Source organism: Suncus etruscus, chromosome X, assembly GCF_024139225.1.
Source record: "Suncus etruscus isolate mSunEtr1 chromosome X, mSunEtr1.pri.cur, whole genome shotgun sequence".
NCBI lineage: Eukaryota > Metazoa > Chordata > Mammalia > Eulipotyphla > Soricidae > Suncus > Suncus etruscus.
Window position 1 is genome coordinate 37,980,904 of NC_064868.1, and position 72,089 is coordinate 38,052,992.

Sequence of the window (72,089 nt, forward strand, 5' to 3'; positions counted from 1 at the left end):
TACTCTCACCTCTCCTATTCAACATACTACTGGAAGTACCTGTCATAATAATTAGGCAATAAAAAGTTATCAAGGGTATCCAGATAGGAAAGAAAAAGGTCAAGTTCCTACTGTTTGCATATGACATGGTACTATATTTAGATAATACTAAAACACAACCAAAAAGATTCTAAAAACAATAGGTTTCTATAACAATGTGTCAGGCTTACAAAATTAACACACAAATATCAATGGTCTTATACACTAGTAATGATAAAGAAGAAATGGGCATTTAAAAAATTTCATTCACATTAGTGCCACAAAAACTCAAATACCTTGAAGTCAACCTAACTAAAGAGGTTAAGGACCTATAGAAATAAAACTACTAATCACTGCTTCAAGAAATAAAAGAGGCATCTAAAAGTTGATCTAGTAGATATATGTATCTAAAAATTGATCTATTAGATACTTTACCTTACATGTACTATATTTACCTATCTTTCTGTACCCAGCTTATCTCTTGCTCTCCCCCACCTTTTTTCTTAAGCTATATCTAAGCTAACTTCTATATGTTTATAGTTGGGCATGAACACACAGAGATAGGACTCCTCCTTGAGAGCCAAACCTAAATTGTAAACAACCCATACCTATAGTGTATATAGTCCCTCCCATATACTATACCTTCTCCCCCTTCAGAAATCCAACTATCCCTTCACCCCCCAATCCCAACCCGATTTCCCACCTTATTAAAACTCTTCACACTCAATTCTTAATCCATTAGGCACCAAGACCGACCTCCTAAACCAACGAGCCAGTACCCAGCACCCAAGCGAAGGGACACCCACTCAAACCCACACCTCATCGCCGGCAAGAAAATACAACCAGCACCCCTGCTGACACATGCTGTGTGGCCCTCTTTATCACCTCTGCCTAATGTGGACTGTTGCTTGATACCAAATTAAGTTCCAAAAGGATCCCCACGGCAAGAACTCTACCCAAGACCTCTCTGCCACAAATCTTTTCTTAATCTCAAGAAGGCCAGGGTGTGTGATAAAAAGGTTGCCTGGAGCCCACATCCCACAATAAAAACTCAAAAGACAATGGGGAAGCCTATACTTATATCATAAGTTTAAGACCTATATAACACTACCTCTTAACCCGTATTTCCCCAAATGTATGGTAGCCTTCTGCATCACTTTGTTCCTTTACTTAACTTTTTTTACATTCATTTTAAATAATCTTTTTTCTTTATATATATGTGAACATATATATTTTTATTTTTTGTCTTGTTTCTGTTTTCTTCTTTTTCCACCCCAAAATGCACCAGCAATATAAAGCAGCACCAATTATTCCTGCAATGGCATACTAAAAATGGGGAAATCTTACTTATAAAAACAAGCTCTGACCTACTAGATTTAAAAACTCAAAGTTTTTTTACAATACAGGGTCACCTCCCACGTTGAATATATGTCATGTTTACCCAACTTAGACCTCAGGTGATTACACACATTGAATCCTGAATCCCAGACATAAAATGACACAGTTCTCAACAACACCTCCAGGAACCAAATCCCCTCCGGGGCATCCTCAATACTGCTCTGACACCAACATGTGCTGGTTCTAATATGATATACTGACAACAAGGAAATGGGAACAACTTGATCTAAGAGCCAGTTGTCCTATCTCACCAGCTAACGATAAGACAAAATCAGAAGACTGGTCACCCTTTGATCTGTGTAAAAGCCAAGATCGCTATCTACAGATGAGAGGCTGCTACAACCATGACTGGGCAGTACTATCCTGAGACCAATAAAAAGAGCAATAGTCTAGGTTTTGGTCTACTATCTGTAAAACAAGCAAGATCTCTAATCCTAGAGGTTTGACTGAGATAATTGTAACTGAACGGATCTTCTGGAAACATAATGATAGATTCTATCCTAGGCTCCATCCTAGGATCAGCGCAATAACCAAGACCATGAACTACAGAAGACGGATTAAAATGACACTGAAGGAACAGAACTTCTAAAACCACAAAGAAATACTGCATATAAGTTCCATTTCTTGATCTGTGCAGATACCAAGATCTTTAGATACAGAGGTCTGATTCTATCACCCATGACGTAGCAGAAGACTTCCATACACCAAAAAAGCACCAAGGGGAAAGTAAATGAAAATTCAAGGGGTCTATAGTTAATCTCATGACAGTATACTTCAAGTGTGGACCCTGTATCTCTTAGGCCAAGGGAATTCCCTGTCTAATGTCCCCAATATTTACTGTGCCTATGCAGGAAAGAAAAGCATACACACACAAAATAATCTTTTTATTTATTTATCTATTTATTTATTCACTTTTTTGACTTCTTTGTTTTGATGTGGATATTGAAGTTGATATATCCATATTTTTTCTTCTTTTTCCTTTTTGCGCTGTTATGTTTTTATTTCAGGACTGTATGTGGTGCTTGTCTTTTTTGCTATAGTGCACACTGCATATTTTATTTGATATTTCTTTTTGTATTGTTGTGTTGTTTCAATTTTTTTTCCCTTTCCTCTCTCAAACTGATGTTGAGAACCTCTAGAATGACTCCACCTATTTTCTGCTTATTTGAATTTTACCCCATGTTGTTGCTTTTCTTTTCAACCAAAACCACATAACTGGAACTATCTAGTTCTGCCTCTCAAATAGAGGGGGAAATTATGGAGCATACCAATACCAAACAGTTGTATTATCACTAAGTAGTTAGCTAGACACAGAGGGGACCATTTATTCTAGCAGCCCAGGGGTGAGGGTGGGGGACATGGGATGCAAGATGGGAATGGGGGTGGAGGGAGACAAGTTTGGTGATGGGAATTCGCCTGATTCAATGTTAATATGTACCTAAAATATTACAATGAAAGATATATAAGCCATTTTGATCAAAATTTAAATTATATATTTAATAAAAATAAATGAAATAAAATAAAAAGAAATAAAAGAGGACAAAAGAAAATGGAGCCATATACCCTGTTCATAGATTGCGGGGTTTAACATTATTAAAATGGCAATACTCCCCAAAGCATTGTACATATTTAATGCAATTCATCTAAGGTTACCAATGACATTCTTCAAAAAAGTGGACCAAACGCACCTGAAATTCATTTGGAACAATAAACATTCATGAATACTTAAAGCAACCCTAAGGAAAAGAAGATGGGAGGCATCACCCTCCCCAGGTTTAAATTGTTCTACGGAGCAATAGTCATTAAATCAGCATGGTATTGTAATAAAGACAGGCCCTCCCATCAGTGGCATAGATTTGTGTATTCAGAGATTATGTCCCAGACATACAATCAATTAATCTTTGATAAATGCCATAAAATGCAAAATGGAGCAAAGAAAGCCTCTTTAGCAAATGATTCTGGGACAACTGGTCAGCTACATGCTAAAAAAGCAAATTCAGACCTCCATCTAACACCATGCACAAGGGTCAAATCCAAATGGATTAAAGACCTTAATATCAGACAAGAAACCATAAAGTATATAGAAAAACAATCCCCATCCAAATTCAGACATCATTGTTTAAAGACTTAGAACAATCATAAAATTCATCTGGAGCCACAGAAGTCCCAAGATAGCCAAACACATACTAAAAAACAGGAAGTTGAGGGGCATTTCTTTACCTAACCTGAAGCTATACTATGAAGCCATAGTGATCAAAACAGCATGGTACTGGTACAAGGTCAGAGCCTCAGACCAGTGGGTTAGAACAGAATTTCCAGACATAAGCCCCCAGATATACAGTCAACTAATATTTGACAAAAGAGCCAAGAACTTGAAATGGGACAAAGAAAGTCTTTTCAACAAATGGTGTTGGTGGGCCCTGAGAGATAGAACAGCAGTGTTTTCCTTGCAAGCAGCTGATCCAGGACCAAAGGTGGTTGGTTCGAATCCCGGTGTCCCATATGGTCCCCCATGCCTGCCAGGAGCTATTTCTGAGCAGACAGCCAGGAGTAACCCCTGAGCACCGCTGGGTGTGACCCAAAAACAAAACAAAAACAAAAAAATTGTGTAGGTACAACTAGAAAACCATTTTAAGAAATTGAAAATTGACCTATACCTCACCCCATATGCAAAGGTCAATTCAAAATAGATTAAAGACCTTGAAATCAGACCCGAATTTATAAAGTTTATTGAGGAAAAAATAGGCAGAACACTCGAAGACCTATATATCAAAAAAGTATTTGATAATAGAATGCCAATGGCAAGAACTTTAGCATCAAACATAAACTAATGGAACTACACCAAACTAAAAAGCGTCTGCATGACAAAAGAAACCCTACTTAACACAAGAAGACAACTAACTGAATGAAAAAAAATCTTTGCACTCAACATGTCAGGTAAAGGGCTGATATCCAGAATATACAAAGCACTCAGAAAGCTGAACCCTCCCAAAACCAAATAACACCATAGAAAATTAGGGAGATGAAATGAATAGACACTTCTCTGACGAATACTGAAAGATGGCCAACAAACACATGAAAACATGCTCACCTTCACTCATCATTAGGGAAATCCAAATCAAGACAACAATGAGGTACCACCTTACACCAGTGAGGATGGCTCACATCAAAAATAATGGGAATAATTTCTGTTGGCGGGGATACATTATGAAAGGCACTCTCATCCACTGCTGTTGGGAATGCCCCCTAGTCCAACACCTATGGAGAACAGTCTGGATAGTGCTCAAAGAACTCGAAATTGAGCTGCCATTTGACCCAGCAATTTCTCTCCTAGGTATCTACCCCCAGTTGGAAGGACATTCATGCCAAAGTATGTGTGCACTCCACTATTTATCTCAGCACTCAGTATAATAGCCAGGTCTTGAAATCAAACTCGATGTCCAACAACAGATGAATGGATCATTAAGATGTGGTATCTATACACAATGGAGTACTACATGGCAGTCAGAAATGATACAATCACAGACTTTGCAGCAACCTGGATGGACCTACAACATGCCCTTTATCTATAGGTTATACCTTCTTTTAGGACCTGAAACACGTGACCAGCCAGACCACCAAAGCAGCAACTGTGACCTACAGACTTATACTACAGGCCCTACTCATTGAACACATTCAAGGAAACTAGCATTCCATTTCTCTTTTCTCCTCTCTTCTCACTAATTCCTTTTTCCCCCTCTCCTTTTCTTTTTAATTTTTCTCTTTTCTTCTCTCCTGCTCCTTCCATATACTTTCCCCTTTCCCCCTTTGGAAATCTGACTATCCCTTCACCCCTCAATCCCATCCAGATTTCCCACCACATTAAAACTCTTCACCCGCAGTTCTTAATCCATTAGGCATCAAGACTGACCTCCTACCCCAACGAACCAATACCCAGCACCCAAGCAAAAAGACAACCAGTCAAACCCACAACTCGTTCCCTGGAAGAAAAGGCAACCAACTCCCCTGCTGACTCATGCTGCATGGTCCTCTTTACCAACCCTTCCTAACTTGGACTGTTACTTGAAACCAGACTTAGCGCTAAAAGTATCCCCAATGCAAGAACTCCTCCCAAGACCTCCCTGCCGCAAAGCTTTTGCCATTCTCAAGAGGGTCATGTTGTGTGATGAAAAAGCACCCGGGAACCCACACACCACAAAAAAAAGTCAAAAGACAATGGGGAAAACTATACTTCCATCATAAGTATAAGACTTGTATTACACTACCTCTTTACCTGCTTTCCCCCTAATGTAAAGTTGCCTCTTGCATCACATTGCTCCTTTAATTACTTTCTTGCCTCATTTTTAAAATCTTTTTTCTTTTTATGTGTAAACGTGAGGACATATATTTTTATTTCTATTTTTTTATCTTTTTTGGGTGTGTGACCTGTTTCCGTTTTCTTCTCTTTCCACCCTCAAATACACTGGCAATATAATGTAGCACCATTTCTCCCTGCAAAGGCACAATAAAAAAAGGAGAAATCTTAAGTATAAAAATGAGCTCTTATCTACTAGGGATAAGAATTCATACTTGTTTACAATACAGGGGCATCTCCCACCTTGAAAATATGTCACGTGGACCCAACTTAGACCCCAGGTGATTAGGCACCAACCGTCCAGCCTTGAACTCTGGATAACAAACATAGAAATGACACAGTTCTTCACAACATCCACAAGAAACAAATCCCATTCGGGACATTCTTAATACTGCTCGGACACCAACAAGTGCCAGCTCTAATATGATATCCTGACAACGAGGAAACTGGGAACAACTTAACCTAAGAGCAGGTTATCCTACCTCATCAGCTAACGATAAGACAAAATCAGAAGACTTGTCACCCTTTGGTCTGTCCAAATGCCAAGATCGTGATCTACAGATGACTGGCTGATAGAACCATGACTGGACTGTATGTATCCTGGGACCAACAAAAAAGGCCTAGTCTAGGGACTGAGTTATGACCTGCACAACAACCATGACCTCTAGTTCCAGAGGTCTGTCTGAGACAATTTGCAACGGAATGGGTCTTCTGGAAACATAATGAAGACATTATCCCAGGCCCCACCCTTGGATCAACGCAAAGACCAAGACCACCAACCACAGAAAAGGGATTAAAATGACACTGAAGGAACAGAACTTCTAGAACCACAAAGAAAGACTTCATCATAAGTTACAGTCCCTGACTTATGCAGACACTGAGATCTCTAGAGAGGTCTGATTTTATCACCCAGGATAGAGCAGAAGTCTCCCATATATCACAAAAGCACCAAGAGGGGAGTAAATGAACCTGACAGGAGTCTACAGTTAATCCCATGACAATATACTTCAAGGGCAGAGAAACCCTGTATCTTTTAGGCCGAAGGAATTTCTTTTCAAATGACCCCCATTATTTATTGTGCCTGTGCAGGAGGGAAGAAAAAAAAGGCAGAAAAACACAAAACAATTTTCTTTTTTTAGTTATTTATCTAGTTTTTTTTTATTTCTTTGTTTTGTTGTGGTTATTGAAGTTGTTATCTCCATTTATATTTTTTTTTCTTTTCTTTTCTTCCTCTATGTGCTCTGCCATGATTTTTTTTATCTCAAGATCATGGCCTTTATGTGGTGCTTATCTTTATTGTTGAAGTTCTCACTGGATATTTTACTTGACACTTCTTTTTATACTGTTGTGGTGTTTCACCTTCCTTTTCCCCTTCATCTCTCAAACCTAGGATGAGAGCCTCCAGAAGGACTCTGCCCATTTTTGGCGTATTTGACTTTCCCCCCTAGTTTAGTACCTTTCTCTTCTTCAAACAAAGCCACATAACTTGAACTATCTAGTCCTGCCTCCCAATTAGAGCGGGAAATAAGGGAGGTACCAAGACCAAACAGGTGTAGGACCTCTAAGTAGTAAGCTAGACACAGAGAGGACCACTTATTCAGCAGCCCCAGGGGTGAGGGAGGAGTATATGGGAGGTAGGACGGGAGTGGAGGTGGAGAAAGGACAATTCGGTGATGGGAACTCCCCTGTTTTTATGTTAATATGTACCTAAAATATTATTATCAATGATATGTAAGCCACTATGAATAAAATAAATATATTTAAAAAAGAAATGGGGGGATGCTTTTCCTCTTGGGCAAGGAGATGAATATTCAAATTCAATTAGATATTTAGAGACAATAATGAGGGGACATAATTAAAGCATTTTCTTTCATGGTCTCAGTGTTTCAACTGATTTGTAAATGTATTGATTATTAAGAGTAAGAGTGTTTTAATTATACTCCAAGGTTTTTGAAATGGATTCTATGATCACTATAATAGAAATTCAGCAAAAAAGAGTATTTTTGGTTTCTAAGGAACAAGTAAGATACACTTGGCAATAGAAATATGAATTTGTTGGCCCGGAGAGATAGCACAGCGGTGCTTGCCTTGCAAGCAGCAGATCCAGGAACTAAGGTGGTTAGTTCGAATCCCGGTGTCCCATATGGTCCCCCATGCCTGCTAGGAGCTGTTTCTGAGCAGACAGCAAGGAGTAACCCCTGAGCACTGCCGGGTGTGGCCCAAAAACAAAAAATAAACAAACAAAAAAAAAAGAAAATATGAATTTGTAATAAATTGTTAAAGCAAATGATCCCAAATTTCTTCAGATCTATTTTGGCAACAAAACCTTGCTAATTGATATGGAAGATCAAAAGATCGCAATAGAAAAAATGAATATCCCGAGAGATGGAAACTAAAAAAATTGGTCAATTTAATTCTATTTTTCTTTTATTTTTAATTTTTTCTCTTATTTGAATATCTTGATTACATAAATGATTGTGATAATGTTTCAGTCATATAAAGAACACCCCTCTTCACCAGTGCAACATTCCCGCCACCAATGTCCCAAATCTCCCTCCATCCCACCCCACCCCCACCTGTACTCCAGACAGGCTTTCCAGTTCCCTCATTCATTCACTTGATTATGGTAGTTCTCAGTGTAGTTATTTCTATAACTGTGCTCACCACTCTTTGTGGTCAGCTTCATGGAGTGAGCTGGTGTTCCAGCCCTCCTCTCATTATCTCTGAGGATTGTTACAAAAATGACTTTTATTTTTTGTAGCAGGTCAGCCCCTGAAGAGATTGACTGATGGTGGGATGTAGAATGAGGCCTTTTTCTTCCAGCTCGGAGCACGCGTCTGCCACCCTGTCTAGCCCACGGTTCTGAGGTGAAACGGCGGGTAAACAGCGCACAGACAGTCAGGCTCGTGGAAATATTCGCTTTATTCGGAGGACAAAACTGAAGTCCAAAGACTCAGCTTCAGTTCCAGCCAGCCAAAGCCCCTGCCTTCCACAGACCCCTGTTTTTATACTCCAGAGTCAGGTACCACCCAATGGTGGGATCAGATACCAACCAATGGTGAAAGCAGAATCAGGTCCTACCCTAGGATGGGGGCAGAATGCCAGGTCACACCCTAAGGTAGGGCACAATCACCAATCAGTTTAGGGTGAGTAACATAGTAATCCCCCAAAATATTTACATACACAACAATTTTTCTTAAAACCCATAGATAAGTGAGACTATTCTGCGTCTCTCTCTTCTTCTGACTTATTTCACTGAGCATGGTAGATTCCATGTACATCCATGTATAGGAAAATTTCATGACTTCATCTCTCCTGACGGCTGCATAATATTCCATTGCGTATACGTACCACATTTTCTTTAGCCATTCGTCTGTGGAAGGGCATCTTGGTTGTTTCCAGAGCCTGGCTATTGTGAATAGTGCTGCAATAAATATAGGTGTGAGGAAGGAGTTTTTATGTTGTATTCTTGTGTTTTTAGGGTATATCCCGAGGAGTGGTATAGCTGGGTCGAATGGGAGCTCAATTACCAGGTTTTGAAGGAACCTCCATATCGCTTTCCATAGAGGCTGTACTAGACGGCATTCCCACCAGCAGTGGATAAGAGTTCCTTTCTCTCCACATCCCCGCCAGCACTGATTGTTCTCATTCTTTGTGATGTGCGCCAATCTCTGTGGTGTGAGGTGGTATCTCATAGTTGTTTTGATTTGCATCTCTCTGATGATTAGTGATGAGGAGCATTTTTTCATGTGTCTTTTGGCCATTTGTATTTCTTTTTTATCAAAGTGTCTGTTCATTTCTTCTCCCCATTTTTTGATGGGATTAGATGGGTTTTTTTTTTAAGGTTCTGTCAGTACCCTGTATATTTTGGATATTAGCCCCTTATCTGAAGGGTGTTGGGTGAATAGTTTCTCCCACTCAGTGGGTGACTCTTGTATCCTGGGCACTATTTCTTTTGAGGTGCAGAAGCTTCTCAGTTTAATGTATTCCCATCTGTTAATCTCTGCTTCCACTTGTTTGGAAAGTGCAGTTTCCTCCTTGAAGATATCTTTAGTCTCAATGTCATGGAGTGTTTTACCGATGTGTTGTTCTATATACCTTATGGTATCTGGTCTGATATCAAGGTCTTTAAACCATTTGGATTTTACCTTCGTACATGATGTTAACTGGGAGTCTATGTTCGCTTTTTTGCAAGTCGCTAACCAGTTCTGCCAGCACCACTTGTTGAAGAGATTTTCCCTGCTCCACTTTGGATTTCTTGCTCCTTTGTCAAAAATTAGGTAATTGTATGCCTGGGGAATGTTCTCTGAGAACTCAAGCCTATTCCACTGATCTGAGGGTCTGTCTTTATTCCAATACCATGCTGTTTTGTTAACTATTGCTTTGTAGTACAGTTTAAAGTTGGAGAAAGTAATGCCTCCCATTTTCCTTTTCACTAGGAGTGCTTTAGCTATTCGAGGATGTTTATTGTTCCAGATGAACTTCATAAGTTTTTGATCCACTTCTTTGAAGAATGTCATGGGTATTTTTAAGGGGATTGCATTAAATCTCTATAATGCTTTAGGGAGTATTGCCATTTTAATGATGTTAATCCTGCCAAGCCATGAGCAGGGTACGTGTTTCCATTTCTGTGTGTCCTCTCTTATTTCTTGGAGCAGGGCTTTATAGTTTTCTTTGTATAGGTCCTTCACGTCTTTGGTCAAGTTGACTCCAAGGTATTTGAGTTTGTGTGGCACTATTGTGAATGGGATTGCCTTCCTGACTTCCATCTCTTCCCTATTATTATTGGTGTATAAAAAGGCCATTGATTTTTGTAGGTTGATTTTGTGGCCTGCCAACTTGCTAAATGAATATATTGTCTCTAGAAGCTTTTTGGGAGATTCTTTAGGGTTTTCTAAGTAGAGTATCATGTCATCTGCAAACAATGAGAGCTTGACTTCTTCCTTTTCTATCTGAATTCCCTTGATACCTTTTTTTCCTAATCGCTATAGCAAGAACTTCCAGTACTATGTTGAAGAGGAGTGGTGAGAGCAGACAGCCTTGTCTTGTACCCGAATTTAGAGGAAAGGCTTTTAGTTTTTCTCCATTGAGGATAATATTTGCCATTGGCTTGTGGTAGATGGCTTCAACTGGATTGAGAAAGGTTCCTTCCATTCCCATCTTGCTGAGAGTTTTGATCAATGGGTGTTGGACCTTATCAAATGCTTTCTCTACATCTATTGATATGATCATGTGATTTTTATTTTTCTTGTTGATGTTGTGTATAATGTTAATAGATTTACGGATCTTAAGCCATCCTTGCATTCCTGGGATGAAGCCTACTTGGTCGTAGTGTATGATCTTCTTGATAATGCATTGGATCCTATTTGCCAAGATTTTGTTGAAGATCTTTGCATCAGCATTCATCAGGGATATTGGTCTGTAATTTTCTTTTTTGGCAGCGTCTCTGTCTGGTTTAGGTACCAAGGTGATGTTGGCTTCATAAAAGCTGTTTGGGAGTGTTCCCTTTCTTTCAATTTCATGGAAGAGTCTGGCTAGGATTGGTAGTAGCTCCTCTTGAAAGATTTGAAAAAATTCATTAGGAAAACCATCTGGGCCTGGGCTTTTCTTTTTTAGTAGATGTTTGATTACAGTTTCAATTTCCTCAGTAGTGATGGGGGTGTTTAGATATGCTACATCCTCGTTACTTAAATGTGGAAGGTTATAAGTATCCAAGAATTTTTCCATTTCTTCTAGGTTCTCATGTTTTGTAGCATAAAGTTTCTCAAAGTAGCCTATGATTATCCTTTGGATCTCTGTAATTTCTGTCGTGATCTCCCCCCTTTCATTTCTAATATGGGTTCTCAGATTTCTCTCTCTCTTTCTTTGTGAGTTTTGCCAATGGTCTATCAATCTTGTTTATTTTTTCAAAGAATCAGCTTCTGCTTTCGTTGATCTTTCGGATTGATTTTTGGTTTTCCACTTCATTGAGTTCTGCTTTCAGCTTTATTATTTCCTTCTGTCTCCCTATGTTTGGTTCCTTTTGTTGCTCATTTTCTAATTTTTTGAGCTGCGTCATTAAGTTATTCAGGTATGCTCTTTCTTCCTTCCTGATGTGTGCTTGTAGAGCTATAAATTTTCCTCTCAGGGCCTCTTTTGCTGTGTCCCATAGATTCTGGCAGTTTGTGTCTTCATTATCATTTGTTTCCAGGAAAGTTTTGATTTCCTTTTTTATTTCATCTCGGACCCACTGGTCGTTCAGTAGCAGGGTGTTTAATTTCCAATTGTTAAAATCTTTCTTCTGTGTGGCTTTGTAGTTCACATCTAATATCAGAGCCTTGTGGTCAGCAAAGGTAGCCTGCAAGATTTCTATCCTCTTGATTTTATTGAGGTAAATTTTATGTGTCAGCATGTAGTCTATTCTGGAGAATGACCCATGTACTTTGGAAAAGAATGTGTATCCAGGTTTTTTGGGATGGAGTGTCCTGTATATATCTACTAGTCCTCTTTCTTCCATATCTCTTTTCAGGGCTAGTATGTTTTTGTTGGGTTTCAGTCTGGTTGACTTATCAAGTGTTGATAGGGCTGTGTTGAAGGCTCCCACAATGATTGTGTTATTATTGATTTCTTCTTTCAGATTTGTCAGTAATTGTATTAGATAATTTGCTGGTCTCTCATTGGGTGCATATATATTTAATAGTCTGATTTCTTCTTGTTGCACATATCCCTTGATTAGTACATAGTGTCCATCTTTGTCCCTTACCACTTTTCTGAGTATAAAGTTGGTGTCATCTGATATTAAGATGGCCACCTCAGCTTTTTTCAGGGTGTTGTTTGCTTGGATAATTTTCTTCCAACCTTTGATTTTGAGTCTATGTTTGTTCTGACTATTCAGATGTGTTTCTTGTAGGCAGCAGAATGTTGGATTCATCTTTTTGACCCATTTTCCCACTCTTTGTCTTTTAATTGGTGAATTTAGTACATTGACATTGAGGGAGATGATTGTCATAGGATTTAATGTCATCTTTGTAGATAAGTTTGCTGTGTTTGTTGGTCTCTCTTGTCTTAGAGTAGACCTGTCAGTTTTTCCTTTAAGGCTGGTTTATCATCTGTGAAGTTTCTGAGCTGTTGTTTATCCGTGAAGCTGTGTATTCTTCCCCCAAACCTGAACGTGAGTCGGGCTGGGTGCAGTATTCTTGGTGAGGCATTCATTTCATTCAATCTTGTCACAATATCAAACCACTGTCTTCTGGCCTTGAAAGTTTTTTGTGACATGTCTGCTGTAAGTCTTAGGGATGCTCCTTTGAATGTAATTTCCCTTTTTGATCTTGCTGCTTTCAGTATTCTATCTCTATGGGATTTGTCATTGTAACGAGGATATGTCTTGGGGTGTTTTTCTTTGGGTCTCTTTTAGCTGGTATTCTTCGGGCATGCAGGATTTGATTGCATGTAGTCTTTAACTCTGGGAGTATCTCTTTGATGATGTCTTTGACATTTGATTCTTCTTGGAGATCTCCTTCCTGTGTTTCTGGGACTCCAATGATTCTATGTTGTTTCCGTTGAGTTTATCAAAGACTTCTGTTTTCATCTGTCCGCATGCCTTGAGTACATTTTCCATTGCCTGTTTGTTTGTCTTAAGGTTCTTTTCCAATTTCTTCTGTTGTGTTGAGCTTTTCTGCATCTCATCTTCCAGTACTCCAATTCTCTCCTCAGCTGCTGATATCCTGTTGGCGAGGCTATCCATTGTGGTTTTCAGTTGAGCAACCGTATTTTTTAGATCTGTTATTTCAGTTTGAAGTTTTTTGATTTCTGTTTTTGTGTTCTCTTCAGATCGATCTATGCTCTTTTTGAGTTCTACAAACATATTCCATATTTCTATTCTAAACTCCTTATCTGAAAGGTTAATCAGGTGGTTGGAATTTATTAGATCAACCGAGCTTTCGTCTTCATTCTCTATGGATGGTGTTTGCCTATGAGTTTTCCCCATTGTCACGCTTGTAGTGTGGTTTTTCCTGCTTGTTGTGGTGGGGTTCATTGATTAGGAAGAGTTCGCGGCTGCGAAGGGAAATGAAGCGGCTGAGCTCTTCTGCTGCCTCTAGTTGAAAGTCCTCAGAGTGAACTAAGGCGCAGCAGGGCAGAGTGATTCCGCAGCCCCAGAATGTAGGCACTCACCAGCTTCAAAATGCATTTTTTGGGAGGTGCTCTCCCTAGGCCCCTGAGGAAACCTTTGGAAATTCAGAAGCACAGTTTCAGGCAGATAGAGATAGGAGTTTCCTGAAGTCCTCAGAGTGAACAAAGGCATGGCAGGGCAGAGCGATCCCGCAGCCCCAGAATGTAGGCACTCACCAGCTTCAAAATGCAGTTTTTTGGGGAGTGCGCTCCCTAGGCCTCTGAGGAAACCTTCGGAAATTCATAAGCACAGTTTCAGGCAGATAGAGATAGGAGTTTCCTGAAGTCCTCAGAGTGAATAAAGGCACGGCAGGGAAGAGCAATCCCGCAGCCCCAGAATGAAGGCACTCACCAGCTTCAAAATGCAGTTTTTTTGGGGGTGCACTCCCTACGCCCCTGAGGAAACCTTCGGAAATTCAGAAGCACAGTTTCAGGCAGACAGAGATAGGAGTTTCCCCCGAAGTCCTCAGAGTGAACAAAGGCCAAATCTATTTTTCTTAAGGGAGGTGTTGAGTGGAGATAACTCTCACAAGGTGCTCAGGAGGCTAAAGTTCCCATTGGCAATTCTCAGCCAATCAGACTAGGATTCAAGAAAAAGTACCTGAGGACAGTCTGATGCTCAGTACAACCCAGTTGTGGTGCTAGGGGCCCATTTGATGTTGAGAATCAAACCCTAGACTGTGCACCCTGGTTTAAGTGTTTCAAGCCAGCCCACAATATCTGCTGATTAAAAGAATTAGCCTGAAACAATGTTTACCATAGCTGTGATTGAACAAGACTGGAGCAAACATATTTCAACATTCTTTTTTGTTTGTTTGTTTTTGTTTTTTTGGTACTTGGGTCACACCCAGCAGCGCTCAGGGGTTACTCTATGCTCAGAAATTGCTCCTGGAAGGTTCAGAGTACCATATGGGATGCCGGGATTTGAATCTCCTTCCTTCTGCATGCGAGACAAACACCCTACCTCCATGCCATCTCTCTGGCCCCACATTCTTCTCTTTCAACTAGTATCAGTAATTGCTGCAGTGTCCACAATAGCAAAACTGCACCCCTTAATTAGAAAATAATTATAGTGACCCAATTCTACACTTAAGCCTACTTTCTGATAGCACATATTCCAGAACAGGCATTTAATTTCTTGGAGCTTCCCTAAAATCTGTGTTTTATTCCAAATCCTAGAAACATCCACTATCATTTTTATTGGGGTGCTCCACTGTTTCTCAGGATTTTGTTTCCCATACTAGTACATTAATCTTAAATTAGAAAGCATCAGTGTAGGACACAGAATATGAACTTGCATCTTTTTAAAAAATATTTATTTAAGCACCATGATTACAAATATGTTTATAGTAATATTTCAGTTATAGAAAAAAACACACACCCTTGACCAGTGTAACCTTCCCACCAACAATGCCCCCCATCTACCTTCTCCCCCACCCTCTGCCTGTCTTCTAGATAGGCATTCTATTTCTCTTACTCATTATCATTGTCATGATAGTTGTTAGTGTAGTTATTTCTCTAACTGCACTCACCACTCTTTGTGGTAAATTTCATATCATTGGCCTGTACCCCACCCCTAATATCTGTTGTATCTCAGTATTATTACAAGAATGTCTTTTATTTTTCTTAAATCCCACAGATGAATGAGACTATCTTTGACACAGTTAGTGGTGGTCCCTAAATTTAGGAAAGCATAATAAATTTGCTGTGGATTGATAAATATGATTGTCAGAGAAAAAATAGTGACAGTGAAGACAGGTTTAGTGTGTGAGTGTGACAAGGAATCTGATGAGAGGATATATTTTACATTGATGTCTGTGAATGTGAACTCTTCCTGTTCATCACTCTAAGCACAGTCTCTATGGCACTTAGCAGGTGATACTCTGATCAAACTCTAATTTTTATTTGAAATGTCAAGTTTAATACTCCATCTCTTGCCTTCCTGTAACTCCAGACATTTTCTCTCTTACCGTCTCTCCCCACATATCCTCTCTGTGCCAGTCACCTCATTCTTTAGCTTTTAATGTTATCCTTATTTACCAAAAATTTCTCTTTATCTACCAATCTCCAGCTTTTGTTTTATATAAGGAGGTAATTTTCAACTTATAATTCTTAGATAAGGATATTATTTTCCTAAATTTCTCTGGTTATTTTCTTTGTACAATTGATAAATAAAATTAAAACCTAAAGTTCTATATGGCTGTGGTTAGAAATAGCTGTAAATTGACTTCCTATAGCCAACACTTCACAGCGTATGGTTTGAAAAACATTTGCATCACTGGACTGGAGCGATGATACCAGAGGTAAGCCTCTGCCTTGCAAGTGCTAGCCTAGGATGGACCGCGGTTAGATCCTCCGCCTCCCATATGGTCCCCCCAGGCCAAGAGCAATTTCTGAGCACATAGCCAGGAACAACCCTGACCATCACTGGGTGTGGCCGAAAAAAAACAAAAACAAACAAACATTTGCATCAAACTTGCAAGGTTGTCATCTAGTGTCATGGACTTATTAACTGAATCTTAGTGGCAATCAACCCCAAGAAAATGAGAGACTTGGGGGGTGGTGAAATTAAGTTAATTGTAGTTTACAGAGGAAAGCATAACTAAACTAAGCTGTTCAAGGAATACTGATTGAGAAAGGAATTTGTAATAATAACATCAATTTGTTGTAGCAAAACAGCCGCCATGAACAGCTTTAGAATTACTTTGTTTATTTGTTTGTTTTTGGCCACATCCATAGGTGCTCAGGGTGTTACTCTTAGCTCTGCACTCAGAAATCACTCCTGGCAGGCTGGGAAACCTTATGGGATACTAGGGACTGAACGTATGTTGAGGTATAATATATTTTTAATTTTGGAATTGTAATGCCTCTAGTATTATTTCTTTCTTATTTTTTTTGTTTTTTTTTTTTTTTTTTTTTTTTGGATCACACCCGTTTGATGCTCAGGGGTTACTCCTGGCTAAGTGCTCAGAAATCGCCCCTAGCTTGGGGGGACCATATGGGATGCTGGGGGATCGAACCATGGTCCTTACTTGGCTAGCGCATGCAAGGCAGACACATTACCTCTAGCGCCACCTCGCCGGTCCCACTAGTATTATTTCTTGCTCAAGATAATTTTAGCCATTTATGCACTTTTTGGTTCTGTAAATATTTCTAGAATTGTTTTGGTATTTCTGTTTAAAGTTACATTGAGAAACTAAAGTGATAGAACAGGAGTTAACATGCTTACCTTGCACATGGCCAACTCAGGTTCCCCATATGTCCTAATTACAGAGGCAGGAGTAAACCCTGAGTGAGGGAAGAAAGATGGGAGGGATGAAAGGAGTTTTGATTTTCATGGGGTTGCACTGAATCTGTAGGTCACCTCTGGTAATAATGGCAAATTACTGAGGTCAAATTCTATGTACGTCTTTCTTTTTTTAAAAAAATTCTTTATTTGAGCACCGTGGTTACAAAAGTGTTCATTGTTGGGTTTCAGTAATACAATGTACACCATCCTTAATCAGTGTACCTTTCTAGCCACTGATGTCCTCCTTTCCCTTTCATCAGTCCAACCCCGCCTGTAATTAGGGTATGCAATTTGTTTCCCTCTCCCCCCCCCCTCTCTTTTTGGTTTTTGGGTCACAACCGGCAGTGCTCAGGTGTTACTCCTGGCTCTAGGCTCAGAAATCGCCCCTGGCAGGCACAGGGGACCATATGGGATGCGGGAATTTGACCACCGTCCTTCTGCATGAAAGGCAAATGCTTTACCTCTATGCTATTTCTCCGCCCCCCTCTCTCTCTCTCTCTCTCTCTCTCTCTCTCTCTCTCTCTCTCTCTCTCCTTTTTTGTCACTGTGGTCTGCTCTACTGTCAATGTTGAGGTGCCTTGTGTGTTGTTTTCTCCCCTTTCAGCATGGTGTTCTAGTCTAGAGCGATCAGTTCCAGCTATTATTGCCCTAGTAGACTTTTCCTATTCTAGCTGCACTTATTGTTCTTTGTGGTAAGCATCCTACACTGGACTAGACCTTCTGACCATTAATTCTATTGTGTCTGTAGAAACTGTACTGTCATTTATTTTATATCCCACAAATTAGTGAGATTATTCTATGTCAATCTCTTTCCCTCTGGCTAATTTAACTCAGCATAATAATCTCCATATCCATCCATATATAAGAAAATTTCTTGACATCACTTTTTCAAATGGCTGCATAGATTCCATTGTGTAGGTATACCACAGTTTCTTTAGCCACTCATCTGTTCTCAGGAACCTGGGTTGTTCCAAATTCTTGCTATTATAGACAGTGCTGAACTGAACATAGGAGACCAGACGGCATTTTTGTATTGTTTCTTTTGATAAATTACTCCATCAAGAGAATTCTTGGCCATCACATGAAAATCAGCTGTTCATTCCCAACTGATAGGCACTCCCAGGAGTGATTTCTGAGCCCAGAGCCAAAATAAGCCAGGAGCTAAGCCTGATATAGTTCCCAAACTAAGCCCCCAAAAGAAATGATCCTGTGCTTGCCATATTTACCCTCTTCATTAGTGAGCCTTGTTTAACTCGAACAGGAAATTAAATATACAAAGACAATACTGAGTATTTCTTTACATGTAATTATTTTGCTTTCAATAAACCTAGTTATAAGCTCCAGCATTGAAAGATTATATATATTCATAAACATAAATTTTATATTTTAAATTCTGCATCATTGACAATATTAAGATATACAAACATCTCCATAGCAATAATGAATTTGCTTCTATCTAATGAATTTGTTTATATGTAACAAACTTATTTCTCGAAAATAGACATTATCACTAATGTAGAAACATTATACACAAAATCTGGTTACTTTTAATTTTGAATATGAGAAAAGTAAAAGAGGAGTTTAGTACAGGGTCCCTTATCATCATGGTAGGGACCTCCCCAATGTTGTGAAGGTACTTTTCTAGATAAGACAATAAGGTCATTGTTCAATATATGGCAACATTGTTAAATAGTTTCACCACTGAAAGCTTTCTCCCCAAATTTTCCCTTGGGAAACATTAGAAAAAATGATACCAATAGGTATAAGTAATTAAATTTCTTAATGATACTGTATTTTTATATATCCTTAGCTAGCTAAAACTTAAGTCAAACATGGTATATTACCCACATGAATAATTTAGAAAAGATTACAATGATATAGACCCAAGGCTTTAAAAATTTCAAAGGTTAATTGAGGTAAAATTGATGTATGCCAAGAAACTTTATAGATGTGTAAAATTTGGACATATGCGAGCATCCCTGATAAAGGGACTAGATTTAATAGGTAGTAAATGTTCTACACATGGGATCACAAGTTTTCTTGTCTCTGTCTTTTTTGTAAATGATGAGAGCACTTTACTATATGCTTAACTCAGTAACACTATATAATAAATAAAATATTATTGTCTATAGTCACTATGATGTTATTAAAAAAGAAATCATGCCATTTATGACAACATGTGCAAGCTTATGGGACATTAAGCTAAGTGAAATAGTTACTGAATAATAATCATTTATGTTTTTCACATAACTGAGATAAATAATTAAACTCATTATCAGGTAATATAATTGTTGATATAAGGGGTTTCATTCATATATCAAGGAAGGATAGAACGGAATTGAAAGTTTTTCAATTTCTAAATATTCAGTTATGCAAGGCAAGTTATTTCCGGAAATACAATAGAACCTAAAATCAACCACACTGTTGCTGAGTGAATCACTTATTAAAGTGTTCTGATCACATATTAGGAAGAGAAAAGGGAACTCGTGATGACCATGTAGACCATGTATAGTATAATACCTTTATAAAGGTAATGATCTCTTACCTTTATCAAGAAATTTTGTAATGTCCAAATTATATTTATTAACTGTGCAGTTTTTTACATGTATCAAATTTCAAAACCTCAAACCCACAATATTCTAAACATTTCTGACTCTCCATATTTGTGGGAAATTTACCACTTTTTGGCCTAAGGACATATAAAGCTAAGGATATATAAAAACAAAACATCAGCATATTTACGCTATTGGCATAATTTTCTCTTTTTGCTCTGTCAATGCTTTCCATGGGAAAAATCAGGGATGAAGGCTTTCAGTGGTGGAAATATTGAACAATGTTGCCATATGTTGAACAATGTATTAACTGACCAAGAAAATATTTTTGAAACAAGAATAATACTGCGCAGTAAATTCGTGAGGTCCCTGCCATATGAAAATGTATTCTGTGTTATATTCTTCCATCTCTTTGCTCATAATCAAAATTAAAGTTACAGAGTACAGAAAGGCCCTACATTCATGTTATTGGATATGTTTTAAAAGTAAAATCTTTTGGTTAAATCATTGCATACTCTGAATATTTCATTCTTATCTCTGCCTAAATTCTGCACAGAAGCTGCTTTTTAGTATGCCAGAAATAATATGTTAAATAAGAAATTTTCATTGCAAAAATAAACTGTAATAACAGTTTTGACAGAAATGTGACAATAAGAGTATCCTACATTTGAGTAATCACAACCATATTTAGAGGAAAAAATGAGCAAAGCTTTACACTTATGAGCCAAACCCTATTTTCTGAGGGGCATATATATTGGCTAATATTGGGGTTTTCAAATAAAACCAATCTAGCTTCTGTGTGTGTATAACACACAGTGAACAGAGAGGGAACAAATGGGAGTTTCTGTAAGCTTCTGATATCAATGTCAGTGATCGGGAACGTATTGAGCTTGACATTTTTAGTTTCCAAGAGATTCATAAATTGGCAGTTGAATCACATTCTTACCCTCCTCTTCATTGTTACAGGTGTGAGATGGTACCACGATCTGGCAAAACCACATCTCCTTTCCTAAACTTACTGCTGTTTTATTCTCCTGTTTGGAAATATGTTCCTGTTGCTGCAGTGATTTTAAAATGATTCTAGAATGTTGATTTTTTCCCCCAGTGTGCGTTCCTTTCAGACTAGCCATTTCTTTGGCAGTCTATTTCAGTTAATGCAGTAAGAGCAAATTTTATTATCCAAACAGAGGGAAATAAAATCACAGTTGGGCATTATCTCAGCAGTAGGCAGCTAGTCATGACCATTCCCATATCTTCTGGCTAATAGTTCCCTAAATTGCCTGAATGCAGAGAAACTTCTGTCACCAGATACCACTGTGCATTGAAATGAGAGACCTTATGTGATATTGTAAATACTTGGAGATTGGTCTTGGTTTGTGCCTAGAAAGTGCCTCTTCTGGACTTAACCTTGCTCACAGTTGGCTTGGTAAAGTGTTGACCATTATTGTGCTCCCTGAGAAATGGAGAACCCCTGTAGAGCAAACGGGCAGGTTCTGCAACTGTACTCTGAAACCCTTTAATAATCGAACTAAAGCACTCAATGTGTCATGTACTGTGGAAATCTCAAGGAGTACAGGAAATAGGCAGGATAAAGAGGACCTACCTGCTGCTGAGGGAGCAAGTCCATTCGAGTAGCAAAATATCTGTTTTTGTAATGTCACCCACACTCACTCTGGTATATCAAATTCTACTGTCCAGAATCTGTGATGCTCTTGGTCTTCTCCAGCCAGAGAATGTGTTTGCCATTTAGCCAGGCTCACATTCCTAACAAGATTATACTTGTAGCAAGAAAAACCATCCTGATGTCATACTGCCTCTTGACTCTGTGCAACTAGCTTACTTCATTTCACTCATTGTTTAATATAAAGTAGAGATATTTTGGCAAAAGAGATACTTTTCCTACTCTTCAATTTTTTTAAGATTTTAGTGGTCTGGTCCTATTTTATCTTTTTATAAATAATTTTTATTTTGACCAAAGTGAATTACAAATATTTCACGGCAATATTTTAGGTACATTTTAGTAATATTCAGGTACATTGAATCGGGGGCATTCTCACCAGCAGTATTGTCCTCCCTCTACCCTTATTCCCAGAATGCATCCCATATCTTCCTCCTTTGTCCCCCGGGCTGCCAGTATAAGTGGCCCCCACTGTGTCTAGCTTGTTGTAGATTAGGTATCAATTCTGTTGTCATTGGCTTTGGATTTGGTGTTTAAGTCTGATAATTTTTTAATTTCTACTCAATGTTCATACAACTGTTTGGTCTTGGTATCATCCATTCTCCCCTTTCAATTTATAAGGCAGAACAAGATGATTCAAGTTATGTGATTGTGTATGAAGGGAAAAAAGCCAAAAAAAATACCCAGAAAACTGGGAGGAGTCCATCTAGAGGTTATAAATATCAATTTAAGAGAAGGAAAAAAAGGAAGAAAAACATAACAAAAATACAAAAAATACAAAAAACAACAAACAAAACAAAACAAACAAAACAAACAAAAAACCCAGGCAAACAAGAAAACAAAAAAACCAAAACTACAATGAAAAAAAAATCAAATCAAATAACGGAAAAGCACCACAGGTATAAAGACAACAACCAAACAATAACCACTATTCAGGAATAAAAAATATATAAATAAAATTGTGCTTCTTCTTCTTCTTCTTCTTTTTTTTTTTTTTTTGCAAAGGCACATTATATATTGGGGAGATTAGAAAGGGAATTCCCTTGACCTAAGAGATACAGTGTTTCTTTGTCCTTGAAGCATACTGTCATGGGAATAAATATAGGCTCTATACATGCTCTTTTTTTCCCCTCCCGTAGGTCTTTTTATGGTGCAAGGAAACTTTCTGCTAAGTCATGGATGATAAAATTACGCCTCTTTAACCTCCAATATTTTTAAAATATTTTGTTTTAAATCAATTTCTAGAGGCTGGAATGATAGCACAGCGGTAAGGCACTTGCCTTGCACGTGGATTACTTGTGAAGGACCTGGGTTCAATCCCTGGCATCCCATATGGTCCTCCAAGCCTACCAGGAGTGATTTTTAAGTGCAGAGCCAGGAGTAACCTCTGAGTACCACAGATGTACCTCCCCCCAAAATAAAATAAAATAAACTTCTATATACATTCTTTCCACAGAGAGATGTGAACTGTAGGGACTTAAGAGATGATGCTTTTCAGATACATGTATCTTGGGCTTTTTCCTCTGTGGAGAAGTTTATGTTTAATCTTTTTTTTTTGTCAGTAACTTTACTATTAAAAATAATCCTGATGGAAAGGATAAACTTGGGGTGTCACTTGCAGTTTCTTTTTTTTTAATTTATTTAAACACCTTAATTACATACATGATTGTGTTTGGGTTTCAGTCATGTAAAGAACACCACCCATCACCAGTGCAACATTCCCATCACCAATGTCCCAAGTCTCCCTTCGCCCCACCCGACCCCGGCCTGTACTCTAGACAGGCTCTCCATTTCCCTCATACATTCTCATTATTAGGACAGTTCAAAATGTACTTATTTCCCTAACTAAACACATCACTCTTTGTGGTGAGCTTCCTGAGGTGAGCTGGAACTTCCAGCTCTTTTCTATTTTGTGCCTGAAAATTATTATTACAAGGGTATCTTTCATTTTTCTTAAAACCCATAGATCAGTGAGACCATTCTGCGTTTTTCTCTCTCTCTCTCTGACTTATTTCACTCAGCATAATAGATTCCGTGTACATCCATGTATAGGAAAATTTCATGACTTCATCTCTCCTGACAGCTGCATAATATTCCATTGTGTATATGTACCACAGTTTCTTTAGCCATTCGTCTGTTGAAGGGCATCTTGGTTGTTTCCAGAGTCTTGCTATGGTAAATAGTGCTGCAATGAATATAGGTGTAAGGAAGGGGTTTTTGTATTGTGTTTTTGTGTTCCTAGAGTATATTCCTAGGAGTGGTATAGCTGGATCGTATGGGAGCTCTATTTACAGTTTTTGGAGGAATCTCCATATTGCTTTCCATAAAGGTTGAACTAGACGGCATTCCCACCAGCAGTGGATAAGAGTTCCTTTCTCTCCACATCCCCGCCAACACTGTTTATTCTCATTCTTTGTGATGTGTGCCATTCTCTGGGGTGTGAGGTGGTATCTCATCATTGTTTTGATTTGCATCTCCCTGATGATTAGTGATGTGGAACATTTTTTCATGTGTCTTTTGGCCATGTGTATTTCTTCTTTGTCAAAGTGTCTGTTCATTTCTTCTCCCCATTTTTTGATGGGGTTAGATGTTTTTTTCTTGTAAAGTTCTGTCAGTGCCTTGTATATTTTGGAGATTAGCCCCTTATCTGATGGGTATTGCGTGAATAGTTTCTCCCACACAGTGGGTGGCTCTTGTATCCTGGGCACTATTTCCTTTGAGGTGCAGAAGCTTCTCAGCTTAATATATTCCCATCTGTTAATCTCTGCTTTCACTTGCTTGGAGAGTGCAGTTTCCTCCTTGAAGATGCCTGTAATGTCCTGGAGTGTTGTGCCTATGTGCTGTTCTATATATCTTATTGTTTTGGGGCTGATATCGAGGTCTTTAATTCATTTGGATTTTACCTTCGTACATGATGTTAGCTGGGGGTCTAAGTTCAAATTTTTGCAAGTGGCTATCCAATTGTGGCAACACCACTTGTTGAAGAGGCTTTCCCTGCTCGATTTAGGATTTCCTGCTCCTTTATCAAAAATTAGGTGGTTGTATGTCTGGGGAATATTTTCTGAGTATTCAAGCCTATTCCACTGATCTGAGGACCTATCCTTATTCCAATACCACGCTGTTTTGATAACTGTTGCTTTGTAGTACAGTTTAAAGTTGGGGAAAGTAATTCCTCCCATATTCTTTTTCCCAATGATTGCTTTAGCTATTCGAGGGTGTTTATTGCTCCAAATGAATTTCAAAAGTGTCTGATCCACTTCTTTGAAGAATGTCATGGGTATCTTTAGAGGGATGGCATTAAATCTGTATAATGCCTTGGGGAGTATTGCCATTTTGATGATGTTAATCCTGCCAATCCATGAGCAGGGTATGCGTTTCCATTTCCGTGTGTCCTCTCTTATTTCTTGGAGCAGAGTTTTACAGTTTTCTTTGTATAGGTCCTTCACATATTTAGTCAAGTTGATTCCAAGATATTTGAGTTTGTGTGGCACTATTATGAATGGGGTTGTTTTCTTAATGTCCATTTCATCCTTATTACTATTGGTGTATAGAAAGGCCATTGATTTTTGTGTGTTAATTTTGTAGCCTGCCACCTTGCTATATGAGTCTATTGTTTCTAGAAGCTTTTTGGTTGAGTCTTTAGGGTTTTCTAAGTAGAGTATCATGTCATCTGCAAACAGTGAGAGCTTGACTTCTTCCTTTCCTATCTGGATTCCCTTGATATCCTTTTCTTGTCTAATCGGTATAGCAAGTACTATGTTGAATAGGAGTGGTGAGAGAGTACAGCCTTGTCTTGTGCCAGAATTTAGAGGGAAGGCTTTCAGTTTTTCTCTATTGAGGATAATATTTGCCACTGGCTTGTGATAGATGGCCTTCACTATATTGAGAAAGGTTCCCTCCATTCCCATCTTGCTGAGAGTTTTGATCAAGAATGGGTGTTGGATCTTATCAAATGCTTTCTCTGCATCTATTGAAATGATCATGTGGTTTTTATTTTTCTTGTTATTGATGTTGTGTATTATGTTGATAGATTTACGGATGTTAAACCAGCCTTGCTTTCCTGGGATGAAACATACTTGATCGTAGTAGATGATCTTCTTAATGAGGCATTGAATCCTATTTGCCAGGATTTTGTTGAGGATCTTTGCATCTGTATTCATCAGTGATATTGGTCTGTAATTTTCTTTTTTGGTAGCGTCTCTGTCTGGTTTAGGTACCAAGGTGATGTTGGCTTCATAAAAGCTATTTGGAAGTGTTTCTGTTTGTTCAATTTCATGAAAGAGTCTTGCCAAGATTGGCAGTAGTTCCTCTTGGAAAGTTTGATAGAATTCATTAGTGAATCCATCTGAACCTGGGCTTTTGTTTTTCGGCAGACATTTGATTACTGTTTTAATTTCATCAATGGTGATGGGGGTGTTTAGATATGCTACATCCTCTTCCTTCAACCGTGGAAGATTATAAGAGTCCAAGAATTTATCTATTTCTTCCACGTTCTCATTTTTAGTGGCGTAGAGTTGTTCAAAGTAGTTTCTGATTACCCTTTGAATCTCTGTCATATCAGTAGTGATCTCTCCTTTTTCATTCCTGATATGAGTTATCAAGTTTCTCTCTCTCTTTCTTTGTTAGGTTTGCCAGTGGTCTATCAATCTTGTTTATTTTTTCAAAACACCAACTTCTGCTTTCGTTGATCTTTCGGATTGTTTTTTGAGTTTCCACTTCGTTGATTTCTGCTCTCAGCTTTGGTATTTCCTTCTTTCTTCCTATTTTTGGGTCCTTTTTTTGAGCATTTTCTAGTTCTATTAGCTGTGTCATTAAGTTACTCAGGTAAGCTCCTTCTTCCTTCCTGATGTGTGCTTGCAAAGCTATAAATTTTCCTCTCAGTACTGCTTTTGCTGTGTCCCATAAGTTCTGATAGTTTGTGTCTTTATTGTCATTTGTTTCCAGGAACCTTTTGATTTCCTCCTTGATTTCATCTCGGACCCACTGGTTATTGAGCATGAGGCTGTTTAACTTCCAGGTGTTAAAGTGTTTCTTCTGAGTCCCTTTGGAGTTCACAAATAATTTCAGAGCCTTGTGGTCAGTGAAGGTAGTCTGCAAAATTTCTATCCTCTTGATCTTATGGAGGTATGTTTTATGAGCCAGCATGTAGTCTATCCTTGAGAATGTCCCATGTATATTGGAGAAGAATGTGTATCCAGGTTTCTGGGGATGGAGTGTCCTATATATATCCACTAGGCCTCTTTCTTCCATTTCTCTCCTCAGGTCTAGTATATTCTTGTTGGGTTTCAGTCTGGTTGACCTATCCAATGTTGACAAAGCCGTGTTAAGGTCCCCCACAATTATTGTGTTGTTGTTGATATTATTTTTCAGATTTGTCAACAGTTGTATTAAATATTTTGCTGGCCCCTCATTTGGTGCATATATGTTTAGGAGAGTGAATTCTTCCTGCTCTACGTGCCCCTTGATTAATATAAAATGTCTGTCTTTGTTCCTTACAACCTTCCTGAGTATAAAGTTTGCATTATCTGATATTAGTACGGCCACTCCAGCTTTTTTATGGGTGTTGTTTGCTTGGATCATTTTTCTCCAGACTTTTATTTTGAGTCTATGTTTGTTCTGACTATTCAGGTGCGTTTCTTGTAGGTAGCAGAAGGGTGGATAGAGTTTTTTGATCCATTTTGCCACTCTGTGTCTTTTAACTGGTGCATTTAGTCCATTGACGTTGAGAGAAAGAATTGTCCTGGGATTTAACGCCATCTTTATTTCAAAATTTGGTGTGTCTTTTGGGTAGTCTTGTCTTAGATTAGGTCTTTCAGTTTTTCTCTTAAGACTGGTTTTGTGTCTGTGAAGTTTCTGAGCTGTTTTTTGTCTGTGAAGCCATGTATTCTTCCATCAAACCGGAAAGTGAGTTTTGCTGGGTATAGTATTCTGGGTGAAGCATTCATTTCATTCAGTCTTGTCACAATATCCCACCACTGCTTTCTGGCATTGAGTGTTTCTGGTGACAGGTCTGCTGTAAATCTCAGGGAAGCTTGCTTGAACGTGATTTCCCCTTTTGATCTTGCTGTTTTCAGAATTCTGTCTCTATCTGTGGGATTTGTCATTGTGACTAGGATGTGTCTTGGGGTGGTTTTTCTGGGGTCTCTTTTGGTTGGTACTCTTCGAGCATGCAGGATTTGATCACATATATTCTTTAGCTCTGGAAGTTTCTCTTTAATGATGTTCTTGACTATTGTTTCTTCCTGGAAATTTTCTTCCTGGGTCTCTGGGACTCCAATGATTCTTAAGTTGTTTCTGTTGATCTTATCATAGACTTGTATTTTCATCTGTTCCCATTCTTTGACTAATTTTTCCATTGTCTGCTCATTTGCTTAAGTTTTTTGTCCAATCTCTCCTGCTGTATGGAATTGTTATGTATCTCATCTTCCACAGCACCAAGTCTATTCTCAGCTTCTGATACCCTGTCCCAGAGCTTATCCATTTTGTCATTCACTTCGTTTACTGACTTTTTCAGTCCTGTTATTTGACATGTTATTTCAGTTTGGAGTTTTTTGATTTCTGTCTTCATATTTTCTTGGTTCTTATTAGTGTTCTGTTCAACTCAATCCATGGTTTCTTGGAGTCCATTGAGCATCTTCCATATTGCTAGTCTAAAGTCCTTATCTGAGAGGTTGATTAGTTGGTTGGTCATTATCTGGTCCTCAGAATTGTCATCTTCATTCTCTATGTCTGATGCTGGCCTGCGTTGTTTCCCCATTGTTACACTTGTATTGTGGGTTTTTCTACGTGTTGTGGTGGTATTCCTTGTCTATATGATGCAGGCAGCACACTCCTCTGGCTCCTCCCTTTCTGGATGGGCTGACTTGCCTCTAAGGGAGGGGAGTCCTCCGTGGATGAAGCCTCACACTGGGTCAAATCTTAGGCCCGAGCATGCAACAGAGAAGACAGTCCGGAGAGAAATGTTTGCTTCTGTGATATAGCGCCGTTCTTGCTGTGATTTTTCCTTCTTGTTGCAATGGAGTTCTTTCCTTAGAAAGAGTGCACGGCCGCATAGCGAAGCGGAGAGGCCGTGCTCCGCTGGAGCCTCTTTTTGCCCCACTCGCAAGAGTTTCACGCAAGAGGACAGTAGACAGACATAGACAGGTCACACTCACAGTTTTTCACAGTTGGGCCCCACTGGGCCGGTGTACTTTCACGGATTTTCCCCGCCTGGTGTCACACACAGGGAGCCGGCTTCTGCAACGCTTTGCCGGTTTTCATACTCTGTAGTCCCTCCCTTTATGTTTAATCTTGAAAACATATATCTAACTCTCTATTTCTCTCCCTAGTCCTCAAATTTCTCCAAGTATATTTCTTTGAATAACACTTTTATCTCAAAAAAAAAAAAAAAAAGACTGTGCTATCAAGAACTAATTCCCCACTGGTGATGGATGGTGTTCCTTACATTGCTGAAACCTAAACACAATCACGTATGTAATCAAGTTGTTTAAATAAAATATATATTAAAAAAGAACTAATTCTCAACATAATTTGATCTCTCTTGTGCTTCTGGGACTATACTGCAGAGAAGCACAAAATAAAAGTGTTTCTTCCCTGTTCATTTGGGTGCATTCAGATGAACTGAAAGAGTCTATACTCTTTAACATTTTGTTCTCAGGCCTATTAACCCTCTTCCATCCCATCAAGGTGGGGGAAAAATCATACCCCAACTCTTTCCTCTTTTATATATTTACAGTGATTGAAAAATGTTTTTGTTTGTTTTTGTTTTGTTTTGTTGTTTTTGGGCCACACCGGTGACACTCAGGAGTTACTCCTGGCTGTGCGTTTAGAAATCACTCCTGGCTTGGAGGACCATATGGGACTCCAAGGGATCGAACTGTAGTCTGTCCTAGGTCAGCTGCGTGCAAGGCAAATGTCCTACCATTGCACCACCGATCTGGCCCCTGCAGTGAAAAATGTTAACAATACAATTGATGTAGACTATATATGTAGTTTAGTATTTTAATTTCTGCATATTAAGTTCATGTAAATATACCCACTTATTCACTTGCTTTACTCTCTAATGTATATAATCGTGATAGTTAAATTAAAATTGTGTAACGGCAAGCAATGATTGGAATTTCTCTTGTGCTCAAAATGCATGAAACAAAAATGCCCCTGGCTTGACATTGGTAAAGTTAAATTTAGTAATATTATCAATATTGTACACATAAGAAATCTACCAGGATGCATTTATTAAGCACTAAAATTGTGCAAAATACTGTTCCACATAGGAAGATGTATAAATTTTGAATTATAAACTAGATGCAACATTCAGGAAAGAGTAACTAGCTAGCAGAGTGAGAGCATAGCTTGCACAAGGTCGGCCCATGACAAACCCAGGTTTAATCCCCACCATCCTGCATGGTCTCCCAAACCTCCCAGAAGCAATTTTTGAGTGTAGAGCCACGAATAACACCTGAACACGCCACCGGGTGTAACTCAAAAATAAAAATAAATAAATAATTAAAAATAATTAAATAAAATTTAATGAAGGGAGACATAAAAGAAACTGAAGAGGTTATGAAGAATATCAGGGCTAATGACACTGGGATACAAATAGGAGTTATATTTATTTGTGTATTTTATATATCTTTATTTAAGCACCATTATTTCAAACATGTTTGTAGTTGGGTTTCAGTTATAGAAAAGGAGGCCCCCTTCACTAATGCAACATTCCCACCACCAATGACCCCCATCTGACCCTTTACCCCACCCCCTACCTGTATTTGATACAGGCATTCTATTTCTCTCACTTACTACTATTGTGTGATGGGTATTAGTGTAGTTATTTCTCTAACTGCACTCACCATTCATTGTGGTAAGCTTCATATCATATCATATCCAGCCTTCATCATTATTGTCTCTGGGTATTATTTCAATAATGTATTTTATTTTTCTTAAATCCCAGAGATAAGTGAGACTATTCTGTGTCTTTCTCTCTCCCTCTGATTTATTTCACTATGAATAATAGTTTTACATATCTATCCATGTATAGGAGAATTTCATGCCTTCATTATTCTGAATGGTTGCATAATATTTCAATCTGTTTCTCTAGTCACTCATCTGTTGTCAGGCAGCTGGGGTGTTTCAACATACTGGCTTTTGAAAATAGCTCTGCAATGAATATAGGTAAAGAATGATTTTTTGTATTATGTTTTTGTGTTCTTAGGGTATTTTCATAGGAGTGGTATAGCTGCACACTATGGGAGCTCAATTTCCAGTTTTTTGAGGAATCTCCTTATTGTTTTCCATAGACGATGGACTAGAGGGCACTCTCACCAGCAATGAATGGAAGTTTTTTTCTCTCCACATTCCCGCCAGCACTGACTTTTCTTTTTGTTTGTGATGTGTGCCAGTCTCTGTGGTGTGAGATAACATCTCATTGTTTTTTGATTTCCATCTCCCTGATGAACAATGATGTTGGTCATTTTTTCTGTGCCTTTTGACCATTTGTATTAGTAGCTATATTTGAAGAGGCAAGGGAATTCTCTCTCAGGAATTCAAGAGAATCCACTGGCAATGGCCAGCCAGTAGAAACTGAAATCCAAAGGAAAGAAAACAGCCACTACAGAATCCTTTCCCAAGAGACAGGTAGCTGAGAAGCTATAGACCCTGATACCTTATCATTTTGCTTAAACACAAACAGAAGCTAGAACTCAGAGTCACTCAGTTGATATAATCCATTAAGGTTAGCTCTCAGGATACAGAATTGGTGAGAGATCTACCAACTTCTTTTTCCCCAGGACCCTACATATTTCTAGGCTGAATTCAGAGATAAGGGACAGTTTGATGTATATGCTGCCATTATGTTGTGTATTATTCATTTACTTTACCTGTTTAACTTTCACTTTCTTCTTTATCATGTAGGTGGAAAGTAAGATGGCAGTCTCAATGCATTTGTGTGATTATATTTTCTGATTAGCTGCACAGCATGAGTCTGTTAGAAGGCCTCAGGTTCTCAGTAGTGAACTAGGCTAAAAAGCTCCACTATAACACACATTTGTCAGGAACATTGAGGCCTATTTTCATGGTTTATGAATCCACTCTCTTAAAAGGAAGATGGTTCTGTGAGTTCTTAAATGATTCACATAAACTATTAAACTAGACTAGATTGGTACTGGATAACTAATAATGAAAAAGCCAAGGAATAGTGTTCATTGAACATTTATTCTGTTTGCTGGACTATTTTTAATGTACTGTTTAACTTCCCCATTTACAATAAAGGAAACAAGAGCACAGAGGGTTTGAGTACTTTTCTTTAACGATGTTATTGAAATAGCAAATATTAAGAATACAAGAATATGTCAGACTGACCCTCTTTGCTGCCATTGAGTATCTCTTTTTGCTAAACCATGACATAAAGGTCTTTGCCTAAATCATCTTAAGGAGACTGACACTAAAAAGAAGTTAATATGTGGGCATATTTGTGCTAAAATTTTTATACATCTATTTATTTATACTAAAATTTAAGGGTGGTAGATAGTAAGGACTAGATTTTTCATTGTTAGAGTGAGAATTTTCTGACAAGTAATAGCAGGAAGCTAGAATAATACATCTGATGAGGATTAGTGCCAAAGATGTCAATATGTTTAATACAGATATTGCTATTTGTATAGAGAGCTATTGTATCTATAGCTATATACAGCTATATATGATTTCCTCTTCTAGACAAGTTGAGAAATCCAGTAAATAACCACAATCATGTTTGTAATCAAGGTGTTTAAATAAAGACATTAATTTAAAAAATAAAATATTTGCACCCATGTCTTTTTTGGTATTGCATTGTTTTGGATTTTTCAGTTTGGTACATATTCAATGGTTCCCCGGGACATCTCCTGGCTCTATACTCAGGGGGAACTACTATCAGTGCTCAGCCCAGTTCAGAGATCAAACCTGGGTCAACTGTATGCAAACCAAGAGCCTTATCCACTTTACTGTTTCTATGTTCACCCACAAAATTATCTTGGTTTCTAATGCTATGCTGTCAAAGGATCACAGCTCCTTTGATAAATGGTTGGTTTTAGTATTAGAATAGTGACAATACAGGAGGATCTTAGAATGTCTTGTAGCGTCAGTTAGCAATTAAATGCCCCTCCCCTCAAAAAATCTAAGTTTCAAGTGCATGTTGACCAAAGTAGTAATAGGTTGAGAAATAAAAAGAGCAGATAGGTCCTTTTGTGGTTGTGATTGTGTATTGGGGAGGGATAAAGAAAAGACCAGAAAGTACCAGATTGTAATCCAAAGTATAAAACAAATACTCATAATTCCATACTAATATAAATGTCATAATGAATAAACTGACTTGGAGAGTCATATACCCCTTGAGAAGAATTCTGAATAATTTACATAAATACTCTAACTTCAGATATGTACAGCATAGCTTTCACTCCTACATGTAGTGACTTCTCCAGAGAGTACTGTTATAGAAAGGGTATACTAGAAGGATTTCACACTGAAGATATGGCAAGCAACTTTAACCAGATAATGAATGTCCAAATCCACAATAATACATTAACATGTCACACTGCTTACATGGCTCTGCTTCCACAAAGTCAAGCTCCCATTAATATATTATAATTTAATCATCAAACAGATTACAGTTGAGGAACATTCTATGAAATTTTTGACCTGTTATTTTTCAAAATTATAGAATTCATCAAAACAGAGAAAATCAGAAGGGCTACTGTGAAGGGATGTTTAATTTTTTTGAATTTTTGTGAATTTTGTGAAGGGTGTTGGAATATTGTATGACTAACACTCAACTATCAGCAACTTTTTAATTCTATGTCTCATGGTGGTTTAATAAAAAGTTTTTTAGAAAGAGAAGGGAGCAGTGAAATGCATAAAATGATAAAGATCACATGCCTACTCTGAGCAAAACTTTTGAGTTCAATCCCCAGCACTGCATGCCTACACTCCAAAATCACCAGGAATAATCCTGGGGTCCCCTGAATACTTCTGGGTATAGCTTTTATTTTAAAGACAAAAGGAAGTATGAGACATCATGACATCTAATGAGTTATAGGAAACTTAATATAATATAGTAAGGCTCTCTAAATGGAATCCTGAGGCATAAAATGAACAGTATTTAAAAGCTAATGGAATTTATACTATTTTTTAAACAGACCAAACTTACTTATTGCTTATAAGAGACTCATTTAAATAAAAAGACAGACCTAAAGTGAAAGGACATAAAATGGTAACTCAAAGTAAGCAAACATTATAAAAGGTAGGAATCACAACAGATTTTTGTATATTTTTAACTTGTCATTTTATCATATTAGTTTCTAATTTTTAATATTTTACTTGTCTTAAGATTTTTCATCTAAATTATCACATCTTCTGTAAGTAGTGATAGTTTTGCATCTCACTTAACAATTTACACATTTTATACTTCTTTTGATCTTTTCGGTCTTGCTAGAACTTCAGATTCTCTATTGAATATCCTATTCTTGATCAGATCATATAGTCAAATGAACATTTAGTGGAAATAAAAAATGATCAGACTTGAACACCAAACCCATAGTCAGTGACAACAGAATTGATATCCAATTTACAACAAGCTATAAAAGTGGAGAACAGTTACACTAGCATTATGGGAGTAAAGGAGGGAAATATGGGATGCAGTCTGGAAACAGGGATGGAGGGAAGACAACATTAGGGGGGGATTCCCCTCATTCATTGTCACTATGTGCCTTAAATATTTCTGTGAAATAATTGTAATTCACTTTGACCACAATAAAATTATTCTCGTCTCTATGATGGCTACTTTTCCTATGCAGCTTGCCTTTGAAATATAAGGTAGCAATTTGGGCATATAATAACAATGAGTAGTGACACTACCTATAACAGAAAAGCAAATGCAGATAGAGAGAAACGGAGATAAAGCAAGGTCTGTTTTTCCTTGGAAACATATTCAGTTTGTAGTAGTGTTATGTGCCTTATGATACAATTGCTAGAGATTCTTCATTTAAACTCACTAGAGAAAATGATAGGAGAGAAGTAAGGTAAAAGCAGGAAATAATGAATTTCCACAGAGTGTTTAATTATGTTTTTCAGAGAATGTATAACTGCTATTATTTAGTTCTTTATCACTTTGTTGACCTGGAAAATAGAATTTTTGATAAAATAAAAAACACAAATGTTAATGAGCTTATGGAGTTTTTCCTCAGAACTATGCATAAACATTTATTTGTCATAGAAATAATACTTATCTGAGTACCTAAAATATTACTATGAAAGATATGCAATCCACTTTGGTCAAAATAAAAATCATTATTTAAAAAAGAAATTTAAAAAGAAAAATACTTATCTGAATTATAAAACTGATAAATTATTAAGCATGTAAAAAGGGTCAGAATATCTGATTTTAATCCTTTCCTGTTTTCCACTATGTTGCAAAAGAATTCCAATATCGTAACATACCATACCTTAATATACCTATATTTTTATGCATAGGATAGCAATGTCATCAAAATCTTTATTCTTTCTGGCTCCCAAATTTTCCAATTACTGAGAAAAGGTAAGCTCAATATATTAAAGAATGTGTAAAAATAATATTACTTCACAAAAACTAGTAGGGTAACGTTGTGGATGTAAACATTTCCATGGGATTATTATGTTACTGATCCTACCGAGATAGGTGATTGTGCCCTAACCTAGGGTGTGACATGGCATTCTGCTCCCACTCTAGGGTGGAACCTGATTCTGATGTATAAAAGCAAGGGTCTGTGGAAGGCAGGGGCTTCTTTAGAGGGCTGATTCTGGGGCTTTTTGCTTCAGCCATGTCCACTAAATAAAGCTGTTATATTCTGAATCCTGACTACCTGCTTTATACCTGCCACATTCACCTCAGAACCGCTGGCTGAACGGGGTGGTAGATTCATGCTCCGATCTGGAGGAGAAAGACCTCATCCTCCATCCCTCCATCAGTCATCCCCATCAAGGGCTGACTTGCAACAGGCTAATGCAGGCAAAAAATGAGTAATATATTTAAAACAGAATAAAATAAAATATAAATATGAGTTTCTCATTTACAGTAAATTGTAGATAAAAATGGTCCTGTTGTTGTTGTTTTGGGGCCTTCAAGGCAGTATTCAGGAATGCTTTTCCAGGGACAAAGAGTATCAGCCAATTAGCTGGTGATTTAGTTTTAGGGCCCAAGGAATCAGTGTTTCTTGAGCCATGAAATACCAAAAATTACCCTGGTAGGAATTGTGGTCCTGTATTGTTGCACTTAGTAATGTTTAGGGGACCATTTAATATCATGGGTCAAACAGGGGACATAAACATGCAGGAAAAGTGACCTAACACCTATGCTATCTCTCTGGCCCTTATAATGGCCTTTTATGCATTTGTAATGCTATAGGTTCAATCTCTAATACTATATGCGTGCGAGATCGCACACACACACTCACACCATTCTTTATATTATTAAAAATGAGTGCCTTCATATAAAACCATTTCCAATTTACATAATCTCCATAAATTGATATTTAAGAAATTTTACTTTATCTAATATTACATTTTATTTAAAAAAGTTATTTAAAATTGGTGCACCACTGAATAAAATTTTATATCATTTATTATATATTATATATAACATGTAAACAAAGTAGGTGTAAACATTTGGTTGGTAAAACTCAGAACCTAAAATTCAGAACTTAATAATTTAAAAATTATTTTTATTTTTTTTTTATTTTGAGTCACACCCAGCAGCGCTCAGGGGTTACTCCTGGCTCTATGCTCAGAAATCGTTCCTGGAAGGCTCAGGGGACCATATGGGATGCCAGGATTTGAACCACTGTCCTTCTGCATGTACAGCAAACACCTTATCTCCATGCTATCTCTCCGGCCCCAAAATTATTTTTATCATAGTGAATACCACACATTGGTAGTCTGTGTGCACTTGCCTGTGTGTGTAATTAGCTGTTTTAATCTTCTCAAATATTAGTACATTTGAAATTTTATTCTATTATTGTTTGAAAGGCATACCACTTGTGCCACCTCTCTGCCCCCCTCTCTGGATATTTTATTATGTTATTTGACATTGTGCAAAACTTAGAAAATATAAGGTGTTTGGGAAGAATAAACATCTACTCATATATGGGCTTTTGGGTTTCAATCATCCAGGCTGAGAGAAAGTGTAGTAATTTGTGTTTAAAATAAATATGAATAAATATTAAAATAAATATTTAGAAATAATTATAAGAATATGTTTGGAAGATGTCCTTGGTTTTGAGAAGATAGTAATAGCAAGAACATAATTTTTTAACTAAAAAATGTTACTTAGGCCATTGCTGATACTTTGTCTCCTGGAACATTCAAATCTGTGTCTGTGTGGGAACAGGGAAACTCCTGTCCTTATCTCCTCCACCAAGCATGAATTGGGCTTTCTTTCCAGCTTTCCCTCAGCCTTCTTCTGGGTTCCAGTTCCATCACTAATCGTCTGTTCTTGGGGTCAGCCAGTTTTGTACCTGAGAGAGAAAATAAAACTCATGTCTTAATCCCTTCCACCAAACACAAACAGGGGTATCTTGTTTGGGTCTCTTCTCAGTTGCTGTATGGGTACCAGCACTATTGTTGATCCTTTGTGCCCTGAAGGCAGTCAGGCCTGTGATTGAGCAGAAACATGGAAACTCCTTTGATAATCCCTCCTGTTGATTTAATTATAAATTATTAAGTCAAAAGTCCGCATGTTAGGTGAGACCTCCCTTGTCACACTACCTGTAGCCCCTCAGCTGGCAGGTCTGATGATCGCAAGGTAGCAGCAGAGAAATTAATTCACAAGCAGTCAGTTAAAGTTTTTTGGAGCTATTTACCACTGAACGCCATTGAAGGGGCTGCAGCCTGACCATTGGCTGTGGCTTTTGAAACCATCTTGGCCCAGAATCAGCTGCATGATTAGAGGTGAACTAAAATGCCCTAGGAGAGTGGAGCTAGAGGGACTGGGCCTCTTCGATTTACTTCGCAACCACACACATCTTTTAGCCAATGAACCCCACCATACCACATAGTAAAAAAAACCCTAAGTGTGACAATAAGAAAACAATTCAGGCCAAAACCAGGCATATAGATTGAAGATGGCAGCTCTGATGACTCAAAAAGTGCCAATGTCAATGAATACACAATTTATCAGAATTTGTGGGACACAGCAAAAGGGGTACTAAGAAAAAAATTTATAGCTTTGCAAGCACACCATCACAAAGGAAGAAGGGGCCTACATAAATAGCATAATGGCACAGCATCATAAAGAAGGAAACAGCACTGTCCAAACAAGTGGAAGTAAAGATAAACAGATGGGACTATATTAAACTGAGAAGCTTCTGCTCCTCAAAGGAAATAGTGCCTAGGATACAAAAGCCACCGACAGAACGGGAGAAACTATTCACCCAATACCCATCAAATAAGGGTCTAATATCTAAGATATACAAGAAACGGGGGGGGGGGATTTAATAAGAAAAACACTTCTAGCCCCATCAAAAAATGGGGAGGAGAAGCGAACAATTCCTCAAAGAAGAAACACAAATGTCCAAAACACATATGAGAAAAAGCTACACATAACTAATCATCAAGGAGATGCAAATCAAAACAAGAATAAGGTACAATCTCATGCCACAGAGACTCTCACACACCACAATGAACAATAACAATCAATGCTGGTGGGGATGTGGAGAAAAAGGAACTCTAATTCACTGTTGGTGTGAATGCCATCCAGTCCAGCCCTTATTGAAAACAATATGGAGATTCCTCACAAAACTGGAAATTGAGCTTCTATATGATCCAGCTATACCATTCCGAGAGTTATACCCTAGAAACACCAATACACAATACAAAAATACCTTCTGCACACCTATATTCATTGCATCACTATTTACAATTACTAGACTCTGGAAAAAATGAAGATGCCCTTCAACAGATGAATGGCTAAAGAAACTGTGGTACATATACACATTATTATGCAGCCATCAGGAGAGATGAAGACATGAAATCATCTTATATATATGGTCATAGAAACTATTTTGCTGAGTGAAATAAGTCAGAGAGATATAGACACAATAGTCTCACTCATCTATGAGTTTTAAGAAAAATAAAAGACATTATTGTAATAATGCCCAGAGAAAATAGAGATGAGGGCTGGAAGGACTGGCTAACTATATGAAGTTCACCACAAAGAGTGGTGAGTGAAATTAGAAAAATTACTAACAAAAATCATGATATTGTAAATATGTGAGATAAGTAAAATGTCTGTCTTGAATTCAGGCAGGTGTGGGAGAGGAGGGTGATGGGGACCATTTTGGTGGGAATGTTGCACTGATGAAGGGGATGTTTTTTTTTATAATTGAAACACAATAAAAACATTTTGTAATCATGGAGCTTAAATAAATATATTGCTAAAAATACATAAAATAAAGTTTTATTGAAGACAGCTTGGTTTATTCTATGGCTCTATTTGCCATGTGTATTTCCTCACATGTGTTTTTCTAATAAGTTTCCTATTCCCAGCAGCTTATCTTGATGCTTCTCTTCTGGCACTCTACCACTTTTCCTTGCTCTCCTCTTTTCAGTCAGACTCTATTATTCTGTACTCAATATGCCCTCTCCCATCCTGGTGTGGTTGGGTCTGATCATCCAGGAGAGATTAAAATATCAACAAAATTTATGGCATCGGAGGAAGGGATATGTTACACCCCTCCAACAAGAGCTAATGTGGCCTTCTTTCCAGCTTTCTCTCAGCCTCCTTCCAGTGCCATTGCTGAAAACCTCCTCCTTGCCTTCAGACTTCCTTTTTCCAATCTGAACAGACACCAGTATGTCCATGTAAGGTGATTTCAATTTATGTCTTAATGTTCCTGGCAGATTGGGTATAACACTTCTTTCTCTTAGAAAACATACAGCTTAAAAAGCAGCTTAATAAATCAATAAACTAGAATACAATATTTTTATCATTTTTAGACAACCTTGTTAGTTTAGAAAAATAACCTCTAAATAAGATATACTTCAAGGGGCCATACCAGTGGTTCAAGCAGTAGAGCATTTGCCTTGCAAGTGGCTAACCTAGGATGGACACATTCCCATATGGTCCCTCAGGCCAAGAGCAATTTCTGAGAACATACCAGGAGTAAGCCGTGAATGTCACCGGGTGTGGTCTAAAAAGGCAAAAAAAAGATATACCTTAAGCCAAATTTTATACAAACAATTCAATAGAACACTTCCTTAAACAACCTCATACTCCAGCATTCCAAATCACTAAATTCAACGGTCAATTTGAGGGTAAGTAAGACACCTATAGTTGAAAATATGAAGAGAAATCCTAGCACATTTTAAGTCCACTGAAACATCTGAGACTTATAGAGGAGGACCTAAAATCAACCATTAAAAATGGTTTATAAATGGAAATAAAAGTGTCACTAGCCTGAGAAATTAAGAAATCTTTATATGAATAAGTCAACCAAGTCAAAGACAAACCCTTTCAGAAGATGAGTGAATCTATACAAATGGAATGGAATGACCTAAAAACATGTTAGCAAGGCATAATATAAGAAATACAAAGATGAAAAATCGCATAGATAAAATTGAAGAAAAATTATAAGCCAGTGTGATAAAGAAATCACAAAACAAAATGAAAAGCTATAGAAGAAAATGTAAGGTTCTTAATGAACAAAAAAAAGAGAAATAATCTCCAAAATATGGGAATACCAGAAGGGGAAAAAAAGGGAAAGAACAAGTATTTTGGGGGTCCTTCCAAGGGAGATGAGAAGGCCTGCTGGAAAATTCTAAAAGCTGTAACACTGAAAGAACAAGTATTAAGGGAGACAATAACAGAGAATTTCCCCACCTCTGGGAAAGAGGTTTTTCTATAAATCCAAGAGGTAAAACGAGTGCCAAACAAAATGAACCCTAACAGAACAAGAACAAAATATTTAGTTATCAAAATGGCAAAAATAAAAAGAGAGATGGACTTTTTAAAGTAGCAAAGGAAAAGAAAACCTCAAGTATAAAGGAAAAGGCCAGAGTGGTATTACAGAGGTAGGGTGTTTGCCTTGCATGCCACTTATCCAGGAAGAATGTGGGTTTGATTCCATATGGTCCCCCAAGCCAGGGGAGGTTTATGAGTGCAGAGCTAGGAGTAACCTCTGAGTGCTGCTGGGTGTGTCCCAAAAATAAAAAAGTGTAAAAAAAACATAAAACATAAAAAACTAAACCAGATCTTCCATTTGAAACAATTCAGGCAAGAAAAGAGTGGAATGACATATTCAAACTACTAAGTGAAAGAAGCTGTCAACCTACAGTTCACTACTCAGCAAAATTCTCTTTTTCATGAGAGGAAGGATTAAAAACATTCTCAGACAAAAGAGAACTCACAATGTTTTCACTAAACAATCTGACCCTATATGAACTACTAAACACCAATGACAAAAACCAACCCCCCAACTGTAACAACAAAAATCCTCCACAATATAATGGCACAACTCTTTCTGTCAATAGTTTTCTTAAATGTTAATGAACTAAACTCTCCCATCAAAAGGCACAGAGTAGTTGCTGGAGCAAGAGCACAGCAGCAGGGAATATTCCTAGCATGAAGCCAAGCCAGGACATACCTGAATTTGATTCCTGGATACCATGTGATCCTCTGAGCCTGCCAGGAACTATTTGAGTCTGGATCCAGGTGTAATTTCTTTTCTTTCTTTTCTTTATTTTTCTTTTCTTTTCTTTTTTTTTTTTTTTTTTGGTTTTTCGGGCCACACGCATTTGATGCTCAGGGGTTACTCCTGGCTAAACGCTCAGAAATTGCCCCTGGCTTAGGGGGACCATATGGGTCGCCAGGGGATCCAACCTCGGTCCTTCCTTGGCTAGTGCTTGCAAGGCAGACACCTTACCTCTAGCGCCACCTCACCGGCCCCTAGGTGTAATTTCTGAGCACTGCCCAGTGTGCTCCCTCCCAGAAAAGAGGCAGAGTAGAGTGTTGAAAAAAAGAAACAAAACCCAGATATTCTCTGCCTGCAAAAAGCATATTTAGAAGTTCAGGATAGACACAGGCTGAGTGTAAAATGATGGAAAATAATTATGCAAGCCACTGCAAAACAAAGTAAAATATTGGACAGCCATACTCATATCAGAACAAGCTGCATTCAACCTCAAGAAATTGCTTAGTGACAAAGATGGTCACTACTTACTGATCAGGGGAAGAATAGACCAAGAAGTATTAACTTTGATCAACAAAAATCCTTAAAATCTTAGCAAACCGACTCCAATAACAAGCCAAAAAGATTATACACTATGACCAAGTGGGTTTCATCCCAGGGATGCAAGGATGGTTAAATATATGCAAACCAATCAACATCATATACTACTTTAGTAAGCAGAATGTTAAAAAAAACACAATCAGGGGCCGAGCTGTGGTGCAGTGGTAGGGCATTTGCCTTGCATGTGGCTGACCTAGGAAAGACCGCAGTTTGATCCTCCAGCTTCCCATATTGTCTTTTCCCCAAGCCAGGAGCAATTTCTGAGTGCAAAGCCAGAAGTAAACCCTGAGCGTCACCGGGTGTAGCCCCCAAACAAACAAACAAACAAACAAAAAAAAACAAAGAAACAACCACACAATCATATCAGCTATTGCAGAAAATTTTTTGACAAATTTCAACTCCCATTCATGAAGAAAACCCTCAGCAAAATATATTTGAATGGACCCTTCTTCAAGATAATATCAACTATCCATAAAAACCCCAGTTAGCGTAATTTTTAATGGTGAAAATTTAAAAGAATTTACACTAAGGTCTGGCAAGAGGCAAGATTTTCCACTATCTCCAATCTAGTTCAACATAGTGTTAGAATTCCTAGCAATAGCAATCAGACAATAGAAGGAAATCAAAGGAATCCAAATCATAAAAGAGGAAGTCTGGGCCCGCAGAGATAGCAAAGCGGCGTTTGCCTTGCAAGCAGCCAATCCAGGACCAAACGTGTTTGGTTCGAGTCCTGGTGTCCCATATGGTCCCCCGTGCCTGCCAGGAGCTATTTCTGAGCAGACAGCCAGGAGTAACCCCTGAGCACCGCCGGGTGTGACCCAAAAACTAAAAAAAAAAAAAAAAAGAGGAAGTCTACCTATGATGTTATGATATACGTAGAAAACCCCAAAGGTTCCTCAGAAAATTTCCTAGAAACAATAAACCAGTACAGTAAGATGGACAGCTATGAAGTCAGTAAATAAAAGACAGTTAGTTACATTACTTTAAACAAATCAGAGGAGAAAGAAATTTAAAGTAGGGTCCAAAACTATCAAGTACCTAAGAATCAACCTAACAAGTGAGATGAGATAACTATATAAAGAAAACTAAAAACTAAAAAATCTTCAGAAAAAAATTTAAAAAGACCTAAGGAGATTAAAGAACATTTCATGCTCATGGATTAGAAGTAATATAATCAAAATGACCATCTTTCCTAAACTACTATATATATTCAATGCAATCTCTACTCAAATTCAGAAAAAATTCTTCAAGGACTTGGAACAATCAATTATAAAGTTGTATGGAACTATATAAGACCGAGGATAGTGAAATCAATACTGAAAAACATGAAAATGGGAGGCATCTCATTATCTAATTTAAAATTCTACTACAAAGGCATATTGATCAAAACATCGTGGTTTGGAACAAAGATTTATTTACAAATAAATGAGTATCACCTCCCACAATCTAATCAGAATCTCATCAGAAGACCTCAGCGTGTATAGCTCACCAAGATTTTTGATAGAAAATCTGATATCCTAAATATTAAGCTACCTTCTGCTGTATTAAGTGGTATATACTTGAACCTTTTTTCTTCTAGACATAAGGACTTTTACAGGCAAATATAGCCTTGATTAACTTTCTCTTTTCCTGGGAAACTCAGCACCAAAAGATACTTAAAAACAACTTTATTTCTCATTGTCTTCTAAATGTCATTGCAGTTTTAAACAGAAAGAAATATTCTACTTTTTGGACATCTCTAAAGGAATTTTAGTATTTGCTAACTAATTCTTGCCTCAGAAATTACATCCATCCAAAGTTTTGTCCAGAAATAGCATTGGGCTATTGAGAAAACTTTCACCAGGTAGATTTGCATCTCTTTTAGATAAGCTTGTTTTCACTGTTTTTGTTTTTGTTGTTGTTGTTTTTTTGGGGGGGCCACACAAGGTGACACTCAGGGCTTACTCCCGGCTATACACTCAGAAATTTTTCCTGGCTTGGGGAACTATATGGGATGCTGGGGAATCGAACTGCTGTCCATCCTAGGTTAGTGCATACAAGGCAGACACCCTACCGCTTGGGCCACTGCTCTGGCCCCAGCTTGTTTTTTTCTAAACACTATTACTTATTCAGACCTTAGGAAGATAGTTATCTGTATGATCCCATAAAACAAAACCTGTTCCCTCAGAAAACAGGAAAAACTGGCTCCTTACAAAATCCCCTAATCTGTATTGATATCCAGGACTAACTGCACAGAAACTACTTTAAGATGTTAATTATTTTCTTCTCTTTTTTAACTCTGGATTCTTACTTGAAAAGTAACCGTTCATCAGGAGCCAATTATTTTTTTTTTCTGTTTACAAGAGAATCATGTTGTAATTTAATATAGGACAACATTCTTTTCATACCATACAAAACTGTGGCTGGCAAAATGTCTCATTTATACCCCTGATTCTTCAAATTAAAATAAGAACAACTTGCTCTCCCACAAACCTTTATGTGGTCTCTCATTTCTACATATTTCACCTTCTGTGTACCCACTCTGCAAATGGGAACTCAAAGAAGTTCTCTAACGTAACCAGACCAAAGGTAGTTACAGATAATTGGTCAGAACAGAATATCCAGTGACAAACCCACAAGCACATGGTCAGCTAATCTTTGACAAAGGAGTCAAGAGAATGAAATGAAATAAAGACAGTATCTTTAACAAATGGTGTTGGCCTATGTTCATTGCAGCCCTATTTACAATAGCCAGAATCTGGAAACAACCAATATGCCTGACAACAGATGAGTTGGCTAAAGAGACTGTGTATATATACACAATAGAATTCAGCCATCAGGAAAAATAAAGTGATAAATTTTTACTATACATTGATGGACATGGAAACTATTATGCTAAGTGAAATAAGTCTGATGGAGAGATATAAGTATTATTACATATAAGTAATATGTGTCTCATTCACTTATGTGTTTTAAGAAAAATAAAAGATATTGGTGTAATAATAACCAGAGACAATAGAGATAAGGGCTCTAAGGACCAGAACATGATATGATTTTTACCACAAAGGTGGTGAGTGCAGTTAGATAAATAACTACACTGAAAACTATCTTAACAATGGCAATGAGTAAGAGAAGTACAATACCTGTCTGGAATGCAGGCAGTGGGTGGAAGAGGAGGGATATGGGGTGCATTATTGGTGGGAATGTTGCACAGGTGAAGAGGGCTGTTCTTTATATGACTGAGGCCCAACTGCAAACATGTTTCTAATTTTGAAGAATAAAGTTTAATATCAAAGGTGTTGGAACAATTGGATAACTATGTCTAAGGATTTAAAGAATGACCCATATCTCACGCCTTACACAAAAGTCAATTCAAAGTAGATAAAAGGTCTTGAGATTAGACAAGAATCCATAAAATTAATTGAGAAAAACATAAGCAGAACATTCCAACACTTGGACCTCAAAAAAGTCTTTGCTGATAGTATGCCAATGAAAAAACTTATAGCATCAAAATTAAAATAAATGGAACTTCTTCAAACTAAAAAGTTTTTGTATGGCAGTAGAAACATGAACTAAAATTAGAAAATAATTAAATGGTTGGGAGAGAATTTTTATAATCAACACTTCAGAAAAAGGGTTGATTTCTAGGATATACAAAGTACACACAAAGGTTATCTCCACAAAGCTCAAAAACCCCACCAAAATATGGGAAGAGGAGATGAACAGGCATTTATAATAGGAGGACCAAAAATGGCCAACATATACGTGAAAATATGTCGACCATCATTTAGCCTTGGGAAAATTCAAATCAAGACAACAATTAAAAATTATCTCACAAGAGTGAGGATGTCGCATATCAAAAATCTGGGAACAATCTCCATTGGAGAAGATGTGGTGACAAAGGAACTCTTCTCCATAGGTGGTGTCAATGCCACCTTGTCCAAACCCTATGAAAAATAGTATGGGGGTTATCAGTAAACTCAGAATAGAGATGCCATATGATCCAGAAATCCCCTTTTGAGTATTTATCCCCAGGACAAAAAAATTCATCCACAAGGATAAAAGCACACCGCTAGTCATAGCAGCATTCAGTACAATAGCTAAAATGTGGAATCAAACTTGACGCCCAAAAACAGATGAGTGGATCCTGAAGATGCGGTATATATACAATGAAATACTACATAACTGTAAGGAATGATGCCATCATGAAACTTGCAGCAACATAGATGGACATAAGCCAAAGAAAAGAAGGATGAATGCAGAATGATATAACTTCTATGTGGTATTATAACTGCAATAAACAACCCAATGATCTAATTGGTAGTTCTCCTGAACACCATTAGCCCCAGAGTATAGCGAGAAGAGAAGCACCTCAGTGGAAAAGGAGAAACAAAAATGTGTATTCACTTCTATACTTCAAATAGACATTCAGCAACAAATATGGCTGTTTAGATTGAGCATGTGTCCAGTCAAGTGTTCTTTCTAGACGTCTATAATAATGTTCTAATGCTTTTATCCATAGAAATGGGTGCAGAATGCATTTGGAAGCTATGGACTCTCACTACAGTGCTCGGTATATGAAGTTTTAATGTCTTAATTTTACTATGTCTATAATAACTCCTTGATGTTTTTGTCCACAATGGTACTTGGAGATATAAGCTGGTCTCTCTAATTCCACACTGCAATGATATACTATATTGGACTCAGAAGACAGAACTCCCTAAGATAATATCTTGACAAAAATTCTAATCTATTAATTTTCTACTTGATCATGCCTGTTAATATAATCCAATGTTTATGTCAACAGACAATATTGGACCCTCTTTGCCTAGATATAACATTTGTTTTTACAATGTACAATTTGTTTTTCAAGTGAAAAAGTCTAGATTTTTCCCTCATGTGTCTCTCATCCAAGCATACCTCAAAATAGTAAAAACAAACAAACATGGCATTTATTTCATAGACTACCAAAATATTTGTTTTGCAATTAATCCATCTCCTCAAATTGTAGAATTCCCATTATGAGATTAAGTGTAATAATGTTGTCCTTTTATAGGTTCAACAGGTTTGATGCCTTCTGTCTCAACCTTGTCTCTTCACCTTCTCTTAAAGAGTTGTTACTATATAATTTCCTTGCATCTCTTCCAAGAAAATATCTTCATACATACCTCCCAAAATGTCATTTTAAAATTTATACAATAGTACAGAGCAATGATAAAATCTATAGAGCATTTGTCTTGCATTTGTCTTGCACTAAGCTGACTTTAGTTCATTCCATGTAGATTCCCAATGTACACTACTAGGAGTAATTCTTTTTATAAATGTATTTTATTTAAACACCTTGATTACATACATAATTGTGTTTGGGTTTCAGTCATGTAAAGAACACCACCCATCACCAGTGCAACATTCCCATCACCAATGTCCCAAATTTCCCTCCTCCCCACCCGACCCCGGCCTGTACTCTAGACAGGCTTTCCATTTCCCTCATGCATTCTCATTATTAGGATAGTTCAAAATGTAGTTATAATCTCATCACTCTTTGTGATGAGCTTCCTGAGGTGAGCTGTAACTTCCAGCTCTTTTCTCTTTTGTGTCTAAAAATTATTATTGCAAGAATGTCTTTCATTTTTCTTAAAACCCATAGATGAGTGAGACCATTCTGCTTTTTACTCTCTCTCTATCTCTCTCTGACTTACTTCACTCAGCATAATAGATTCCATGTACATCCATGTATAGGAAAATTTCATGACTTCATCTCTCCTGAGAGCTGCATAATAATCCATTGTGTATTTGTACCGCAGTTTCATTAGCCATTCGTCTGTTGAAGGGCGTCTTTGTTGTTTCCAGAGTCTTGCTATGGTAAATAGTGCTGCAATGAATATAGGTGTAAGGAAGGGGTTTTTGTATTGTATTTTTGTGTTCCTAGGGAATCTTCCTAGGAGTGGTATATCTGGATCGTATGGGAGCTCGATTTACAGTTTTTGAAGGAATCTCCACATCACTTTCCTTAAAGGTTGAACTAGACGGCATTCCTATCAGCAGTGGATGAGTTCCTTTCTTTCCACATCCCCACCAACACTGCTTGTTCTCATTCTTTGTGATGTGTGTCATTCTCTGTGGTGTGAGGTGGTACCATATAATTGTTTCGATTTGCATCTCCCTGATGATTAGTGATATGGAGCATTTTTTCATATGTCTTTTGGCCATTTGTATTTCTTCTTTGTCAAAGTGTCTGTCCAATTCTTCTCCCCATTTTGATGTGATTAGATGTTTTTTTCTTGTAAAGTTCTGTCAGTGCCTTGTATATTTTCGAGATTAGCCCCTTATCTGATGGGTATTAGGTGAATAGTTTCTCCCACTCAGTGGGTGGCTCTTGTATCCTGGGTGCTATTTCCTTCGAGGTGCAGAAGCTTCTCAGCTTAATATGTTCCCATCTGTTAATCTCTGCTTTCACTTGCTTGGAGAGTGCAGTTTCCTCCTTGAAGATACCTGTAGTCTCAATGTCCTGGAGTGTTTTGCCTATGTGTTGTTCTGTATATCTTATGGTTTGGGGTCTGATATCAAGGTCTTTAATCCATTTAGATTTTACCTTCGTACATTATGTTAGCTGGGGGTCTAAGTTCAATTTTTTGCAAGTGGCTAGCCAGTTTTGCCAACACCACTTGTTGAAGAGGCTTTCTTTGCCCCATTTAGGATTTCTTGCTCCTTTATCAAACATTAGGTGATTGTATGTATGGGAAACATTTTCTGAGTATTCAAGCCTATTCCACTGATCTGAGGTCCTGTCCTTATTCCAATAACATGCTGTTTTGATAACTATTGCTTTGTAGTAAAGTTTAAAGTTGAGGAAAGTAATTGCTCCCATATTCTTTTTCCCAATGTTTGCTTTAGCTATTCTAGGCTGTTTACTGTTCCAAACGAATTTCAAAAGTGCCTGATCCACTTCTTTGAAGAATGTCATGGGTATCTTTAGAGGGATCGCATTAAATCTGTATAATGCCTTGGGGAGTATTGCCATTTTGATTATGTTAATCCTGCCAATCCATGAGTAGGGTATGTGTTTTCATTTCCACGTGTCCTCTCTTATTTATGAGGTAGTACCTCATAGTTGTTTTGATTTGCATCTCCCTGATGATTAGTGATGTGGAGCACTTTTTCATGTGTCTTTGGCCATTTGTATTTATTATTTAGGAGTAATTCTTTTTTAAAATACATTTTATTTAAATACCTTGATTACATGCATAATTGGGTTGTTTGGGTTTCAGTCATGTAAAAAACACCACCCATCACCAGTGCAACATTCCCATCACCAATGTCCCACGTCTCCTTGCTCCCCACCCAAACCCCACCTGTACTCTAGACAGGCTTTCTATTTTCTTCATACATTCTCATTATTAGGATAGTTCTAAATGTAGTTATTTCTCTGAAAAAACTCATCCCTGTTTGTGGTGAGCTTCATGAGGTGAGTTGTAACTTCCAGCCCTTCTCTCTTTTGTGTCTGAAAGTTATTATTGCAAGAACGTCTTTCATTTTTCTTAAAATCCATAGGTGAGTGAGACCATTCTGCATTTTTCTCTCTCTCTGACTTATTTCACTCAGCATAATGGATTCCATGTACATCCATGTATAGAAAAATTTCATGACTTCATCTCTCCTGACAGCTGCATAATATTCCATTGTGTATATGTTACACATTTTCTTTAGCCATTGGTGTGTTGAAGGGTATCTTTGTTATTTCCAGAGTCTTGCTATGGTAAATAGTGCTGCAATGAACATAGGTGTAAGTAAGGGGTTTTTGTATTATATTTTTGTGTTCCTAGGGTATATTCCTAGGAGTGGTGTAGCTGGATCATATGTGAGCTCGATTTCCAGTTTTTCAGGAATCTCCATATCATTTTCCATAAAGGTTGAACTAGATGGCATACCCACCAGCAGTGGATAAGTGTTCCTTTCTTTCCACATCCCCACCAACACTGCTTGTTCTCATTCTTTGTGATGTGTGCCATTTTCTGTGGTGTGACGTGGTACCTCATAGTTGTTTTGATTTGCATCTCCCTGATGATTAGTGATGTGGAGCATTTTTTCATGTGTCTTTTGGCCATTTGTATTTCTTCTTTGTCAAAGTGTCTGTCCATTTCTTCTCCCCATTTTTTGATGGGATTGGATGTTTTTTTCTTGTAAAGTTCTGTCAGTGCCTTGTATATTTTGGAGATTAGTCCCTTGTCTGATGGGTATTGGGTGAATAGTTTCTCCCACTCAGTGGGGGGCTCTTGTATCCTGGGCGCTATTTCTTTTGAGGAGCAGAAGCTTCTCAGATTAATATATTCCCATCTGTTAATCTCTGCTTTCACTTGCTTGGAGAGTACAGTTTCCTCCTTGAAGATGCCTGTAGTCGCAATGTCCTGGAGTGTTTTGCCTACGTGTTGTTCTATATATCTTATGGTTTCGAGTCTGATATCGAGGTCTTTAATCCATTTGGATTTTACCTTTGTACATGATGTTAACTGGGGGTCTAAATCCAAGTTTTTGCAAGTGGCTAGCCAGTAATGCCAACAACACTTGTTGAAGAGGCTTTCTTTGCAATACACAACTGAATGCCAAAGCTCCTGCTACAGAGCACAATCATTAAATATCTTATTGTAATTTGTTTTAATTTAAGATAGTTTACCATTATACCACAATGATAATGATTTTAGTTTGCTTTTTAGAAAGGAACTTGGATGCTCAAGACCAGACGATTGTTCATGTTGTAGATTCTTCTCACAGTGCTGATTACCATATCATTTAGTTTTCTAGACTTGAAAATTATGATTGTTTTTAAGAATGCTCTATAACCAATCAAACTCAGAAAGCCGTTCTTCAGTAAAGTTTACCTTCACCAATGATGATTGGCCTAGAAAATGTAAAACCTTTACTTGCTAGATGTATATATTTTAAGCTTTCTGACCCATTGTACCTGGGTCAGTCTTTCAATTATAACCTATGAATCAATCCCAATGTCTGTCTATGAGTGTATACCTTGGCTACCTCAATGTTGGTCTAATATTCGTCTGTAATATGAATAATTTCTGTCTATTTTGTATATATTTTCCCCCTGTTTTATAATACCCCTCATTCCCACCTTCATTACCACCTTACAAATTATTATTCCAGGCCTTTACTCTCAGCCCCAATCTGTTATTTCTCCTCATTCACCCTCAGTTCTTAACTCCTCAGTAAGTGGAATGTTCCACCCACCCCAACCAGCTGCCAACCAGTTCCCAAAGTGAAAAGACAGATTCCCAGTCAACCTTTCCTTAGCTATAGAAGAAGCTGCCACCATTGTTACTGCTGATTTGCTCTTGGCGACCCCTTTTCTCCTACCTTCCCTCACTGTGGACTGTTGCTCGCTACCAGAATTGCTTTCTGAGAAGCCCCCAGCTAGAAGACGTTTTCTGATATGTGACTGCTGGGAGCCATTTTTTAGACTCCATAAGACCATATCACAGGCTAAAGCTGTGCTCTAAATTTTATCCCCTCCCAGACTATTTCAAAAGGCTTAGAGGGGACATGTATATCTCCTTCAAGTATTTCTTCATACGTATATTCTTAATAAATATAACTCTTATTGTCTTTTTTCTTATGTAGCAGAAGTTTTCTCATTCCTTTTTTAGAAAATTCTAGTAGATCAGTTTCTCTAGTGTTTCGAGTTCATATTAGAACCAGATTATCAGGTACCTACATATGCAGCAGTAGTAACATGTGACATTGTTACTTTTTGCATAGGCACATAAAATGATAAAATCTTACACGTGCAAACAAGTTATTATCTACTAGAGATAAGAACACATATATTTTATATTGCAATGGGGCCTTATAATATGAACACTTGTCATAATGACTTGGCTTAGACTTCAGAAGATTGGACATTGCCATTCACCCTTGAGCCTTGGACCCATCTATGGAACCAGCAAGATTTCCTACACTAATACCAGGAATCAGACTTCTACCAGGTAAGGCCCTAATACTGCCATGGCATTGACTTGCTCCAGAGTAGGTTCATATGGCACTCTGACAACTTGGAAACAGCCAAAACCAGCTTTCAGGGCAGGGTTCTCTGCATTGCCACCGAAGGGTTAGAGGAAACCAGAAGATGCTCTGTGACTTCTGACTGTGACATAGGACCTGTACTAAAACTAGGACCTCTACAGAAACCATTGGCAGGGAAATAAGAACTAAATATTCAAGCCGAAGTCAAAGGACTTAAACTTTAACCATCTAAACTCAAATTGGCCTCTAACAGAAGCCCATGGGCCAAAGGGAAGTGGGAGAGGATGCACTCTGTGTTCATTGGTGAATGGAGGTGACACTGGTGGTGGTAATGGCCCTAACTAGTTCTATATCTGAAATTTAACTATGAAGGACTCTGTAGATCACAATTCTTTAATAAAATAAATTTTTTAAAAAGTTATTTAAAGAACCTTAATTTTCAAAGTTATTTATGGTTGACTTTTAGTTATATACTGTTTGAAGACCAATGCCTCCACCCATGCCAATTATCTTTGGAAGTTAAAAATGAATCCTGTGCCCTATTCAGAGAAAACACAGTATTTTCAGCACAGACCAGTCTATCTAAGAAGAGTTGGTGGTTTTCATTTTCTTTTGTAACTTAATAATAGAGCTGAGCTTTTTTGTCTATAACCAGTTTTTAGTGAGTGTACATAGAACTAAATGGTATTTGAAAATAGATCTATTCCAGTACTAGCATGAAATTAGATTCTTTAGAAATAAATAAAATGTTTTTTTTTCTTTATTAGTATGATTTTAAAATGTATCAACCTTTCTTTAATTTATTTTATTAAACTTTTAAAATTTAATTTAAAAATATTAGCCCTGTCTAGACAAGTAAAACATAATGGGGCCTAAACAAATCTAGAGATCACATTGAGACCTAAAATAGAAAATACTGGTTTCAAAATAAGGATTCCCACCTCCCTTTTAATTTTTATCATTTACAACTCTTTAATTTTTTTAATTTGGACCATATGCAGATGTGCTCAGTAATCTTCACTCAGGAATCATTTTGGGGAGGTCAGGTGGCCATAGTGGTGCTGGGGATCAAACTTTGATCATCCACATACCTTAAATACTGTTCTATCTTTATAACCTTATAAACACTTTTTTTTAGAAAAGGGATCATTTGTGGGTCAAACCTGGCTGTGCTCAGTGCTTACTCCTCATTCTGAGCTCAAGGATCACTCTTGGATGGGTCACCACTATATGTAGTGCCAAGAGATTTCTCCTGGGTCAGTTGCATGCAAAGCAAGAGCCTTACCCACTGTACTATCTCTTAAGGCTCACTGTTTTTAAATTATTATGAACTCTTAAGATAACTAATTTTTTCTGAAATTAATCATAACTACTCATTTCATTTCTTGTTTATTGTTCATTCCAGAACAGGTGTTTTTTTTTTTCAATTTTGAGCTTCTCATATGGAGCTCAGGGGGCTGAAGACATCTTCTGTTGGTTATGGTTCAAATGAACTATGATTAAATCTAGTCCTGTCCAAGCTCTATGGTGCAGGGATTATTGGAGCCATATACCAGTAGTGTTTAGAACCCACTGAAATGTATCAAGTGTGAAAATTTCCGTACTTTGTGAGGTATCTATCTCAGCTTCTCTCTCTTGCCCTCCCTGGTTGCTATCCTTTTAACCTTTGTTATATAATCTTTGCCTAGCTTTTAAAATTTCTTGCTCATAAATTATTTCTAAATAGTTGTAGATTTGTTGTATCCATGGGAGGAGCTACATTTTGGCTTTTCCTATATCCAAAACAATTGATAAGATTTTGAAAATCTAAGAGCAATATAACGCTGTTTTATATTAGATTTAATATAAAGTAAACCTAAGAACCATGTAATAAATTGTAATAAATATTAAAAACTAGGTAGAATGTAAAAAAAACTTCTGGATAGGTGAGCATGTTGAATTGGTTAATGATGCCTATTGCATATAATTAAAAAAAAAGAAATAGTCCTGACTGGGGAGATAGTACAGGAGATAAGGTAATTGCCTTGCATGTGAACTATGGCCACAATCTTGGTTCAATTCCCATGCAGCACATATGGTCTCCTCAGCACCACCATGTAATGACTAAAAACCCCTCCTCATAGAGTTCAATGATATTAGGGGAATTTCTTTAAAATCAGTTTCATTATTTAAATATTAATGTTATCTATAGAGTTAAAGTCAAAACTTGGATTCATGTATTTTTCATTTATAGTCCAACTTTGTGTTAATTAAATACAGGTATTTTATTTGGTTTTAGTTTTCAATGTCTTTTGTTTGTTTTAGTCTACACCCAACAATGTTCAAGGTCAATTCAGGCAAATTTGAGACTTGGGGTGAGCTGGGGCTTGACCACAATTTATCAATCTTCAAGCCTGGTTTATTATTCACTGTACTGTCTCCTAACCTCATATTTTATGTTTTATGACAGAATTTAATTCATGAAAAGTTTCAATACCACAACATCCACCAGAGTCCTCAACAACAAAATACACAAATGGTAAGTCAGCTCTATAGTTCAGTTCTCAGACCCTGTGTCCTTTGGCTGTTATTTTCTTATACTGCTTTATATCCCACTTAGGGAATAGATAATTCTGTATCTGTTCCTCTCACAGTGTTTTCCATGGAAATGTGAGTCTGATGACTTGTTGCTAATCTTGTTGCCAACAGTGCATAAAGACCACCAGAGTTACACCTGTGGTCTGCTTGTAGAGGGAGGGGCAGGCATACACTTCCAGGATTTGAACTCAGGACATTAAATATGGACAATTTGCTCTACTATGTTAGTTTTCTTCCCAGCTCCTCTAGATGAACTTTAAATGCAGATTTTCATTAGATGCTTATAAGTAAGAAAAGAAAGTGAAATTTAAAACACAGACATTTTTTCTTGTCTTTATTTTTTTAATAGCCCTCCAAGTGTAGCAAATAAATTCCACCCTTTACTTTCCCCAGTGGGGCCCAGAGTGCTGGAAACTGCTAACAGCCTCCTTGATAGTGCCTAGAGAATGTAGCAACCTTGGAGACATCCTTGACGTGGATATTCCTCTCTGCCTCCAACCACCAGGCATTTGAAATATGTTTGGAAAGATCTAGTGCACAGTGGTCATGGTCTACATTGGCCAAGTCATCATATCCATACCTAATTGCAGAACAGGATAAGAGTTGTCTATGCAAATATACAACTTAAATGCCAAGCTCAAGTTCCCTGACAAGAAGAATGTTCACATCTGCAAGAAGAAGGGCTTTACTAAGTTTCATGCAGATGATTTTGAAACCCTGGAGCCTGAAAAGCAACTTATCTAAGGTGGCTATAGGGTCAAATATAAGCCTAATCATGGAAGTCTGCTCTCCTGAGAGCCTCAGAAGTGCCCCTCTCCCAGGACCTGATCTCCCTTTTTAGGCCTCACCACTTCACTCCATCACAATAAATAATAAATCCTATGCCTTTGTTAAAAGTAGCAAAACAAAATATTCCACCCAAACTGCAATGAAAGCCTTGGAGAAAGAGCAATTTTTCTCCTTAGTGAAACAAAATGTCCTGTCTTATCAGAACAGTGTGTTGAGATCTCATATTCAAAGGAGAATGAGCAAGATTTAAAGAATAAGCAATATGAAATTATGCTCTATATAAAACAAACCTAGGATTATTTGAGGTATTTAAGTATATTTAAGTATATTTTAACATATTTAAGTATAACATATATTTATTTTCATTGATAAATATTTATGACAATAAATATTGTATTGAATAACCATAATTACAGAATATATACATTCTATTATGTGACTTCTTGATTTATTGTGAAAATTAATATAAAGTGATAAAAGCAAAGTACATTTTATAAATGGAAATGAAAAGGAGTGAAAAAGATAACTACATATGCTTTGCTCAACCCTGATAAAATGGACTTCATGTGATGGATCATGGTTCTGTGTCCAGCAACTCACATGGTCCCAAGTACTAACAGGAATGATCACTGAGTGTAGAGCCCAGAGTAAGCCTTGAGCAACAATAGGTGTGTTCCAAAGAATAAAAAATATTTTAATGGATTGTTAAACATTAAAACATTTTTGGGGCAGGAGAGGTGGGACTAGAGGTAAGGTGTCTGCCTTGCAAGCGCTAGCCAAGGAAGAACTGCGGTTCGATCCCCCAGCATCCCATATGATCCCCCCAAGCCAGGGGCGCTTTCTGAGCACATAGCCAGGAGTAACCCCTGAGCATCAAACGGCTGTGGCCCAAAAAACAAAAACAAACAAAAAAACATTTTTATTATATTTTCAACCTCTGATTGATGAACTACGTGAATATTTTTCTCTTCAGTATGTATCATGTGTGTACACACATAATGCAATTCATTTTTTATGTATAGACTCACTTAAAATTAAATTTAAAAAGCCATTTAATCTCATGGAGAACGAATTATAGCATAGATTTGGCAGTAAAATTAAATGTCAGAATTGATTCCCCCATCTATTATTTTTCAGCTTGATGGAGATCTAAATTAGTTGGTAAAGATGATTTCAGAATACCCAATCCCAGGTGCCGGAGAGATAGCATGAAGGTAAGACGTTTGCCTTGCATGTAGAAGGATGATGGTTCGAATTCCAGCATCACATATGGTCCCCAGAGCCTGCCAGAAGCAATTTCTGAGTGCAGAGTCAGGAGTAACCCCTGAGCGCTGCCAGGTGTGACCCCAAAAAAAACAAAAAAAATAAATAAATACCCATACCCAAATGTAATTAAAGCCAAAATTTTCCCAAAACGTTTCATTTTAAAAATAGATTTTATCTTTTGAAGTAATATATTTAAGGTCTAGAAGGCTATACCCATAGGTGATTGGGACTTACTCCTGGATCCGTGCTAAGGAATTATTGCCAGTGGTGTATGGTATTGGGGATGGAACATTGGCTGACTATATGCAAGGCAAGCACCTTACTGACTACAGTATAACTCTGCTCTAAAGCATTTAATTTTTAAATGCACTAGTGACTTTTAAAGAAATTTTATTGTTTTTATTTTGGGGTCACTACAAGCAGTGCTCAGGGCTTACTCTTGCCTCAATGCTCAGGAACCACTCTGGTGGGCTCAAGGTATCATATAAGATGTCAGGGATCAAACCCATATCAGCCACAATCATGGCAAGTGCCCTACCTACTGTACTATCACTCCAGCCCCAGTGATTTATCTACATGACACCAATACTCTTCTTTAACTTGGAATTTTAAAATATTTTTTCTGGAAAGCAACTGATAGTCTAGTCTTTTTCAATTTAAAAAATCAATTCTCTTGGGGCCTGAGAGATAGCGTTGGAGGCAAGGCGTTTGCCTTGCATGCAGAAGGACAGTGGTTCGAATCCCGGCATCCCATATGGTCCACCAAGCCTGCCAGGAGCGATTTCTGAGCAAAGAGCCAAGAGTAACCCCTGAGCGCAGCTGGATGTGACCCCCCAAAAAAAAATCAAGTCTCCCCAGAGTAGTCTGTACTTATATCTTTGCCTTTTGAAAGCTATCAAGCCATTTCATAAATGCAATCCTGCTACTATAGTAATAGACTTAAAAGCCTCCACTGCAATAAAAAGTGCAAATAGTAAGTATTTTGCAAGCAATTTTCACCACAAAGTTAAGTGATATTATAGGATTAGATCTACTTCCCTGAGGATATATCTTATCATATGTCACAATATTTGGATTTTACCAATGATTGATTTATTTCACTATAACCACTTTTAATATTAATTTTGAATGACTAAAGTATTTCATATCTACATATTTCATAATATTGTTTAGAATTAAATACTTGGAAGCTAATGTGTCAGGAAAACTTTCAATAATTATAGCAGTATAACCTATGTTTTCAAATAGATTGTTGATTTACTAATTTACAAAAATGTTCTTTTACTATGATTTTTATTGAAAATATCTATTTTTCAAATTGTAGATGTTACCCATGTCACACAATACATTGATGTTATATTTATTTCTATTTATTAATAGCTTCTATATTACTTCTAAATCAGATCACATATGAAAATGACATATTCAATTTATTCAGTGAAATTTACATAATGCTAATTTATCAAATCTGAATAGGGCACTGATTTTAATTCGTGTTTTGTTTTGTTTTTCAGCCACATCCAGTACTGTTTAGGTTTTATTCTTGGCTCTATATTCAGGATTTAATCAAGGGACCATACAGGATGCTGTATATCAAACCTAGGTTGGTCGCATGCAAAGAAAATGCCTTACCCATGGCACTATTTCTTCAACCCCTGATTTCAAATCTGACAGATGCAAAATCCTATATAAAATGTTTACAACTTAAAATTATAGCAGTTTTTGTCTTTTTTACATTATTTCCCAGGCTGATATTAAAGCCATTAGTTTATATTCTAGTGATTAGAAGATAGATTAATCATATATTGTCCACTTTAAAGGGAAAACAAATAGTATCTGTATTTTGAAACATCAGCTTCAGCACATTGTCAACTGTTGGTGCCATCTAGTGCTGAAAGTGTAAAGGAGAGTGGGCGAAATGTGGTTACAACAGAGGAAGCAGAGTACAGAGTCACCTAGTTGTTATTCTAGTTTTGTCCTCTTCAGTAAGAATAAATGAATTCTGTTTAGATGTAGCACTACTTAAAACATTAAAATTTTCAGCTAGCCTATGTGTTGTTCAATATATCTTATAGTTTTGGGTCTGATATCAAGGTCTTTAATCCATTTAGATTTTACCTTCGTACATGATGTTAGCGGGGGTCTAAATTCAATTTTTTGCAAGAGGCTATCCAGTTGTTGAAGAGGCTTTCCCTGCTCCATTTAGGATTTCCTGCTCCTTTATCAAAAATTAGGTGATTGTATGTCTAGGGAACATTTTCTGAATATTCAAGCCTATTCCACTGATCTGAGGGCCTGTCCTTATTCCAATACCATGCTGTTTTGATAACTATTGCTTTGTAGTAAAGTATAAAGTAGGGGAAAGTTATTCCTCCCATATTCTTTTTCCCAATGTTTGCTTTAGCTATTCTAGGGTGTTTTTTGTTCCAAATGAATTTCAAAAGTGCCTGATCCACTTCTTTGAAGAATGTCATGGGTATCTTTAGAGGGATCGCATTAAATCTGTATAATGCCTTGGAGAGTATTGCCATTTTGATGATGTAAATCCTGCCAATCCATGAGCAGGGTATGCGTTTCCATTTCCGCGTGTCCTCTCTTATTTCTTGGAGCAGAGTTTTATAGTTTTCTTTGTATAGGTCCTTCACATTTTTAGTCAAGTTGATTCCAAGATATTTGAGTTTGTGTGGCACTATTGTGAATGGGGTTGTTTTATTAATGTCCATTTCCTCCTTATTACTATTGGTGTATAGAAAGGCCATTGATTTTTGTGTGTTAATTTTGTAGCCTGCCACCTTGCTATATGAGTCTATTGTTTCTAGAAGCTTTTTGGTAGAGTCTTTAGGATTTTCTAAGTAGAGTATCATGTCATCTGCAAACAGTGAGAGCTTGACTTCTTCCTTTCCCATCTGGATTCCCTTGATATATTTTTCTTGCCTAATCGCTATAGCAAGTACTTCCAGTGCTATGTTGAATAGCAGTGGTGAGAGAGGACAGCCTTGTCTTGTGCCAGAATTTAGAGGGAAGATATATTGAACAACACATAGGAAAAACACTCCAGGACATTGAGACTACAGGCATCTTCAAGGAGGAAACTGCACTCTCCAAGCAAGTGAAAGCAGAGATTAACAGATGGGAATATATTAAACTGAGAAGCTTCTGCACCTAAAAGAAAATAGTTCCCAGGATATAAGAGCCACCCACTGAGTGGGAGAAACTATTCACACAATACCCATCAGATAAGGGGCTAATCTCCAAAATATACAAGGCACTGACAGAAATTTACAAGAAAAAAACATCTAATCCCATCAAAACATGGGGAGAAGAAATGGACAGACACTTTGACAAAGAAGAAATACAAATGGCCAAAAGACACACGAAAAAGTGCTCCACATCACTAATCATCAGGGAGATGCAAATGAAAACAACGATGAGATACCACCTCACACCCCAGAGAATGGCACACATTACAAAGAATGAGAATAAACAGTGTTGGCGGGGATGTGGAGAGAAAGGAACTCTTATCCACTGCTGGTGGGAATGCCATCTAGTTCAACCTTTATGGAAAGCTACATGGAGATTCCTCCAAAAACTGGAAATCTAGCTCCCATATGATCCAGCTATACCACTTCTAGGAATATACCCTAGGAACACAAATACAACACAAAAATACCTTCCTTACACCTATATTCATTGCAGCTTTATTTACCATAGCAAGACTCTGGAAACAACCAAGATGCCCTTCAACAGATGAATGGCTAAAGAAACTGTGGTACATATACACAATGGAATATAATGCAACTGTCAGGAGAGATGAAGTTATGAAATTTTCCTATACATGGATGTACACGGAATCTGTTATGCTGAGTGAAATAAGTCAGAGAGAGAGAGAAAAACGCAGAATGGTCTCACTCATCTATGGGTTTTAAGAAAAATGAAAGACATTCTTGCAATAATAATTTTCAGACACAAAAGAGAAAAGAGCTGGAATTTCCAGCTCACCTCAGGAAGCTCACCAGAAAGAGTGATGAGTTTAGTTAGAGAAATAACTACATTTTGAACTGTCCTAATAATGAGAATATATGAGGGAAATGGAGAGCCTCTTTAGAGTACAGGCAGCGGTCGGCTGGGGAGGAGGGGAACTTGGGACATTGGTGATGGGAATGTTGCACTGGTGATGGGGGGTGTTCTTTACATGACTGAAACCCAAACACAATCATGTATGTAATCAAGGTGCTTAAAAAAAAGAAATGCCAGGAAAAGGAAGTATGTTACAAAAAAAATTTTTTTCAGCTAGCATCACATTTTGTTTCATCCCAAAATCTTGGTCTTCTAAAGCTTTTGCAATAGAATTCAACCCCCCAGTAGTTTTACTATAATGCGTGAGCTGGTTTTGTTTTAATATGTTTTGGCAAGTTGAAAAAGTTGAGAAAAATAATACTTTGAATATATAACATTTGTATTAAATTCTAATTTTACTGCCCATAAATTACATTTTCTTGGAATACAAGCATTACCGTTATTTTATATGTCTGTGATTGACTTAGCACTTACATTATTATACTATATTAAATTATATTTATATGTGCCCAGCCAAGTAAATATTTAAATATTTACTGATCTGAACATTTACAGAAAGGTGTTGCTGACCACTGAGCTAATATAGTTGAATTTTGAAAAAAAACTCATAGAAAGAAAGCTCACATGCATATATTTTAATTTAGCATGTCATATATGTAACTATATGTTTATACCTGCTGTCCACAATCTGGTTTCTTATTACACACATTTTTGCTGTATTATTTCTTCAGTTCAAATAAAATATTACTTCCCATAAGTATAGAATATAGTTCTTTTATATAGCTCCAATCTTGAGGAATCTATGTTTCAAGTTTATTTAAGTTTAAGATCATAAATTGTTTTATTAACCTTTCCTAGGTGATATTTTTTTCTTATTTCTTCCCAGCTTGGTCCTGAGCACACAAAACCTGTAAGACATTCCTGTAACTCATAGCTCCATATCTTGCCATGCACTGTTGAAGAGTGCTTCAGCCCATCTTTAAGAATTCTTTTCAAATGTCCTTCTGAAGTATTTATACATACCTGTGTTCATTGGCGTGCTTAATATGGTAGCCAAGATATGGAAATAATCCAATTGCCCAACTACAGATGAACAATTCAAGAAACTGTGGAGTATGGAATATTGTGCAGCTATAAGAAATAACATGCATAGCATGAGTGAAACTGAGATTATTCAGAGTAAAATCAGAGGAAAGGATTAGATAGCAAATTATCTCTCAGATGTGGATCTTTAAAATTTAAAGCAAGGTAGCAACAAAAGTCCCAAAGCAACAAAACTTATCTGTACTGACCTGATCTGTGCAACTGAGTAGGTGGAGAAGTTCAAAAAAAAGAGGCACTGAAGTCTTCGGGAGAGGAAGAGAGGTTTAATGGTGATGGATATGGTATTGCAATTATGTGCTTGGGAGAACATCATTAACGATGATATTACAAAATCTCAGTAAAAAACTTTTTTTTCAAAAGAGGATTTCTTCCAAACCATATAGAGTTAATAACACTAAAATCATGAGTTCTAATGTAACAACCAAACTTTAGCAGTGCCTGTCAAAATGCAGACTGGGTATAGGTTTGGGGGAGGGAACTTAGGAAAACTGGTAGACAGAAGTTGACACTAGTATTAGGATAGGTGGCTAGAACACTGTATGTTTAAGACTCAATTATGAATAACACGCAAAGCCGACACGTCCCCTCAGTTTCTCCCAGTCACCAATTTCACAGCAGGGCCAACCCCTTCCATCTGCATTCACATACAAAGGAGTCACCACTCTCAACATTATATTTTTTTAACTTTTTGTTTTTGTTTTTGAGCTATACCCGGTGATTCTTAGGGTTCACTCCTGGCTATGTGCTTAGAAATAGCTCTGTTGGGGACGGTTTGGAATAATTAAAAAGCCCTCTCACTAATCAAAATGGAGTCTCTGAAAGTCTTAGCCAAAGTGCTTACAAGCTGCATGTGGCCTTTTTGCCCTTGGACCCAAAGAAATAAAAATAGCCTAGAGCTAGGGAGTCACTAGGCTCCAAGATGTCCTTGTAAAGACAGGGGTCAAAAGGCCCAAGCTGAGATTAAATTTTGTATTTTGTTGCTCAAAGATAATGTGAATCTCTTGACTGATGATAATCTTATTAACCTTGGAAAATCAAGATGTTCCCGTGGAAAGTTACAGCAATTCCTACTGTGCCTCGTCCCTACTCTCTTTGTTTTGCATTGTCTATAAAAGGTCTATTTCTCCCTTTATTAAATGGACTCCTGATCGGAACCCTTCATCTCAAGTCTCTTTACTTCCCAGTCCCTCTTCTATTTCAGGCAGGATTCTTCTTCGAGAACTGCGGATTACTGACGTGGTCCCCAGCTTTACCTGCTGGTCGGGGTCCCTGGTGGACCACATAGCTCTTGGCTTGGACCACCATATGGAACACCAGGAGATCAAGTGAAGGTCCATCCTTTGTCAGCCACATTCAAGGCAAATGCTTTACCACTTTGCCACCACTCCAGTTCTCATTATAAGAATATATTAATAAAATACTTCAATGTACCCATTTCTGTGGTATCATGTCTTCTATTATGACCTAAATCTCATGACCATTGAACCACTGAAATGGAAAATGACAAAACTCAGATGTATGTTAAATTGCAAATTACTAAAATACTATGTATGTTAAATTGCAAATTACTATTACTATTAATATTATTCCTTTTTCTTTTTTTTGTTTTTCTTTCCTTTGCTCTTTTCCTTCTCTTCTTTCTTTTCTTCAACCCAAGCTATGGTACTATTATATAATAATGCCTATATTGTTAGATTTTTTTTTCAGGAAAGAAACCTCAATATGCAAGACACAGTGGATGGTACAACATAATGCAGACTCCTCTTATAATACTCACTACCATATTGATTAGTACTCTAGTAGTGAAAAGTAAAAATGCTCTATGCACAAGCTAACCCTTAAAGGTTCATTTAGCAAAGTTCACCCTTGCTATCCAAGAAATTGAAAAAACTTTCCACTCCAAGATATAGACCCAATTTATTTATCTATCTTTATTTTTTGTTTTTCTTTCTCTTTCTTTTTTCTATTTTCTCTCCTAAGCTATTTTTAAAATTTATTTATTCTTTCTTAATTCAATTTTTATTAAGCACTCTGATGATAAGAGTAAGTCCTCCAACTACATGGATCACTAAAGTTTGTCTATCAGTGGCATGAGTTTTTTTTAATAATTTTTATTTTGACCAAAGTGGATTACAAATATTTCACAGTAATATTTTAGGTACATAGTGACATTTAATCAGGGACATTCCCACCACCAATGTTTTCCTCCCTCCACCTCTGTTCCCAGCATGCATTCCATATCCCTCTTCTCCCACACCCCCATGGAGTATCAGGCTCCATCATCTCTGTACCCTGGTTTTGAACTGAGCTTTTATCCCAGACCAGGCTTTTTCTTGTAGGTTTTTGTATCAAAACAGGTGAAGTTAAGGAAAAGAAGAAAACAAAAATAAGAATTTATATATATATATATATATATATATATATATATATATATATATATATAGACATACTCACATACATAAATAAAAATAAATAAAAATGAGTTTAAAAAGTCATTAAGGGAATAAAGTGATGCAGGAGACTACCTTACATTTTGGGCTAAACAGGTTAAGAGGTAGTATTATAGAGGTATTAAACTTATAGAGAAAATATAGGCTTCCACATTGTCTTTTGAGATATTCTTGTGGGGCTGGAATTCAGGGCACATTTTTATCACACACACCCTGGTCTTGTTAAGTTTGAGGAATAATTTGCGGCAGAAAGGGCTTGGGTAGACTGGGAATTCTTCTGGAGCTGAGTCAACAGTCCACATTTGGGAAGGTGATAATGAGGGCCACACAGCTTGAGTCAGCAGGAATGTTGGTTGTAGTTTTTGCTGGGGGATGAGATGTGGGCTGAATGTGTGTCCCTTCGCTTGAAAGCTGGGTGATGGCTTATTTGGGCAGGAGGTAGGTCTTGTTACCTAATGGGTTAAGAACTGAGCGTACAGAACATCAATAAGGCAGGATATCAGATTGGGATGGGGGGTGAAGGGATAGTAGAATTTTTGAAGGGGCAGAGGAGGGATAGTATATAGGAGGGACTATATACACTATAGGTATGGATTGTTTACAATTTAGGTTTGGCTTTCATAGAGGAGTCCTCTCTCTATGTATTCATAAATGGGATGAGTTTTTATGCGGTAGACTCCACTATGTTTGCTTAATCTGTACTTTAAACAAGCCGCGCCTATATTGTATATAGCCCCTTTCATATATTTTCCCTCCTCTTCCCCCTATAGAACTTCATCTATCTTCTCACACCCTCAATCCAGACCCAGAATGCCTCCCTATTTGACCTTCTGAATCCTTAGTTCTTAACTCATTAGGAAATGAGACTGACCACTTGCCCGAACAATCTGCTATCCTCTCACCCCAGCAAGAAACTGCAACCACCACTCCTACTGACTCATTCTACACAGCCCTTTTTTCTCATACACACCCAACATGAACTGGAGCATGCTACTTTTCTCAACTCCAGAACATCCTCCAACTCGAGGACAGTGCCTGAACCTGTACTGCTGCAAATCATTTCTCAATCTCAAGAAGACCATGGTGTGGGACGAAAATATTCCATGGATCTCATTCCCTTTCCAAGATTGTTTCAAAAGACTTAATGGGATATCTATATCTTATGTATGTTTGATCCCTAAACAGCTATACTTCTTAGTGTTTTTATCCCCAAATACAAAATTAGCCCCCTCCATCCCTTTTTTTAATTCTTATTTATTTACTTTATTTTTCATTGCTTGTTCTGGTTCTTATTAAAAAATTATAGAAGAAAAGTCTAACTTGGAATAAAATATCTCAGGCCAAATCTAGGATACAGAGACTGTATAGCTTGCCATTTCTACCCCTTAATGCACCAACTGTATAATATGTCATTGCTCCTTTTTGCATATGCATACTGAAAAGGGGAAATTTTTGTGTAGAAAAATAGTTCTTTTCTATTAGGTATAAGAATTCATAAATCTTATAATACAGGGGCACCTCACAAAATTAATACTTGTCATGAGGACTCAACTTAGACAGCATGAGATTGCATATCGATGGTCCAACCCAGAACCCTGGATCTCAACTTTCAAACTAACAAAGTTTCTTGCACCAGCACCAAGAACCAAACTCCCACACGAGGAAACTGTAATACTTCTCTGGCGCCATCTTGTGCCAGGCTAGGAACATATGACATCCTGACGACGAGGAAACAGCAAGTTGATAGAAAAGCAGGTCCCCCAATCTCATCACTCCACTTTTTGACCTGTGCAAAACCCAAGATCTAATTATTGAAGACAGACTGCAACAACTGTAATGGAGCAGGACTTCTAAAATTATAACGAAAGACTTTGTTCTAGGACCTGTGCAAAAACCAAGATCTAGAATTATAGAAGATTAAACTTAACAACTACAACTGAATAGGACACCATGAAAAAAAACCTTGGGGTTTGACAATGAACATCATCATAGCCCATATTTGATCCCAATACAGTATGCTTCAAAGGTGGATTAACCCTCTGTGTATAACTTGTTGTAGATTGTGTATCGATTCTGTTGTTATTGACTTTGGATTTAGTGTTTAAGTCTGATCATTTTTTAATTTCTACTCAATATTCATATGAATGTTTTGTCTTGATACCATCCATTTTTCCCTCAATTCATGAGGCAGAGCAAGATGATTCAAGTTATGTGATTCTATTTGAAAAAAAAAAGAAAATAAAGGAAAACAAACAAACATAAAACTTGGAGGAGTCCGTCTAGAAGTATCAATTTAAAAGAAGAAAAGAAAAAAGAAGAAAAACATAACAAAGAGACAAAAAAAAAACAAAAACCAAAAATACACAAAAAAACAACAACAAAAAACCCACAGCAACAAAAAAACAAAAATTAAACATAAAACTCAAACCAGGCACTAGAAAAAAGCACCACGGCAATAAAGACAACAACCAAACAATAACCACAAGCACAAAATAAAAGAAAAATTATGCTTCTTTAATTTTTTTGCATAGGCACAGTAAATATTGGGGAGATTAGAAAGGGAATTCTCTTGGCCTATGAGCTACAGGGTTTCTCCTTTCTTGAAACATACTATCACGAAAATAACTACAGGCTCCATACATGCTCATTTTCACACCCCTAATTCTTTTTATAGTGCCAGAAAACTTTATGATAACTTGTGGATGATAAAATCAGGCCTCTGTAACTAGAGATCTTGGTATTTGCACAGTTTATAGGTATGATGCCAAGGATAGAGTCTTTTTGTTTCTAGCTTTGTTCCATCATTGTTGTTTTAATCAGTCTTCTGTGATTGGTGGTCTTGGTTTTTGCACCAATTCTAGAATAATAAGATAGTCTTTCATTAAGTTATCAGAATTTCTGTTCAGTCACAGTTGTCACAGACCTCTGGAATTAGAAATCTTGGTTATTGTACAAATCCCAGGCCAAAATCTAGTCTAGGGTCTTTCTTATTGGTCCCAGGATAAGTTCTGTCCAGCCATTGTTGTCAAAGCCAGTCTTCCATAGTTAGTGATCTTGGTTTTTGCACAGATCAAAGGCTGATGTGTCTTCTGATTTCATCTTACCATTAGGTGATGAGATAAGATAACATGCTCTTAGCTCAAGTTATTACCATTTCCTTTTCAGGACATATCAAAACTGCTTCCAGATGGTGCTAGAGCAGTATTAGGAATTTCCCAGAGAGAGTTTGTTCCTAGTGCTTTTGCAGGAAGCTGTGTCAGTTCTATGTCTGGGATGTAGGACTCGAAATTGGATGATTGCAGTCTGTTTAAATGGAGTCTAAGTTGGGTCCACATGACATATGTTCAGGGTAGGAGGTGCCCTTGTATTATAAAACATATGGGTTTTATCCCTAGTAGATAAGAGCTTGTTTCTATACATAAAATTTCCCCTATTTTAGTATGCCTTTGTAAAAAGGAATGGTGCCATATTGTGTTATTTGTGCATTTGGGGGTAAGAATGTCAGGCTACACCATCTCTGTGCCCTGGTTTTGACCTGAGCTTTTACCTCCGACAAGACATTTTCTTGTTAGTTTTGTACCAAGCAGAACCAAAACAGGTGAAGTTAAAAAAAATATATATATATATATTTATACTTGTATATACTTTTATATATATACTTTTATATACTTCGTATATATACGTATACATACAAGAAATAAATAATAAATAAATAATAACATACTTGTGTATATTTACTTGTATATATACAAGAAATAAATAAAAATGAATTTTAGAAAAAGTAATTAAAGAAAAAAGTGGGGCTGGAGAGATAGCATGGAGGTAAGGTGTTTGCCTTGCATGCAGAATGATGGTGGTTTGAATCCTGGCATCCCATAGGGTCCCCCGAGCCTGCCAGGAGCGATTTATGAGGGTAGAGCCAGGAGTAACCCTTGAGCACTGTCTCAACCTCCCCAAAATTAAAAAAAAAAAAGAAAAGAAAAAGTGATGTAAGAGACTACCTTACATTTGTGAATAAACAGACTAAGAGGTAGTATTATAGAGGTATTAAACATATAAAGGAAATATAATCTTCCCCATTAAGTCTTTTGAGATATTCTGTGAGTGGTGAAATCTAGGGCACATTTCCATCACACACACCCTGGTCTTGTTGAGTTTGAGGAATGATTTGCAGCAGAAAGGGATTAGTAGAATCGTTACACTGGGGTCCTTCTGGAGCAGAGTTTGGTATCATGCTACAATCTACATTTGAGGTTGTGAGCTGAAGGGCCACATAGCATGAGTCAGGAGGAGTGTTTGCTCTAGTTTCTTGCCAGAGGAAAAGATGTGGGTCTGGGATGGTATCCTTTCACTTTGGGAGCTGGGTGGTGACTTACTGGAGCAGGAGGTTGGTCTCTGTACCTAATAAGTTAAGAACTGAAGGTAAAGAGCATTAAATAAGAAGGGATATTGGATCGGCATCGTGGGGTGTGTGTGAAGAGATGGAAGGATTTCTGAAGAGGGGAGGAGGTATAGTACATAGGAGGGGCTATATTCACTTTAGGCATGGATTGTTTACAAAGCCAAAGACAACAGAATTGAAACCCAATCTACAACAAGCTAGACACAGAGGGGACCACTTATTCTAGCAGCCTGGGGTCAAAAGAGGGGGATATGGGATGCATGCTGGGAACAGGGGTGGAGGGAGGATAACACTGCTGGTGGGAATGCCCCTGATTCAATCACTATGTACCTAAAATATTACTGTAAAATATTTGTAATCCACTTTGGTCAAAATAAAAATTATTTAATTAAAAAAATTAAAAATTAAAAAAAGAATGTTAACAGCTGAAAATAGAAGTCCTTGATAAATTCAACTGAAACAACATAATAATAATTAGATTCCCAGAGAACGAGGAAGAAAATCTAAAGTTAGTATCAATAGTCAAGTCTATCATTACAGAGAAACTCCCAGAGCCAAAAAATACATGAAAGCAAATCCTACATGCCAAAAGAGATAGAAAGAAAAGCACCACAAGACACATCCTAGTCAAAAAGACAAATCTTACAGATAAAGATAGAATACTCAAAACAGCAATATTAATAAGGGAAATTGCATTCAAAGTAGAATCCTTAAGATTTAGAGCAGACCTGTCACAAGCAACACTCAAGGCCAAAAGGCAGTAGTGGGATATAGTGACAAAACTCAACAAAATTAATGCTTTACCTAGACTACTGCACCAGCCAGATTCATTTTAATGTTTGAAGAAAGTATACATAGCTTCAAGGATAAACAGCAGCTCAGAAATTTTACAGATACAAAATCACCCTTAAAAGAAAAACTGAGGGCCCAGAGAGATAGCACAGCAGCGCTTGCCTTGCAAGCAGCCGATCCAGGACCAAAGGTGGTTGGTTTGAATCCCGGTGTCCCATATGGTCCTTGTGCCTGCCAGGAGCTATTTCTGAGCAGACAGCCAGGAGTAACCCCTGAGAACTTCCAGTGTGGCCCAAAAACCAAAGAAAAAAAAAAAGAAAGAAAGAAAGAAAGAAAAAGAAAAAAAGAAAAACTGAAAGGTCTTTAGGACAAAACAGACCAACATACACAACAAACTTCTACACAAAGATGACAACAAGTCCCATGACAATAATTTCTTCAATGTCAATGGACTAAATGAACCAGTTAAAAGACACAGTGTGGCAAAATGGATCAAACTCTGAATCCAACATTCTGCTGCCTACAAGGAACACATATAAATAGTCAGAAAAAAATATAAACTCAAAATCATAGGCTTCAGGAAAATTATCTAAGCAAAGAACTCCATTTTCAAAGCAGAAGTGGCCATATTTATATGGGATGACACAAACTTTTGACTCAGAAAATTTATAAGGGACAAAGATGGTCATTTTGTACCAATTAAAGGATATGTACAGCTGAAATCACTCCCTTAAACATTTACACACCCAATGAGGGAACAGAAAAATATTTAATACAACTGTTGACAAATCTAAAAGAAGATAACAATAGCAATACAATAATAGCAGGAGACCTAAACATTGCCCTGTTATCTCGTAATAAGTCAAACAGGGTAAAACTCAGGAACATATTTGCAAAGAGTCATGGAAGAAGTGATCTAGTAGATATATATGGCACTTTATCCCCAGAAAACTGGATGAACATTCTTCTCCAAATCACATGGGTCATTCTCCACTATAGATCACATGATGGTCCATAAAACATATCTCCACAAAATCAAGAGGATAGAAATTGTACTGACTACCTATTCAGATCATAAGGCATTAAAATTAGAATTTAACTTGAAAGGGTTACAGAAGAAAAACTTTAACACCTGGAAATTAAACAGCACAATGCTGAACAACAAGTGGGTCAGAGATAAAATCAAAAATAAAGCCAAAACATTTCTGTAAACAAATGAAAACAAATATAAAAACTACCAGAATTTATGGGACATAGCAAAAGCAGTACTAAGAGGGAAATTCATAAAATTAGAAGCATACATCAGAAAAGAAGGGGCCTAAGTAAATAGCTTAATTACACAGTTTTTAAAATTAAGAAATGACTAGGAAGATGAACCAAAAATAGATAGGCAGAAGGAAATAATAAACTTAGAGCAGAAACCAATGAAATGGAAAAAATTAGGAAGATCAAGAAAAGCAAAATATGGTTCTTTAAAAAAGTAAACAAGATTGATAAACCACTAGCAAAACTCACAAAGAAATGGAGAGAGAAACTTAATTAGAAATAAAAGAGTGAGATCACTACAGATATTGCAGAGATTCAAAATGTAATTAGAGACAACTTTGAGAAAATCTATCCCACGAAACACAGGAATTTGGAAGAAATGGAGAAATTCTTGAACTCTTAAAACCTTTCATGGTTAATTTAGGAAGACCTACCACATCTAAATATACCCATCACTAACGAGGAGATTAAAAGATTAATCAAAAGTCTTCCCAAAAACTAAAGCCCAGGCCCAGATGGATGTACTAATAAAATCTTTCAAAAATTTCTGTAGGGAACTAGTACCAACCCTTTTCAGACTCTTTTATGAAAGTGAAAACTCAGGATCAACCCGAAATAGTCTTTATAAAGCCAACACCAGACAGAGATATTGCAAGAAAACAAAACTACAGAACAATATCCCTGATGAACACAGATATAAAGATACTCAACAACATTCTGGCAAATAGGATCCAATGCCTCATGACCAAGTAGAATTCAATGCAGGAATGCCAGGATGATTTAACATACATAAATCAATCAACATAATACACCATATGAACAGAAATAGAAATAAAATCATATGATTATGTAAATAGATGCAGAGAAAGCATTCAATAAGGTCCAACACCCATTCTTGATACAAACACTCATCAAGATGAAAATGGAAGGAACTTTTTGCTATAAAGTCAAGGCCACTTAACACAAGCCAATATCAAATATTATACTTAATGGAGATAAACTAACATCCTTTCATCTAAAACCTGGTACAAGAAAAGGCTGCCCTCTCCCACCAATCTTTTTCAACATAGTTCTGGAAATTCTTGCCATAACTATTAGGTAATAAAAAGATATCAAGGGTATCCAGATAGAAAAAAAAGAAGTCAAGCTCTCACTGTTTGCAGAACACATGATAATATATCTATAAAACCCTAGAGACTCTTCCAAAAAGCTTCTAGAAACAATAGATTCATTTAGCACAGTGGCAGTTTACAAAATTAATGCACAAATATTAATGGCCTTCTTATACACCAATAATGATAGAGAAGAAATGGATATTTAAAAAAAACAACCCCATTCACATTAGAGTTACACAAACCCAAATATCTTGGAAGAAACATATCTAAAGACTTGAAGGACTTATAAAAATAAAAATAAAACACTCTGCTTCGAGAAATGAAAGAGGACACAAGTAAATGGAGACATGTAATCTGCTCATGTATTGGCAGGATTCACATCATTAAAATGGCAATACTTCCCAAAGAATTGTACAGATTTACTGCAATCTCTCTGCAGATTTCCATGACAAAGAAGTAGATCAAATCTTTCTGAATTTTAAATGGAATAATAGACCTCCACAACGAGCTAGAGC